This window comes from Dama dama, chromosome 31 (genome assembly GCF_033118175.1).
Source record: "Dama dama isolate Ldn47 chromosome 31, ASM3311817v1, whole genome shotgun sequence".
Lineage (NCBI taxonomy): Eukaryota > Metazoa > Chordata > Mammalia > Artiodactyla > Cervidae > Dama > Dama dama.
Window position 1 is genome coordinate 8,001,480 of NC_083711.1, and position 72,089 is coordinate 8,073,568.

At 44.8% G+C, this 72,089-nt stretch overlaps 1 long non-coding RNA gene across 1 annotated transcript; it reads right to left on the reverse strand.

Moving 5' to 3' along the window:
- Positions 1–16,874: 16,874 nt before the first annotated feature.
- LOC133050131 (uncharacterized) lies at positions 16,875–43,635 on the reverse strand. The gene is made up of 3 exons (XR_009691537.1): positions 43,534–43,635; positions 19,048–19,228; positions 16,875–18,136 (listed from the first exon to the last, which is right to left on the reverse strand). It is a non-coding gene; the product is annotated as an uncharacterized LOC133050131 (long non-coding RNA).
- Positions 43,636–72,089: the final 28,454 nt, after the last annotated feature.

The window sequence follows — 72,089 nt, forward strand, 5'->3', positions numbered from 1 at the left end:
AAAGCTTGAACTGTGATAGAACTGTGTTGAACCTGAAAATCTCTTTGGGGAATATTGCCATCTTCCTATCTGTGAACATAGGGTGTCTATTTATATAGATTTTCTCCAGTTTTTTTCACCTAATATTCTTTAGTTTCCAGTGTACAAGACTTGTACTTCTTTTGTTAAATGTATTTTGTGGATGCTATTGTAAGTGAAATTGCTTTCTTAATTTCATTTTTGAGATGTTCATTGCTAGTGTATGGAAAAACAATTGATTTTTGTATACTGATTTTTCTTTGTAGTTTCCTTAGGATTTTCTATATATAGAACCTTTTTCCTTTTAGTTTGTTAGCCATGGTTTCCTTCAGTTTTTTAAAACATATTTAACAAGACTGACTTACTTTGCATAGTAAAGCCAATATCTGTGCTGCCTGAGAGACTGCTTCTATCAACTGCTTTTCTGCCTATGTGTGATAGTTCCTTGCTTCTTTGCATGTCTCATAATTTTTTGTTGAAGATTAAACAAATAAAATAGCAAATTGATTGCTAACAAATTGAATTGTTAAACAAATTGAACAAATCAATTGTTAATAAAATTGAACAAATCTGATTTTCAGATTCCATCCCAGATTTTGTTGTTGTTGTTTGTTGTATGTTTGTTGAATTTTCTGAACTAGTTCTGTGAAGTGTGTATTCCTTGTTGTATGAGAACACTGAAGTCTCTGATTAGTGGTCAATTAATGATTCAGGAAAGGAGTATGCCAAGGCTGTATGTTGTCACCCTGCTTATTTAACTTATATGCAGAGTACATCATGTGAAATGCTGGGCTGAATGAAACACCAGCTAGAATCAAGATTGCTGGGAGAAATATCAATAACCTCAGATATGCAGATGACATTGCCCTTATGGCTGAAAGCAAAGAAGAACTAAAAAGCCTCTTGATGAGAGTGAAAGAGGAGAGTGAAAAAGTTGGCTTAAAACTCAACATTCAGAAAACAAAGATCATGGCATCCAGTCCCATCACTTCATGGCAAATAGATAGGGAAACAGTGGAAACAGTGAGAGACTTTATTTTGGGGGTGTTCCAAAATCACTGCATATGGTGATTGCAGCCACAAAATTAAAAGATGCCTGCTCCTTGGAAGAAAAGGTATGACCAATCTAGACAGCATATTAAAAAAGCAGAGACATTATTACTTTGCCCACAAAGGTCTGTCTAGTCAAAGCTATGGTTTTTCCAGTAGTCATGTATGGATGTGAGAGTTGGACCATAAAGAAAGCTGAGCGCTGAAGACTTGATGCTTTTGAACTGTAGTGTTGGAGAAGACTCTTGAGAGTCCAACCAGTCCATCCTAAAGGAAATCAGTCCTGAATATTCGTTGGAAGGACTGATGCTGAAGCTGAAACTCCAATAATTTGGCCACCTGATATGAAGAACTGACTCATTGGAAAAGACCCTGATGCTGGGCAAGACTGAAGGTGGGATGGCAAGGGGACAACAGAGGATGAGATGGTTGGATGGCATCACCAATTCAATGGACATGAGTTTGAGTAAGCTCTGGGAGTTGGTGATGGATGGGGAAGCCTGGCATACTGCAGTCCATGGGGTCACACAGAGTCCCCTCTGGGTATCCATTGCCCAGATTTTCCTTTTAAGCTTTTTGGTTAGCCTATTGTTTGTCCCAACTCTTATTCTACCATCTTAGGTGATCATGCTGTTCAATAATTGCCTCTGATTGTTTTCAACACACACCTCTATGGAAAAGACTGTTGGCACTAGATGAACTCTGAATGAGATAAAATAAAGACAATCTCACAAGGGGGGGGGGCGGTCTCCCAAAGAACTATCAGACAGTCAATTATGACATTACTCAAAGAATGGGGCTTCAAAAGAGCTTCAACCCCATTCTGCTTCCTCCAGTAGCTATTGGGCTGCTGGTTTTCCTTGTCATTGCAGGCTGTTGGATTTTGAAGCTGCTGTGGTGCTGGGGAAGCACTAATGGAATATGACAGGAGAAAATGACACAAAGCTCATTGTTCCCACCAGGATTCAGCTATTTTTTTTTGAATAAATGCTCCCAGATTGTTGCAAGCTTCTGGTTAATTTCCAGAGTTCTGAAAATGTTGATTCTAACATTTTTGCCAGCATTCTTGCTGCTTTTATGGAGGAGAGAGTTTTTGGAGGTCCTTATTTCATCATTTTTGCTGGCATCTTAAAATGTAATTTTGATGGAGACTTTCAAACCTCTAAAAGTATGCCATCTAGTACAGTAGCCATTAGCCACATGGGGCGATTGAACCCTTGAAACATGGCTAGTGCAAACTGAGATGTGCTGTAAATATAAAATACATACTGAATTTCAATACAGTAAAAGGCAATACAATAAAAAAGAATTTTAAATATCTTCTTAATGACTTTTTACTTTGAATATATTTTTAAAATTGGAGAATAACTGCTTGACAATGCTGCATTAGTTTCTGCTGTATACCAGTGTGACTCAGCTATAAGTATACACATATCCCCTTCCTCCTGGACCTCCCTTCCACCCCACCCCCACCCCACCCCTCCAAATCATCACAGAGCACTGAGCTGAGCTCCCCGTATTACACAGCAGCTTCCCATTAGCTATCTATTTTGCACATAGTAGTGTATATGTCGATGCTATTCTCTCAATTCATTGCACCCTCTACTCCCCGCACTGTGTCCACAAATTCATTCTCTACATCTGCATCTCTATTCCTGCCCTACAAATAGGTTCATCAGTACCATTTTTCTAGATTCCATACATATGTATTAATATATGATATTTGTTTTTCTCTTTCTGACTTACTTCACTCTGTAAAACAGGCTCTAGGTTCCTCTACATCACTTAAGGAATCTCCATACCATTCTCCACAGTGGCTACATCAATTTACATTCCCACCAACAGTGCAAGAGGATTCCCTTTTCTCCACATCCTCTCCAGCATTTATTGTTTGTAGATTTTTTTTGATGATGGCCATTATGACCAGTGTGAGATGACACCTCATTTTAGCTTTGATTTGCATTTCTCTAGTAATGAGCAATGTTGAACATTTTTTTCATGTGTTTGTTAGCCATCTGTATGTCTTCTTTAGAGAAGTATCTGTTTAGGTCTTTTGCCACTTTTTGTCCAGGTTGTTTGTTTTTCTGATGTTGAACTGCATGAACTGCTTGTATATTTTGGAGATTAATCCTCTGTCAGTTGCTTATTTATGATTATTTTCTCTCATTCTGAGAGTTTTCTTTTCATTTTATTTATAGTTTCCTTTGCTGTACAAAAGTTTTTAAGTTTCATTAGGTCCCATTTGTTTATTTTTGGTTTTATTTCCATTACTCTAGAAGGTAGGTCAAAGAGGGTTTTGCTGTGATTTATGTTAAATATATGTTGAAATAATATATTGATTATCTTGGATTAGGTAACATATGTCATTAAAATTAATTTCATTTTTTAATAAACCATTTTTAATGTGTGTGGGAGTCAGAATTCTCAGATGATCCCCAATGAGTCATGTCTTCGTGGCTGCTAGAAAATTTTAAATTACATATGTGGCTCTCATTAGCTTTCTATCAGAGAGTGTTTTCTGGAATGAAAAAAGCACAGAGGAAACTATTAATCTGGTAAAATAAAACAAAAAAAAATCTATTAAAAATTAGAAAGAAATAGCAAGAAAGAATACTAAACAGAAAACATGAAACATGGCTACAGGAATGAGACTAAACACATTTGTTAGATTCTGTATGATGGAAGAAGTGAGTTAGCAGCACAATCGAGTCCGACTCTCTGTGATCCCATGGACTGTAGCCCGCCAGGTCCTCTGCCATGGAATTCTCCAGGCAAGAGTACTGGAGTGGGTTGCCGTTTTATTCTCCAGGGGAGCTTCCTGACCCAAGGATTGAACCCGGGTCTCCTGCGTTGCAGGCAGATTCTTTACCAACTGAGGTACTAGGGAATTCCTAGTATGATGGAATACTCCATGAATATTGAGATGATAGGCATTGTCCTGACTGGTGCGTGGGACCCAGACTCTGAGATGGAGGTTTGAAGGCTGGAGTTCCGCTGGGAAATGCCTTCAGAGACAACCCCTGTGCAGGAGTGAAAGTGGCAGGAGGACATAAAAGGAGAAATTCAACTGAAATGCAGGTGTCACAACAGTCTCAGCTGTACCCGCAGGAGACTCTGAAGCTGGGAAGGCCTTTCAGAGTGAAGGCCGAGCCTTTATAACCCTGCATTGACCAGCCTCTGGATGTGACCTCTCCCCTGGGAGAACGCGTCACTTTGGACAAGGGCAACTTCAGGGCGAGGACTTAGCTGTGATCCGTCACCAGTCAGCTTCCAGACAGCTGAGGAAATGAGTGTCTTGATTCTGAAGCAGGACCCGGGGAGCACACCATACCATCCACTGTAGTGGTTGTCTGCTGTGCATTAAGTGAAAATAAGCAGATTTTACGTACTGGTTCACATGTTAAGTATTAAAAAGTATGTTTACATGCAGGCAAATCACTAGCAGAGCCTGGGGAGAGCTAAAGGAAGAAGAGCCTCTTGATGTGGGTGAAAGAGGAGCGCGAGAGAGCTGGCTTAAAACTCAACATCCAAAAGCGAAGATCATGGCATCCGACCCCATCACTTCATGGCAAACAGATGGGGGGAAAGTGGAAACAGAGGCAGAGTTTTTTTCTTGGGCTCCAAAATCACTGCAGGCAACGACTGCAGTCAGGAATTTAAAAGACGCTTGCTCCTTGGAAGGAAAGCTATGACAAACTTGGACTGCATATTAAAAAGCCAAGACATTACTTTGCTGACAAAGGTCCATAGAGTCAAAGCTATGGTTTTCCCAGTGGTCATGTATGGATGTGAGAGTTGGACCATACAGAAGGCCGAGGGCAGAAGAATTCTTGCTTTTGAATTGTGGTGTTAAAGAAGACTCTTGAGAGTTCCTTGGACTGCAAAGAGATCAAATCAGTCAATCCTAAAGAAAATCAACCCCGAATATTCACAGGAAGAACTGATGCTGAAACTGAAACTCCATACTTTGGCCACCTGATGTGAAGGCTCACTGGGAAAGACCCTGATGCTGGGAAAGATTGAGGGCAGGAGGAAAAGGGAGAAACAGAGAATGAGATGGTTGGATGACATCACCAACTCGATGGACATGAGTTTGAGCAAACTCTGGGAGATGATGAAGGACAGGGAAGCCTTGCGTGCTGTAATCCATGGGGTCACAAAGAGTCAGACATGACTTAGTGACTGAACAACAACAAAGGAAAAGGTTGGCAGTGGCTATTATGGGGAAAAATTTGTACGTTCAGCTATTCTAATTTTTTATAATCTTTGTAAATTATGGGGATGCATGCATGTCTGTTAAGTTGCTTCAGTCATGTCTGACTTTTTGTGACTCTATGGAGTGTAGCCCATCAGGCTCCTCTGTCCATGGGGATTCTCTAGGCAAGAATACTGAAGTGGGTTGTGGCCCTCCTCCAAGGGAATCTTCCCAACCCAGGGATCGAAGTCACATCCCTTACATCTCCAGCACTGGCAGGTGGATTCTTGACCACTAGTGCCACCTGGGAAGCCAACGGTGGATGGTGAACATACGGAAATAAACAGGTTTCCTGTATAGGTATCCCCTATGGTGATCAACAGAGGCTCAGGATTAAAAAGCTTCCAATTAGAATTGCCTTCTGAATTTTGTCTCCAATGTGTCCCAAGACTCAAAAAATAGACAACAGCCCAGGTAGTTCTGACATTAAATAGAATGATCCCTTCTTCACTGAATTCATTCTGGGCCAGATGACAGCTGCCTCATTGTACAAAACTCATCTTTTTTAGGCCATATGTCTGCTTATTTTATTATTTCAGTGACTTTCTTACTGCCCCCTGCAAAAAAAAAAAAAAAAAATGGCTAACATTACTTCTGGACCTTGTCAGTGGAGGGTCTTTTCTCAACTTGATTTTCTCAATCATCTAAACAAAAGCAACACTTAGGGAGTCCTTTCATCCTGAAAGAACCATGGAGGCTTTTCCAAGCAAAGGAATGCATGTCACCTGACACCACCCCAAATGACAACTATTTAATGACTACTTGCCCCAAACAGCAGCAATTTAATGATCAGTGTAATAAAAAGCATTGACCAATTAGAATGAGCACAGATCCTTGCAGACATTGGAAAGTGTCCAGTCAATGGTTATTTGGCAACCAACGTGAAAGTAGTTCAATATTTTAATAGACTGAGCTGAACGTGCCGAATATCAGTCCTGCCCACAGGTGCAAATGCAGACACATGACGAGGAGGGGAGGTCAGTTAAGCTTACTGGGTGAACGAATGGTCTCAACTCCACGTTGGCCTCATGATCCTTCTAAGTAAGCCCGGGAACATGTCAGATGGACAGGAAAGTACAGGCACGTCATTCACTCGCCCACCTGGTTCCCCATGATTTAACCCCCATGACTAGCCCACCTGGTTCCCCATTATTTAACCTGAGTCACCAGCGTCTGCTGGTCTGTCGTGCACTTCAGTTCAGTGAAGATGGAGGAGCCCAAACAAAGGGTGAATAGTCTTCATTCGATGGAAACTCCGTGTGTGTGCTACCGGCTCCAACAAACCAGGAGTGGGAGGCAGGAAAAGGAAAGGGGAGGGCAGTTATTACACTTTAAAATTCCTCCGGACCTGGGGTAAATTGAAACATTGTTTTAAGGAATTGTAGGTATTTCCAGGCAGGAGAAATATGAGATCAGCTCCATCGAACTAATGTTGACTTTAATTTTAAGTAGTGTTCCTTGGGCAGAAATCTAAAACCATTGTGGACAAATGGTTGTTCTAAAACACCTCACCGTGGGCAGAGCACCGAGGGTTTAGGACGTGCTCTCGCTTTTTATCTAAATTGAAGAACTGCACAAACTGTCTCTTTCCATTGCCTCTGAACTTGGTCATTAGACCCCTGTATGGGTCAAATCAGGTGATGAGCCTCGCCAAAGTCTTGCCTCCCCACTCAGCCCAAATTGCCTCCCTGGGTATCCTTCTCCTCTCTGAGTTGCAACCTTCTTGTCCTCCCGACAAGGTACACCCTCCTCCCTGAGTCCCAACCTCCTCCCAGGCTCCCGCACAATCTCTGGGTGCTCATCTCCTCACTGGTGCCACCTTCCACCAAGGGAAATGCTCTTTCATATTACCTGAATATGTATTACCTCCCAACCAAGAACAATTATCACCCACTTCTGTGTGGCCTTGGCATTTGACCAACCACATTCATCCACAAGATCTTTTGGACCCTCATCATCACCCTGGGAGGAAGTCAGGGTGGTAGCATCTTCCATTTGACAGATGAGGAAGTGAGGACCTAGCAAGAGTAAACAACTCCGCCCACTTCCCCATCTTCAGACCCTGGCGCCCTGTTCTTTCCGTGGTGCTCTGAGGCATCACAGCACCTGCCGAGGTGTAGACTTTTGTGTTCCACCTGAAGAGGGCACGTGTGTGCCCATACCCCCATGAGGCCCTCACATTCCAGAATGCAGGCTCTCAGGTGTCTAGTTTGGGAAGCGATGGGGCAGTGTGAGCGCCTGAAAGGAGTTACCCTACTGTTTCCCTGCCTCTCTTCCAGAGAAGCTGAGAAGATCAAGAGATGATGCAGGTCAAGCGTGTATTGTCAAGACTGGTCCAACAAGCAGCCACCATTGTTGCGAGTTAGGTAGAGATGAGGCTCGGGAGGAAAATCTCCTTGTAAACCCTGTGCAGCCCTTTTCCCGCCAAGGACAGTTACCCAAGCAGTTCCACCGCTCACTTGGCAGTGTCAAGCCTGGGGCCCTGTCCAAATAACTTCTTTTGCAAGGCCATGCATCACACCTCCCAGGAGGCTTCCACTTTTGTGCAAGCTCATGCTCATACCACATGCCGTGCTCACATTCCAGAGCGTTATGACTGCGCGGCAGGGAGAGGACTTGTCCCGCCGTGTGTGAAGAGGGTGCCCAGGCCAACATCCGGCTAGGCCCGGCACGGGAGCCCCATTCAGTCACTGCCCATGGGCCATCCCTGAGTTCCGGGACTGAGATCCGGGATGGATCCAGCCCTCTGATATTGTACAAGACTCCCCTTGCCCCAAGGGGTCCCAAATTACAGCCGGAATCTTGAGTTTCCAAGGTTATCAGAACAGCCAGCAGACCATGGAAATATACCAGGGTTTATATGGATGTAAGCTCAGAAGCTCCAAAGGAAGTATCAAATTTAAGATAGGCTCATAGGAAAGGTATGGCTTAGAAGGTTACAGTCTATGCAGGCACTACTATGTGGGTATTGTAAATGGAAAGGGATGGGAGGAGTGTCTCAGGAAGCTGACAGGCCATTTTAAAAAAAAACAACTCAGTGATCTGAACGGGCTTGAGGATCATGGGGGGATAAACCAGCTGACCCCCAAATTGCAGATCTCTTTCAGGTGTCAAAACTGGGCTCGCCAAGATTGCATTTAGAAAACAATTGCTTCTTTGTTCTTGAGTTTAACCTCAGAAAACTACTAGAATCTAGAGAGATCAGGGTTGGAAGTGGTCCTGGCAAATTTTCTGTAGGTGAAAAAAAAAAGCAGGAATAACAGTGACAACAACAACAAACACCACCAGATCCGGCGGGATTTTCCCTCCCTTCCCTGGTGCCTTTTCTCTGAGTGTTTTATCAACTACTGCTGTGGGAGGCATCCGGGCTACTGGTGTTTTTCTACTTAAAGGAGCAAGAAAATTCCATTCACCGAAGAATAACATGGTTGACTGCCCCAACGGGAAAGGCATTCAGCGTGCTGCGTTCTTGCTTTCTGGGTCGCTGTCAGGACCCTGAGGTCCAGACTGGCTGGCTCCTGTTCCCTGGGTCGCCCAGGCCTCTGGGGTTGTGACTCCCACCCACAGAGAGAGTACAGTGCGTGCTAATGGGGCACACAGGGACAGAGGGAAGAGAGAAGAGGGTGGGAGGCAGGTGAATTATTTCTTTTTCAAGAAAAAAATAAATAAAGACAAAAAAAATCCTTGCATAAATCTGTCCTAGAGCTCACACTGTGGGCTCTGGAAATACAATCAGGTCCTGGAATCATCCAGAAAGAATCCAGGAATGGACTCCCACCCATCTCAACAATCTCAGTCTTCTTATTTTTTGTGGTTTTTTTTAAAAGAGCATCAACTATCAAGTGTGTTGGTGGACATATAAGATGGTATAGTCACTATGAAAATTGGACATTTTCTATAAAGCTAAACACACACCTGCTCTATGCCACAGCAATTCCTTTCTGAGGTATATTTACCCAAGAGAAATGAAACCATATGACTCACAAGGACCTGTATAAGAATATGCCCAGCAGCTTAATTCAGAAAAGCCCCAAATTAAAATGCATCAAGAAGTGAAAGGATAAATCAAATGTGATAGGCACCTCTGTCCATGGAATTCTCCAGGCAAGGATACTAAGCAGCCACTCCCTTCTCCAAGGGGCCTTCCCAACCCAGGGACTGAACTTGGGTCTCCTCCGTTGCAGGCAGATTCCTTACCACTTGAGCCACCGGGGAAGACTAGTATAACCATACAGTGGGACAATGATAATTTCCTGTTGCTGTATAATAATAATAATTTCCTGTATAACAAATTCACACAAACCGGATGACTTAACATAGACTTATTCTCCAATAGTTCTGGAGGTCAGAAGTCTGAAATCACTTTCACAGGGTTAAAAATCAAATTGTTGGCATAGCTGGTTCCTTTTGGAGGCTCCAGGATAGAATGTTTGCTTGCCTTTTCCAACATCCAGTGACCCCTCCCGTATTCCCCAGCTGATGGCCTTTCGATAGTTATCACTTCAGCCTGCGGCTCTGGTCACATTGCCTCCTCCCCCTCTGAGGTCAAACCTCCCTCTTCCTCCCATGCATTGTGACTACACTTAGGACCAACTTGGAAAATCCAAGCTAATCTTTCCATTTCAAGTTATTTTGCTTAATCACACCTGCAAAAGTCCATTTTGCAACATAAAATAAGATCCATAGGCCCCAGGAATTAGAACCTGGACATCTTTGAGGCCATTATTCAGTTGACCACAGGAAAATACTACCCAGGAGGAGAGGATGAGCTGCTAACACAGGTAACATGAATGAAGTTTGCAAACAGGATGTTGAGCGAAAGAGGGCAGACAAATAAAAAAAAGGAAAACATATATATGATTCAATTTATATGAAGTTTCAGAAGAGGCATAAGGAATCTATGCTGATAGAAATCAGAACAGTGATTGCCTGGAAGTAAGGTAATTTACTGGGAAAGGACACAGAGAACTTTCTTGGGGGATGAAAATGTTCTGTATCTTGACTGGCAAGTGTACATGAATGTGTACATTTATCAAAACTCATGGAGCTGTACACTCCAAATCTGCACATTTCATAGTGTCTAAATTGTTCCTTGGGCTTCCCCAGTGACTCAATGGGTAAAGAAATCCACCTGTGATGCAGGACATGGCAGAAACTCAGGGAAGGGGGAAATGGCAACCCACCCCAGCATTCTTGCCTAAAAAATCCCATGAACAGCGGAGCTTGGTGGACTGCAGTCCAAAGGGGTCACAAAGAGTCAGACACAACTGAGTGACTGGACACAAACTGTTCCTTAATGGTAAAAAAAAAAAAAAAAGAGTGTAAACAACAAAGGAAAAAAGAAGAAAGAGGGCAGGCAGAGTAAAGCAAAGCTCAATGCATATTTTTTAGGGAAGTTTTATTATTTTATTTTGGCTGTGCTGGGTCTTTGTTGGGCTTAGTTGCAGGCTTAGTTCCCGTGGAACATGTGGGATCTTAGTTCCCTGACCAGGGATCAAACTCATGTCCCTTGCATTGGAAGGGGGATTCTTAACCACTGGACCACCAGGGAAGTCCCAAGACCAAAGTCTTTAGGACACATTTTCCTCCATCACTATCACCAAGACAAGCTCCTGTAGTGGAAGGAACCTGGACATAGAAGAGGGAGGACCTGGGATCTCACACACTTGAGGTCAGCCAACCTCCAGCAGCTTGTAGCATTTAAGGTACCTGAAGTCTATCTTGAATAAATTTACAAGACGAGACACCCAATGGAAAACCTTAAATATACGGAAAACCTCCCTCCTCTCACAAGTGAGAGAATAACTATAAATTTTACATAAGAAAGTTTTCACTTTCTTACTCACTTCTAGAACTTTTACACATTCCTGTATATTTTCTAGATCGTTGTTATCATGCCAGAGGGATCATTTATCTTCTGCCTTTTTCATTTAACATCACACAAAAACACGTTCTTGTTTTGCTAGAGAGTCTTCATAAACATTCCCTTTGATCACTGGATAATATTTCAGTGAGGTGATTGAAATCATAATTCAGTTAGCCTTTTCCTTATTATTGGATATTAGGCTATTTCTTTGTGTTTTGTTTTGTTTTTTTGCCCCCTATGGAAAAATAATGGAGCTCTGGTTGACTTTGTTCTTCTTTTGAATTATTTAAGAAATGAATATTGGAATAAGAAATCAAGAAGAGTAGAAGGAAGCTGCAAAGAAACCTGTAGCACAGACTTCAGAGCTTAAGTGACCTCCAGAATTATCTAGTCTAAAATCCTAATTTTACAGTGGAAACCAAGGCCAGGGCATATCTGAAGTCCAACACTGCAGCTGAGTCACAGAGTTAAGACCCAAGCTCAGAAGCCCTGAATTTAATTCAAACAAAATAGCACAAGCTACAATCTACAGCAAGCATCAACAGGGATAAATTTCTCCCATCTAAGCTTGTCTTAAAGTTGTGTCTCTCAGATAAATTGTGAGAGAAGTTAACTTAAACAAAAAAGAAGAGTTGATTAACAGAGACACAGTGTTGTACATAAAATAGTTAAACAACAAGGGCCTGCTGTATAGCACAGGGAACAGTATTCAGTATCTTTTAATAATCTTCAATGGAAAAGAATCTAAAAAAGAATGGAGATATATATATATACATACATATATATATAACTGAATCACTTTGGTGTACACCTGAAACACTGTAAATCAACTATACTTCAATTTTTAAATTACTTAAATTAAAAAAAGAACCTATAATGCTGGCATAAGATTAGAATTTAAGCTACCCTTTAGTTCAGCTGGGAAGGAAAATACTTCATCTGTGAAATGGAGAGAAGAGACTTGTCTTTGCCTTTGTGTGTCTGGGAGATCCTCTGATCACATGGATGTTAATATGAAAGACTGTTTGGTCTCAATTAACTGGACTGATAGCAGAAAACCCTGCGGTAGATCACACAAAGGAGAGCCAGAGGTGAAAATAATTTGCAAGTGCCTTACATAATTTTCCAGCAACAGATACACCTTCTTACCTTTGCCACAAAACTTGGGTTTCTAAAATATTCATCAGTTGGAGCATGGAACGTGGCCTGATCTAGATCTTGCTAGGAGGAGGCAGATAACAGCTATTTACAATGTGCCTGCTTAGTGCCAGGCAATAAACCAGATACTTTACATACCCTCCCTGGTGGATTTTTATCCCCAGTAAGTAGGAATCTGAGCCTGGACTACAGTAAGTAACTTTCCCAAAGTCACTCAATTACAGTATCAAAGTTGCAGCACTGTCTGAAGCTGAAACCCACATTTTCAACCCAACCAGAAAAATCAGATCACATTTTGTTCAACAAATACTTATTTATGGGCCACCTATGTTTCAAATCCTGCTTGATAAGTAGCAAGGATATAAAAATGCATAAGAGAAATAACATTCCTAGGTAAAGCACCATCTAGCAGGTGGAAAGAGAAGCAGTGACACAGCAGATACTGCGTAAACATTGGATCAGTGAGGGAATGAGTCCTCTCAGGTTTGTGAAGCTGCTCATATCTGTATGGTGGGTCAACAACAGACTGGGAGATTTTTTAAAAATTTATTTTTTTCAAGCATAGTTGATTTATGATGTGTTAATTTGTGTGTACAATAAAGTGATTCCATGATACATATATATACATTCTTTTACATACTCTTTTCCATTACGGTTTATCACAGGGTATTGAATGTAGTTAGTTCCCTGTGCTATACAGTAGGACCTTATTGTTTATCCGTCCTACATATAATAATTTTGACCTACTAATCCCAAACTCCCAATCCATCCCTCTCCCCCTTCACTGCTCCTTGGCAGCCTCAAGTCTGTTCTCCACCACTGTGAGTCTGTTTGTGTTTTGTATGTAGATAAGTTCATTTGTGAATGACAGGCTTTAAAAAATGTCAATTGACATAGTCATATTCTTGATTGTTTCTTATAGAATGTAAATTTCATGCAAATATTCAGTCCTACTCTAACTCCAAGACGAAAAGTATTGTGATTCCCGCTTCCCAGTGTGTTGTAAAAAATTATCCAAGTCTGAGTTTCCTAAAACCTAGACCAGTCTTCACCTAAAATAAAGTATAATAATCTAAGGGTAATAACTTGTTTAAATAATATAATTAAATTCATGATTTCTAAATGGGAATATTTTGTGTTGTTAAGTGGAAAAAAAAACCAATTCACTAATTTAAAACAGTTTAGTAATAGGAAAAGTTTGTTATTTCTCATTTAAAAAAAAAAAAAAAAACTAGAGAAAGCACATTTCCCAGCTTGATTAAATTGGCTATTTGGTGATGTCATCAAGGACTTAGTTTCTTTGCATTCCCCACCCACCCCGCCCCCGCAACTTTCACTGTTGGCTTGCTAGGTTAATTGCCTTCTTGGCTTGCACTGCAGCTGCCATAATTCCAGACATCACATGAATGGCTTTTCAACTCCAGTTCCCAAATACCTCTCCCCAAACTGCAATGGTCCTAGTTCACATTGTCGCCATCTTGCTCCCAGACAATTGTAGGAGTTTCCAATAGTCCCCAGCTGTGGAAACCCAGATATTATTGTCATTTTCACATCGTCCTTATTACCCTCGAAAGAAAATCCAAACTCTTCAACTTGGTTTACAAGCCACTTCAGGATCTGGCCCAACCTACCCGCTAGTTTCATCTCTCTGTATCTCAGCTTCCCAGGTGGCCCAGTGGTAAAGAATCCATCTGCCAATGCAGGAGACACAGGTTTGATCCCTGGGTCAGGAAGATCCCTTGGAGGAGGAAATGGCAATCCACTCCAGTATCCTTGTCTGGAAAATTCTATGAACAGAGGAGCCTGGCAAGTTACAGTCCATGGGGTCACAAAGAGTCAGACGTGACTGAGCACACGCACACATAGGTTAATACTCCAGCCAAACCAAATGGTTGTATCCCCCCACCTCAAATTCTTATGTTTAAATCTGATCCCCGGTGTGATGGTATTTGGAGACAGGGCCTTAGGGAGGTGATTTGTTATGAAGGAGAAGCCCTCAGGAATGGGATTGGTGCCCTTATAGGAGAGACCCCAGTGAGCTCCCAGCCCCTGCTCGTGAGGACACAATGGGAAGATGGCCAGCTGAGAACCAAGAAGAGGGCCCTCCCCACACGTCAAGTACACTGGCCGCTTGGCCTTGAACACCCAGCAACCAGATCTGTGAGAGATAAATGTCAGTGGTTTGTAAGCTCCCTAATTGGTATATTCTCTTATAGTAGCCCCTCCAGACCAAGACACCAAACCCATCTGTGCTCTACAGCTCCTGGTCCTTGCTTATGCTTATTCCTCACCTAGAATATTCCTTCCTGTTCATCTAATAGTTACATTTCCCAATAATTCATTCAACAAATATCTGCTGAGTGCCTACTCTGCACTACGAACTAGTCTAGGCACTGAGGATAAGGATACAGTAGGGAACAAAAGAAAGTATCTGAATTTATGAACTTACATTTTGGCTAAGGGAGACAGACACAAAAGCATAAACAAGCAGCTATGTAGCGTGTGTCAGATGGTAATAAGTGCATTACAGGAGAATAAAGCTAGAGGGGGACAGGGTGTACAAGAGGCTGAGCTAACTGTTTAAGTAATGTGGGTATGAGAGTCCTCACCCAGAAGATGATATTTAAGCTCAGCTTGGAGATTCCTTCTTCTTAGAAGCCTTCTTGAAAATTTCCAAGTCCAGGTTAAGTGCCATATTTATGAACTTCCACACAGTCTCTATTTCCCCATTATAATACTTCACATGTCATAGAGTATTTTTCTGTTTATTTGTGAGTGTCAATTGTAAACTCAGGGGCACAGGGAATTGTAGATGTCCATGCTATTTGCTGAACCAACAAATGAAGTAACTACCTGTTATTTACAAGTCCTACAGATAATTTATAAAACGTTTATGGTAGTACGGCTGTGTTTTTACAAGGCACTCCTGCACACTTGGCCTCCTGTGAGATGGGCAGGTGGCATTGTCCCCTTTTAACAGACTCTCCGAAAAGTTACATTTCTTGCCCAGGGTGTCACAATGAGAGGAAATTCCAGCTCAATCCCACCCCTCACGTCTCCACAACCAACGTGCTCTCCAGAAAAATCCCACTGCCTTCCTGAAGCATGTTGTGTAAAAACACCAGCCACTGACCCAAGCACACTTGGCATACTCAGCCAATGTCTGTTCACTTTTTATCACGAAAAAACCTCGGCTCTTCCCCGGGGTTCCCATATTCCCAGCCCCTAGGAAGCTTTCACCAAATGCTAAAGCCATTCTGTGAACCCAGAGGTAAACCTTCAGGAATTCCTTGATGGAACAGATGCCCGGTCTGTCTGCCTTTTCACACTATTTTCCCAAATGTTTACTGCCCTCCTCCAAGTAAGCTTCTACCAGATCCAATTCAGACAACCACAGAGTGAGGATCCACTGAAATATTCCCACTGCTTGCACTTTTGAGCCAATGTTGCCTTTGCAATATGTTAATTAAAACATGTGGGGTTCATAAAAGCTGCAGGCAGAATCACTGACAGGAATCTTTTAGCAATAATGAACACCCTCCTGCCCCAGCCTCCCCACCCCGCTTGCTGACAAGGAGTCACTCCGTTTGGAAAAGAGGAACTGAAAAGGGGCCTGACTGGGCAAAAAATCAGTGTTTAGCAAAATCTCTGCCCCTTAGAGCTGTCCCATGTCAAAGGAGCGCAGGGGAGGGAAGTGAACCCAAGATCCCCTCACTTCAGAGAAGTGATTTAAGCGGCAGGTGGGGCTGAACAGTTCTTGGTAGTTTTCCACTTGCTGCTCACACACCCTGACCCTCTTTGGTTCTTTGTCACTTGGCCCCATAAAAACGCCCACTTCAGGGAACTTGAACGCTTGCTCCCGCCACCCACCGCCCCAGTGGTATGTGGGGAAGAGAGTTAGAAGTTCACATACTCTCACGCCTTTGTTTTCTTGTGTGGTTCTCTCTGCACAAGCACCTCTAAACAAGCCAAGTGGTTGTCATTGTTGCCACATGATTTTGTACCGGCAGCTTCCTTCCATCCTCCCATCCTCCAGGCAGATGGGCAGCAGGAGAGAGTTAACTATTTGATGTACAGTTCATAATATGAGTGGGCACGGACAACAAAGCCAGCCTGGATGCTCTGAGATGGGCCGCTTGGTAATCGGAGGGCTTCTTTCCACCTGCAAGGCTTCTTTACAGTTGAATAGACACTGCAAAGAATAAGCACTCTTATCTTCCTTGGGGAAATAAATGTGTTTTCTCAGGGAGCTGGAAAATTCTCCCGTTAAGTGTAAACATTTAGAGGGGAAAAAAAGAGATAAACTACCTAATTCTACTAACTAGGGGTAACCTGTTGGATCATATGTTCTCGCCTCTATCACTGTTTATTTCTAAGGTCTGTGCAGCCAGAATTCTGTCCACATTAGTTTCAAGAAGGAAGAAGCAATCCTTCCATTCCTTTCCCCGCTTCCGACCTAGAGCGTTCAAACAGCTGGACGCCTTTGAGAAAAATGACTTTAATCATGACAAAAACATACTACTTGCAACACAGAACTGAGAAAGAAAAGAAAAACATTTTCTGTGATCGTTTTTCCTTTGCATTTCTGAAAAGTGAGGGAAATTTTCATTTTAAAAAAATGCCATAAAACTGTCTCAGGGTCCCCTCCACATAGATGAGAGAGGACAGCCATGAAAAGAAATTACAGAATGAGGAAGCATCACTGTTCTGATCCTCCACTGCTTCTTTTCAGAAGTGGATCTTTCCAGAAACTTCTAAACATCTAATAAAAAGCCAAATGTTTTTAAGTTATGAGTGACTTTTCAGAAAGGTGTCCCATGGCCTCAAAAATGAATAAGATAAATCTGTATGGAAGCAAGAACTCAATCGAAATGAATCAGCTTCTTTCTCAGCTAGAGATTCGTCTAAAGGATTGTGTTGAACCATTATTCTTGGTGATTGTGGACTGATGTTTCTGGAAGTAAAAGTGTCCTGGCCAAATGGGGGACAAAAGAATGTGGTCAGAAGAGTTCTTTGGAGTTTGTACTCAGTTCAAATACAGACTGAGTCATTTCCTAGTTGTGTCCTCTTGAGCAAATCACTCGGCTTCTGTAACCTGAGTTTCCTCATCTACAAAATGGAAGTAAAAATAAATACAGCCCCATCCATCATAGGTTCTCAAGAAGATGAAAAGATACGATAAAGTGCTTCAAGATACTGACTTCTTAAGATGGCACCTGGTATCTCTTATGCAGTTGTTAAAAGAAAACCTCCATTATTATTACCATACAGAAGAATCACAAAGATGATTAACTGCTGCTGGTACACCTGACTTCTCCTCCTGGGTACAAGGACTTGAAGCTAAAGCAAATCGATGGAGGTTTTCCTATATAGAAGCACCTTTAATGTAGACTCAAAACCAGACTGAATCATATTCACAAAATCAACTAACAAAAAACTTCCATCATGTCAGGTCCCAAGGGGAGGTTCTCAGGGATGAAAAGAGGACTAAATTTTGTCCTCCCCAAACTCATATGTTGGATACTGGGTGAAGTAAGTCAGACAGAGAAAGAGAGCTATCATATGATATCCCTTATATGTGAAAGTATCTCAGTCGTGTGTGACTCTTTGTGACCCCATGGACTATACAATCCATGGAATTCTCCAGGCCAGAATACTGAAGTGGGTAGCTGTTCCCTTCTCCGGGGGATCTTCCCAGTCCAGGGGTCAAACCCAGGTCTCTTGTATTACAGGTGGATTCTTTGCCAGCTGAGCCACAGGAGGACCCCAGATTCCCTTATAGGCAGAATCTAAAAAGAAATGATACAAATGAACATATTTACAAAGCAGAAACAGACTCACAGACTTAGAGAACAAATTTATGGTTACCAGGGGGGGAAGGTTGGTGGGAAGGGATAGTTAGGGAGTTGGGATTAATATATACACACTGTTGTGTTTAAAATGAATAACCAACAAAGACCTACCATATAGCACAGGGAACTCTGCTCAATGTTATGTGGCAGCCTGGATGGAGGGTAGTTTGGGGGAGAATGGATACACCTATATGTATAGCCGAGTCCCTTTGCTGTCCACTTGAAACTCACAACATTGTTAATTGGCTATACTCCAATACAAAATAAAATTTTTTTAAATTTAAATTAAAAAAAATTCGTATGTTGGAAGTCCAAACCCCCAAGTGGTTGTTTTAGGAGCTAAGTAAAGGTTACATGAGTTCACAAAATTGGGGTCCCAGTCAAATAGGATTAGTGGCCTGCTAAGAAGAAGGTGCCCCAAATGGTGCCCCAAGTGCAGGCACCGAAGAAAAGCAAGGACAGAGCAAAAGGGTGGCCATGTGCAAGTGATGAAGACAGCTCTTATCGGGATCTGAACCAGCCAGTACGTTCATCTTGGACTTCCCAGTCTCCAGAACTGATAACGAATGTTGTTGCTCAAGCCACCCAGTCTGCAGTACTCTTTGTTTTTTATGGGAATTAGAAATAACTAAGAAAGATGTCACTTTCTTCTTTCCCCACCAGCAATAAATTGAAAATATGCTTTAATGAATACAGAATGCCTCCTTTCTCAAATAGCTCTGTCCTAGTCTTGAAGGATGGCCAGTGTGTATAAAATTTATAATGGTTTTATCTAATTTTGGAAGGTAAATATACATCAAATCCCATATTTTAGGTGAAGTAACTTTCACAAGAGGAAGAAAACTCACCTCCCACTGGAGAGCCATGATGTACACACCGTCAACTGGAGAATATATTTTGTTGCACAATTTTAAAATCTCGGCAGGACTGAGCAAGAAAGCCGCTCCAGACGACTTTTGTAAGAAACCTCCTTGAAGCTTGGAGGCTTAGTTCGCTGCTGACACACATTTCTGCAACCGATTCACATGTCTGAAAACAGATGTTATCATCAGTTATGGAAATTATAGTTTCCCCAAGGGAGTGGGCAGCGTACCAAGAGAGATGAAAATATAGATAGAGGATGAATAAATTCTAAAAAGTTCTAGTAATTTCTGCAGAAACAAGTTAGGTGGCCTTCAGCTCTGCTCTGAGCAAAATGTTGCACAGTCCTTTGAGCCCTCAATGGGTGGCTGGTGCCAGACAGTGGCAAAGGTTCTGGGCCAGGAGCCAGGAAATTCCAGTTCAAATCCACTAGCTCGATGACTATTCATTGAGGACCTAGTACACGTTATGGTAAAGTGGAAGGGAACAGAGACAAAACAAAACTACCAGGTCCAGTCCTGACCCTGCCTTTGGCCAGGGCCAGGTGACCTTGGGGGAGCTGGTCACTCTTCCCGTGCCCTAGCTTCCCACAGTGGATGGGATGGACTGAGAACAGTGCTTGCACGTCTTCAGAGGCCCCATGTGTTTGCTGCCATCATCACTGCCACTTTGGCCAGGGTCCATCCCAGGTCTGGCCTTGGCACCCCCTTCCCAATACTTCACAGCTCTGCATGGCTTTTCATGAAACATTTAGTCTGCCAGTGCTTCAGCTTCCTCATTCGTAGATTGGAGAAGGTAGTGCAGATGAACTGAAATAAACTATGCAAAATGCATGGTATAAAATGATTGTAAGGTTAATATTGGAAGGAAATCCAAAAAGAGGAGATGCACATACACATACAACCAATTCACTCTGCTGTATGGCAGAAACTAACACAGCATTGTAAAATAACTATATTCCAATAAGGGCTTCCCAGGTGGCACCAGGGGCTAGAGAATCACCTGCCAATGCAGGATATGCAAGAGACGCAGCTTTGATCCCTGGGTTGGGAAGATCCTCTGGAGTAGGAAATGGCACCCAACTCTAGTATTCTTGCCTGGAAAATTCCATGGACAGAGGAACCTGGCAGTCTACAGTCCATGAGGCAGAAAGGAGTCAGACACAACTGAGCACAAATACTGCAATAAAAATTAATTAATAAAAATAAGGTTAATATTCTTTTTCCATTCACTTCCATCTCTCCCACTCTTCCATCACCACTGAATTATTCACCGCAGAGAGTCCTTCGCAGACCCAGGCTACAGACACACCCTGATGATGTCCATGGGTGAGAGAGGGCATTGTGATTTCTTTTTTTTTTCCATTTATTTTTATTAGTTGGAGGCTAATTACTTTACAATATTGTAGTGGTTTTTGTCATACATTGACATGAATCAGCCATGGATTTACACGTGTTCCCCATCCCAATCCCCCCTCCTACCTCCCTCTCTACCCGATCCCTCTGGGTCTTCCCAGTGCACCAGGCCCGAGCACTTGTCTCGTGCATCCAACCTGGGCTGCTGATCTCTTTCACCCTAGATAACATACATATTTCGATGCTGTTCTCTCTAAACACCCCACCCTCGCCTTCTCCCACAGAGTCCAAAAGTCTGTTCTGTACATCTGTGTCTCTTTTTCTGTTTTGCATTTAGGGTTATTGTTACCATCTTTCTAAATTCCATATATATGTGTTAGTATACTGTATTGGTCTTTATCTTTCTGGCTTACTTCACTTTGTATAATGGGTTCCAGTTTCATCCATCTCATTAGAACTGATTCAAATGAATTATTTTTAATGACTGAGTAATATTCCATGGTGTATAAGTACCACAGCTTCCTTATCCATTCATCTGCTGATGGGCATCTAGGTTGCTTCCATGTCCTGGCTATTATAAACAGTGCTGTGATGAACATTGGGGTGCACGTGTCTCTTTCAGATCTGGTTTCCTCAGTGTGTATGCCCAGAAGTGGGATTGCTGGGTCATATGGTAGACCTCGAATAGCCAAAGTAATCTTGAGAAAGAAGAATGGAACTGGAGGAATCAACCTGCCTGACTTCAGACTATACTACAAAGCCACAGTCATCAAGACAGTATGGTACTGGCACAAAGACAGAAATATAGATCAATGGAACAGAATAGACAGTCCAGAGATAAATCCATGAACCTATGGACACCTTATCTTCGACAAAGGAGGCAAGAATATACATTAGAAAAAAGACAACCTCTTTAACAAATGGTGCTAGGAAAACTGGTCAACCACTTGTAAAAGAATGAAACTAGAACACTTTCTAACACCATACACAAAAATAAACTCAAAATGGATTAAAGATCTAAATGTAAGACCAGAAACTGTAAAACTCCTAGAGGAGAACATAGGCAAAACACTCTCCGACATAAACCACAGCAGGATCCTCTATGACCCACCTCCCAGAATATTGGAAATAAAAGCAAAACTAAACAAATGGGACCTAATTAAAAGCTTCTGCACAACAAAGGAAACTATAAGCAAGGTGAAAAGACAGCCCTCAGATTGGGAGAAAATAATAGCAAACGAAGCAATAGACAAAGGATTAATCTCAAAAATATACAAGCAACTCCTACAGCTCAATTCCAGAAAAATAAATGACCCAATCAAAAAATAGGCCAAAGAACTAAACAGACATTTCTCCAAAGAAGACATACAGATGGCTAACAAACACATGAAAAGATGCTCAACATCACTCATTATCAAAGAACTGCAAATCAAAACCACAATGAGGTACCATTACACGCCAGTCAGAATGGCTGCTATCCAAAAGTCTACAAGCAATAAATGCTGGAGAGGGTGTGGAGAAAAGGGAACCCTCTTACACTGTTGGTGGGAATGCAAACTAGTACAGCCGCTATGGAGAACAGTGTGAAGATTCCTTAGAAAACTGGAAATAGAACTGCCATACGACCCACCGTGATTTCTTTTGTGAGCTTTGTCTCTTTGATCATCTGTAGTCAGGGTCTCACACATACAGCACACACTGGAAATAGAAATAATTGTCTAAATCAGGGGTCTGCAAACTTTTTCCGTAAAGGGCCAGACAGTAAATATCTTTGGCTTTGTGGGCTACGTGGTCTCTGTCACAACTATTCAACTTGTGGAATGTGTGAAAGCAGGCTTAGACAATCTGTAAACAAATGAACACAGTTGTGTTCTAATAAAACTTTATTTATAAAAAACAGGCGGTGGGCCAGATTTGGCCTGTTGGCTGCACTTTGTTACCCCTGATCCGGACTCACCCATTCCGCAGATACTCTGTGCCTCATACATGAAGGATATTGTCCCGGGTGCTGGGGATACTGCTGAAAACAAAATAACGTCCTCGCCCTAACCACGTCATAAAGGTGCTATTCTTGCCCATTTCTCACACGGAGGAGACCACGTGAAGACACTTTTTCCCAAAAGGAATAATCGTCCGTGTGAGAGGCTACTGGGAGTGAGAGTGAACTGAGGACTGAGCACTGACCACCGGATTCAACGAGGAGGAGACCACTGGGTGACGAGAGCAGCGTCCCTGGACCAGTGGAGACAGAAGCCTGTTGAGCGAAAGCCCGCGGGACCGGAGGTGAGGACAGGGCAGGAGTGGGCTGTGATGGAAGCGCGGCAGCGGGCGGAGGGCACTGGGGGCTCGGCCCGCGGCTGTGCTGGGCCTGCACTGCGGCCCGCAGACTTCCCACTGTGATGCCGCGCCAGTCAGCGCGCGGGCTTGGTTGCTCTGGGGCATGTGGGATCTCAGTTCCCTGACCAGGGATCAAACCTACATGCCCTGCATTGGAAGGCAGATTCTCAACTACTGGACCACAGAGAAGTCACGTGTTTCAAGATGAGCACCTTAGAGCTCGTTTGCACAGAGTAAGATGCAAAAGTCTTGTCTGACTCTTTGTGACCCCATAGACTGTAGCCCGCCAGGCTGCTCTGTCCACGGGGATTCTCCAGACAAGAATACTGGAACCGGCTGCCATGCCCTCCTCCAGGGGATCTTCCCAACCCAGGGATCACCATCTGAGCTACCAGGAAAGCCCTGAGAGGAGATAAAGACATTCAAGACAGCCATCTCAGAGGGTAGGAGAGTGTATGGATCAGTGACAAGGAACCAGCTTGCCAGGCAGCACTGAGGTCCCTCCAGAAGCATGTCCAGCCAGCAGAGCTATTGACCCTTGTGGGAAGAATCGTCCCACTAGGACCCCTGCCAGGCGGCTGGCCAGCCTACAGTGTGTACCCCTTCAGGTTGGATGTCTACTTCTGGTGCCATCAGAGGTGGTCTTGGGGCAGGAATCATAGGCTGCTCCCTCTGCTTGACTGTCCATGACTGTCCTGTGTTGAGTGGGGGTTATTTCCCAGAGGAATCTGTAGGCATCAAGCCTTAGAAGTGGGTGAGAGTGAATAACAGTCTGGGGTTAGGTCTGGGAATATCCACTTGACGTCATGTGACTTTGATTTAGCCCATGACAATGAAATCCAGAAGTTGTACAATACTCAGCGTGTCTAAGACAACACTCAGATCCTGCTCTATTTTTTTTTAATTCTTGCATATCTGAGGTGGGAGGCAACTCCAGTCTTGTACTACCATTTATCCTGTCCTTAATATGCACCAGACATTGTGCTAATAGTCATTAAAATATGTTCTTTCAAGTCATCCTTAAAACAATACTGTGGTCAGAAGTGCTACTGAGTCCATTTCACAGATGAAGTATCCAAAGTTGAGTATGCTCAAAGACATATGGCAGAACACTTAACCAGGTCAGGCAGACCTCAAAGTCTGTGCTCTCAACCACAAGCATCAACTGCAAATACCTCTCATTCAGTTAGAGGCGAGATTTGACTGCAAGTAACAGAAACTCCCAAAATATCAACTTAAACAAATTAGGGTTATTTTTTTTCCATCATGTAAAAAATAAAATTCAGTGGTAAATAGTGCAGGACTGGTATGGAAGCAGTACAACACCTTCTAAAAGTGACATTTCTCCTATCTTTCTGTATGCCTATCTTCAGTTTGTGAACTTTGCACTCATGGTCACCTCATGGCTACATGGTGGCAACTCCACTTCCAGCATCACATCAGCATTCCAAGCAGAAGAAAGAGACAGACGGAGGACAAAAGATGCATGTCAATTTATTCCCTCACACTGCACCTTTTTTTCTGTGTTCTTTTAAAGAGTTTACCTGGAAGCCCCAACCCACAACATCTGCCTACATCACACTGGCTGCAACTGTCCCCAGCCCTCTCTGGCTAAAAGTATAGAATCTTAGCTGAGTCCAACCCTAAAGAAAGATGGTGCTCTGCTACCATTTCCATTGTTTCTGTAGCAAACCCCCTTTGCCAGCACCGGTGAGGCACTATGAATTCTTTAAGATTAAAAAGCCACATAGTATCACTGGAACATTTCTATAAGTGTGCAGTGTGGTTATGTCACAGAGAAGTTCTTACTTATCATCTGAAGGAAATACTGAACGTCTTCAGAATGACTGATTGGCCCCCATGAGGAACAAGGTACCAAGAACAGCCCAACTGTCAAAATTCATCCACTGATTTCCCAAAGCATGCCCCAAGGGTCTGGATTTTCACAAAGGGGACAGGCACAATTCTTCCGGGCTCACTGCACCAACCCCTTAAGAGCTAGAAGAATTTCTTTCTCTTTCTTCTTGGAAAGAAGACTCCTCCCCTTTGAAAAAGAGACTAAGGAATTTATGCTTCCAAGGAAACAAGATGCTCTTAAATCAGTTCCATGTGTATCTGGAGGGTTGATGCTAATGTGTTTAAGGCTTGATGATAGCATCTTGCATTTGTGTGGTCCCTTTATTACAATTGATGAGCCAATGTTGATACATCATTATTAACTGAATTTCATAGCTTACAAGGGCTCATTCTTTATCTGTGCTTTCTATGCATTTGGACAAACGTATAATGCTATGTATTCACCATTGTAGTACCATACAAAGTAGTGTTTTCACTGCTCTAAAAATCCTCTTGTGAGCCACTTTTTTTATCCCACACTTCCCCCAGCCCTTGATTACCACTAACCTATTTACTGTCTCCATAGTCTTGCCTTTTCCTGAATGTCACACCATTGGACTCAAATAGAATGTAGCTTTTCCAGATTGGCTTCTTTCACTTAGTGATATGCATTCAGGGTTCCTCTATGTCTTGTCGTGGTTTGATAGCTCCTTTCCTCTAACTGTGGAATAATATGCTACTGTCTGGATGTACCACACTATTTATCTATTCACCTACTGAAGGAGTTCTTGGTTGGTTCCACTTTCGGGAAATTAATGAATAAAACTGCTATAAACCTACCTGTGCAGGTTTTTTGTGTGGACATAAGTTTCTAATTCCTTGGAGTAAGTATGAAAAAGTGGTACTGCAGGATTGTATGCTAAGAGCATCTTTAGTTTTATAAGAAACTGTCAAACTGACTTCCCAGGGGGCTGTACCATTTCACGTTCCCATCAGCAATCAGTGAGTGTTCATTTTGCTCCAAATCCTCCCCAGCACTTGCTGTTGTCAGTGTCTTGAATTTTAACTGCTTCAGTATTTTTAAATTCATTTATTCAATAAATACTTAATGTGCACCTACTGAGTGTCATACATTAGCGAGAGTCCTCTCTTCAGGTGCTCAGAGCTCAAAACACCTTTAGTTTTAAGGCTGAATGTTTGGGAGACTCCTGCGTCTTTTTGATCAACGATTTCTAAGCTTTATCTGGCATCTGAATCAGTTAGAGGGCTTGTTAAAACATAGATTGTAATGGGCAGGGGCAGGAGGCAAGGCATACGTCCAGGGTGTCTGATTCAGTAGGTCTGGGATGGGACCCAAGAATTTATGTTTCTAACAAGTTCCTAGAGGCTGTTGATGCTATTGGTCCAGGAGCCACACCTTCAGATCACTAATCTAGATGCTTCTCAAGTTAAAGAAAAACATCACGTGAGACAACTACAACCTTCATAGTAAGCTCTATTTTAAGACTTTGGGGACACACCTGGTCCCAGTGAAAGTTCATGACATCTATGCTTCACCTGCTCCTAAAAGTTCTCAAGACTCTCTGGAGCACCTTAGTTTAAATACCTTTTTCCTTCCAGAACAGATGTTATAGCCACGCTTTCCGGGAAACAGACTCACTCAGAAGGACAATGCAGATAGTGGAGTGCAGTTTATTACACCAGTGGGCCCAAGGCAGAGTCTCCTCTTAGCCAAGGACCCCGTCCAGCATTTGTGAAAATCTTTTATACCCCATGTGTATGTGTCCAAACCCTCCACCTACCCCATGTGTACGTGTCCAAACCCACCACCTCAATTCCCTTGAGACTTACATAAACAAAGGTAGGGTAAATACAACTACAATAACCCCATCATTCACGTGTTATGTGTTCAAACAGTCATAATCAATAAGCCCGCAGTTACATTCCAACCAGTTAATAATCGATAAGCCTGTGATTACATCCTGATAGATACAGAAAAAGTTTATGACCTGTCCGGAGACAGGGGTGATTACGGTATGCTTCCTCTTAGGCAATGAGTAACCTGGATGTGATCTTCAAGATTCCCCTGTCTGGAGGGGGTCTTATCCTTCCATTGTCGTTCCCACAGGCACTAAGCAGAGAGTTCAGAGTCCACTGGAGAGGCAGCCGAAAACGATCAGCATGGACAGGCCTGAGATGGAGTCCTGGCCCTATGAATTCCTTCTTCACAGGAAGCATTTGATAGGCTCATCATCACTGTCAGGGGAGGCAACTCTGGTGGAAAACCCTAGCATGAAGATTCCTTCTGGAACATCAAGCATCCATTGACATCTGAGGCTATGTTAACGCATTCTGATAAGCATGAATCACAGAGACGGTGGTGGGAGAAAGTGGCAACAGCTGTCTCGTCCCCCTGGTGCTAAGTTTTGTGCTGAGCCCCCATACACCAGGTGACCCCAAGACCTCTGTCACTGATGGTTCACATCTCAAAAACAGTGTCATCTGCAGGACAGACCTGACTGTGACCCCGGGAGTCAGCCCGTCCGGCAGCCACTCCCTGGGCTTTGCCTTTACAGCCTCATCTGCATCTCTGTCCTAAGAAGTCACACTCAAGGTGATGCTGTCTCCAGAGGGAATCCAGTTTTCATTGTCATTCTGCTTGCCAGCATTCGTTGTTCCTGACTGTGCCAGACACTGTGCCAGGCATTCCACATGCCTTCTGCTGAATCTTCCCAAAGGCCTCCAAAGGTGGGTCCTATTGGCATCACCATCCCCAGTTTACAGATGAAGAAACCGAGGTGCAGTCCCGTGAAGACACAGGCTCCAGGCCACACAGCTAATAAGTGACAGAACCAGAATTTAAACTCAGCTCAGGCTGATATACCAGACTATAATGTAGAAGGGCAGATATGAGCCAAGCTACTAAGATATGGACCTAGAAGATAGGAGGTAAAGTCTAGAATCAAAAACAGAGACTTCTGTGAAATGGGTCTCCAACTGGAAATCGCCTTTCATCTTCCGGTTGCTGTGGAGCTCTATGCATACCCATGGACAGTGCTTCTCTTGGGCCATGCAGTAATAGAATTATTTACACTTCATTCGTCTCTTCTGCTCTGGAGTGTTGTCCAAAGACGGCACTGGGAAAGGTATATGCTTAAGAAATGGATGGATGGATGAAGAGTGGTCAAAGTAGCACATCTAGCACCGAGATCTTGGTTTCTAAAGCTGTTCTCCAATATAAGGATATAGGGCTCCTTAGAGAAATGGCTGATGTAGGAATAGAGCAGGAAATGTACAAGATGAGCCTAACACGGGATGCAGTGCCAGAAAGTAAGTATGAGCAGATAGGGTAGGGAGTTCCTGGAAAAAGAGAAACTGGAATGGCTTTCTTGACAGAAGAGAAGCCATTTTTGCCTTAAGCCATTTTGTGATCTAAGCTTGACCACAGTGCTTGCCCTTGAACAGGTCTCAGTAGTTACTAATCGTAGAGGAACAAAAGAATACAGAAATAAAACTACTGGTTTCAGGCAAGAGAAGTAACCATAGCAAAGATAAAGTATCAGTTGTAAAGACTCTGGCTTCCCACGTGGCTCAGTGGTAAAGAATCCACCTGCCAATGCAGGAGACCGGGGTTCAATCCCTGTATCAGGAAGATCCCATGGAGAAGGAAATGGCTACCCACTCCATTATTCTTGGAAACCCCATAAACAGAGGAGCCTCGTGGGCTATAGTCCATGGGGTTGCAAAACTGGTTGGACTTGACTCAGCAACTAAATAACAACAAAAACTCCCAGTTCTGTTTCAATGCTAAATATTAGCCCGAAGGCTCAACCACCAGATCAGCTGGAACTTAAGAGATGATGGTGTTGACCTTTTCTAACCCTCATGACTTCAATCCACTAAAGCTTGAACTCTGTCAACAACACAAGCCTGTTTGTGAATATGCATGTACCCTTAGCTTAAATGGAGAAGGGAATGGCTACCCACTCCAGTATTCTTGCCTGGGGAATCCCATGGACAGAGAAACCTGCATGGCTACAGTCCATGGGGTTGGAATGAGTCAGACTCAACTGAGCGACTAACACTTAGCTTAAAACTTCCCCAGTGTTCTGTTCAGGGAGACACTGCTTTGGGAAAGATCTTCAGTGTTTTCCTTACTTAGTGCAAGTAATAATAAATCCTTATTTCTCCTGATCTTTGGCTTGGTTGTGTTTTTTGGCTGAACACCCACCAAGAAGCAAGCTCAATTTTTGGGTAACATGGAGGAGGAGGGGATCAGTGCAGAAAAAGGAAAGCATTTACAGTTCACAACATGAATATTTTCCCATGAAAGATTCATGTTATAGATGTATCATTGCTCTAGTAATTGCTATATTTTCCTGACCATATTACTTTCAGTTCAGTTCAGTTCAGTCACTCAGTCTTGTCCGACTCTTTGCAACCCCATGAATCACAGCACGCCAGGCATCCCTGTCCATCACCAACTCCTGGAGTTTACTCAAACTCATGTCCATCAAGTCGGTGATGCCATCCAGCCATCTCATCCTCTGTCATCCCCTTCTCCTCCTGCCCCCAATCCCTCCCAGCATCAGGGTCTTTTCCAATCAGTCAACTCTCCCCATGAGGTGGCCAAGGTATTGGAGTTTCAGCTTCAGCGTCAGTCCTTCCAATGAACACCCAGGACTGATCTCCTTTAGGATGGACTGGTTGGATCTCCTTGCAGTCCAAGGGACTCTCAAGAGTCTTCTCCAACACCACAGTTCAAAAGCATCAATTCTTCAGTGCTCAGCTTTCTTCACAGTCCAACTCTCACATCCATATATGACCACTGGAAAAACCATAGCCTTGACCAGACGGACCTTTGTTGGCAAAGTAATGTCTCTGCTTTTTAATATGCTATCTAGGTTGGTCATAACTTTCCTTCCAAGGAGTAAGCGTCTTTTAATTTCATGGCTGCAATCACCATCTGCACTGATTGTGGAGCCCAAAAAAATAAAGCCTGACACTGCTTCCACTGTTTCCCCATCTATTTGCCATGAAGTGATGGGACCAGATGCCATGATCTTACTTTTCTGAATGTTGAGCTTTAAGCCAACTTTTTCACTCTCCTCTTTCACTTTCATGAAGAGGTTTTTTAGTTCCTCTTCACTTTCTGCCCTAAGGGTGGTGTCATCTGTATATCAGAGGTTATTGATATTTCTCCTGGTAATCTTGATTTCAGCTTGTGCTTCTTCCAGCCCAGCGTTTCCCATGATGCACTGTGCATATAAGTTAAATAAGCAGGGTGACAATATACAGCCTAGACATACTCCTTTTCCTATTTGGAACCAATCTGTTGTTCCATGTCCAGTTCTAACTGTTGCTTCCTGACCTGCATATAGGTTTCTCAAGAGGCAGGTCAGGTGGTCTGGTATTCCCATCTCTTTCAGAATTTTCCAAAATTTGTTGTGATCCACACAGTCGAAGGCTTTGTCATAGTCAATAAAGCAGAAATAGATGTTTTTCTGGAACTCTCTTGCTTTTTTGATGATCCAGCAGATGTTGGCAATTTGATCTCTGGTTCCTCTGCCTTTTCTAAAACCAGCTTGAACATCTGGAAGTTCACGGTTCATGTATTGCTGAAGCCTGGCTTGTTTAGTATAGCTAAAGAGTATAAGTCAGTACAAGTATCCAAAGGCATACACCTTTCCTTGGAAAGAACCAGTATGGCTTAATAAAGAGCCTCCATCCAAAATTCACAATCCCTGAGCAGAAGAGGATCTCTGAAAGTTGTGATCCTTTTCTTCGAGGCCCTAGTTCCATTTTTAACCTCTATCAGAACCACCACACTGCCCCAGGCAGCCACAACAGGTAGATGATGCCAAGTACCGTTCAGATAAAATGCAGATAAAAGTCTGCATTTGCTTTGTCTGAATTGATGATCGTGGCATATCACAATCAAGCAAATAAATGATTCAGAAGGAAAGTTGCCCTACTGTGGCTGGTCAAGATGCTGGGCAAGAGTTCCAACAGTTCAATGAATTCCATATTTGACAACAGTCAGTCCTGCCGTATTCCAAGTGGAGTGACGTGTCCATCCACTCCTCCTTCCCCTGTATTGATCACATGGAAACAAACCTCTGTCGATTGTATTTTCCAGTCTTCCTGGTGCAACTGGCTGAAGGACAGCATTGGAAAGGGACTGAGGAGAAGGAGGAAGGGAGAACCCAGGGGGCCACCCTCTTCCTCTCTTTGCTTCACAGACTGTCTCAGCAGCTGCGGCATCTCCAGCATGGCTCCAGCTTCCACCAGATGCGCCCACCATGGGTGCTGGGTGACTCAGTTCCTGACTCTGCTAACACCCCTCCTTCCTCTGAGTCCCCAGCCTAAGGAACTGGGGGCTTCCTGCTCTTGCTGATTTTTGGATTCCTTCACTTCCCTTTGCTTGGCTTCTCAGAACTTTCATCAGCTGTGTAACCAATTTCCTGTATTAAATATCCTCTATTTTAAACAGTTAGAGTGGGACTTCCCTGGTTGTGCAGTGGTTAAGAATCTGCCTGCTAATGCAAGGGGACACAGGTTCGATCCTGGTTCGGGAGGATCCCATATGCCGCAGGGCAGCTAAGCCCGTGTTCCACGACTACTGAGCCCACACCCTAGAGCCTGCTAAGCCTCAACGACTAAGCCCTCGTGCTGCAGCTACTGAAGCCTGAGCACCCTAGAGCCCGTGCTCTGCAGCAAGAGAAGCAACTGCAATGAAAAGGCCATGCACCATAACTAGAGAGTAGCTACAGCTCATAGCAACGAGAGAAAGCCCACATGCAACAACAAAGACCCAGCACAGCCATAAATAAATAAAACTTTTAATGAATAAATTTAAAAAAGACAGAGTAGATTCTGATTTCCTGATTAAACTTTGCAATGTCTAAGGCCTGATATTTTTTATTTTCATCCAGATCAAGTAAAGGAAACACATACATTTTGAGATCAGTTTTCATCAGCCCTGGTCACTTTATATCACTCATTTCCTAAGTGTTTATTGGAACAAGGTGGATCCCCATCACTGTGATGGAGTAATAAGAGGACCTGAGAGAAGGGTCCAGAGAAGCATGGCTGGACTTTATAGAACCTCCTGGCCCAACAACTCCAGCAAAATCAATGTATCTCCTCTAAAACTAATAAATGTATGGGCTATACACTTTCAAGGGCTTCCCTGGTGGCTCAGACAGTAAAGAATCTGCCTGCAATGCCAGAGACCCAGGTTCAATCCCTGGGTCAGGAAGATCCCCTGGAGGAGGGCATGGCAACCCACTCTGGTATTCTTGCCTGGAGAATCCCATGGACAGAGGAGGCTGGCGGGCTAGAGTCCACGGGGTCACAAAGAGTCGGACACGACTGAGCAGCTAAACACAGCACAGCACACACTTTCAGGACTCTCCAAAGCCACACAGTGAAGGAAGCAACATTCTTCTTTGCTTGCTAGGTTGTCCAGGACACCACCTTGGTATTTCTAGGTTAACTAGACAAACTACAAAGAGCTTCCTGGATGGCTAAAAGATTCCTTCGTTCATAAGAAGAAAGATGTAGTTTTGGCTTAATGTTGATGTTTTCATTTTGTCTTATTGACTCCATTTGGCCGGGCCCTAGATGCCGTGGCTTGGGGTCTGTTAGAGAACTAGAGTGGTTTTGCAGTAATTAGGGACTATTTGTTTGAACAGCCACTTGTTACTTTGTGGGGGAAGGGTTGTCATTTTTTTCCATTGCTGTCTAACGTAATAGGCCTTGCCTAAGGTAACCAGATAGCTTAAAACTAAATTTTTCCTAACATAAGCAGTGCAGATAGGGCTTCCCAGGTGGCACAGTGGTAAAGAATCTACCTGCCAATGTAGGAGGCACAAGAGATTCGGGTTTGACCCCTGGGTAAGGAAGATCCCCCGGAGGAGGAAATGGCAACCCACTCCAGTATTCTTGCCTAGGGAATCCATGGACAGAGGAGACGGGCGGATCACAATCCATGGAGTCACAAAGAGTTGGACATGACTGAGCAACTGAGTAGAACACACACACATGTGTGCACACACACATACACACAAGCAATTCAGATAATTCAAATTTTATCAAAAAATTTTCAACTCCCAGCTACATTGACCTAACATGAGCGTCCTTTCAGCCACCAAATGTCATTCTAGATTCAGGTATAGTGCAAATTCCAAAAAGCATGCTTTTTGAGGACCAGGCAACTCAGACTCTTGGATGATTATATGTGCAGGGATCTGCATATGAATACACAGGCCCATATCCCTCCTATCATTAAGCTCCTGAACAGTGAGTTTCACTAAATTGCTTTTTTATCACTTGAAAACTGCTTGCTTCAGAAAAATGAGAAACTCAACAAAACAGTTTTATTGTTTTTCTCTTGCTTTTATCAATATGTTGCAATCACATACTGAAGGGCAAATTTCTTTCCAGAAAACACACAGAAACAACTTCTTAGAAACACTGTATTTGGGCAGATGGTGACCCATAACTGAGAACGGACAAGATACACGTATTAGTCAGCAAAAACAAAGACTCAGAAGGATTCCTGTCTTTTGTGGTTCAAACTTTCCCATCAATGGACACACAAGTTCAAAATGAAACCAATCTCATTCTCTTTACATCCACGGCTCACAAACTTTGGGGTATATCAGGATCACCTGTGGGTTGGCACAGTGCAAATTTTTGGCTCCAGTTCTCACATATTTGGTAGCTAGGAGCCCTCAAATCTGTAACTGAAATAGTTCCCCAGGTTCTGACGCAGGAGGGTCTCAAGAACATGCTTTGAGAAATGCTGAATGTGGCACCACTCAGAAGGCACAGCCCCAATCCCTGAACATAAGGTATTTTTACCTTAAAGCCAATTTCAATTTTAATTGACAGGTGCCACCAGCTGTTCATGCATGCTCAGTCACTAAGTCAAGTCCCACTCTTTGCAACCCCACAGACAGTAGCCCGCCAGGCTCCTCTGTCCATGGGATTCTCCAGGTAAGAATTCTTGAATGGGTTGCCATTTCCTTCTCTGGGGATCTTCCTGACCAGGGATCCAACCCATGTCTCCTGCATTGGCAGGCGGATTCTTTACCACTGTGCCACCTGGGAAGCCCCTACCACCAGCTGTGCTGTAGTTGAATTAGCTGATGAGGACAGGTATGCTAGGAATCAGACAAAACCTTCTTCACTCGGTTCATACACAGAGGGTCCTTTCTCTTGTCTGAAACTCTTGTGGGGATACCAGAGACACACCGTGTACTTTCACCCCATGTGCTCTCTCCCAAGGGGGAGAGGTCATTTGAAGAGCAAACCACTTACCCTCCTCAACCGGATTTCCTTGGGAGACTCTGCAAGTATTTTTTTAGAGCACAGCTCTCTGCCCAGACCTGGAGGTCCTCTCCTAATCAGTCCCTGGACAAGGTCTGACAGCCTGGGCCAAATTTGGAACAGGTTTCTGAAAGCCAATGTTGGAGTGTCTGTGACTGAGACCTGCCAAATGGTGTGTCAGGAATGTCTAGTTCCTTCCCCGTGAAGAGTGACAGTGTTTAATGAAGAAACACAGCTCTGAAAATTGAGACATTCCCTGCATTATCTATATTCATTAAAACTGGAACAAAGCCCCAGGAGACGCAGACACCTCCTGTCATCGACACCTCACATTTTTCCAGTGGTTATTTAATATAAATGCCATGGAAGCTATTCTACAAGGACATACCACGTGACCACATCTGCCAGGCTGCTGTTCCCTTTTTTCTTGTCCAACCTGATACTGGCAGGTGGCAGAAAGGGGAGGTGCAAATTAAATGAACACTTTAAGAACAAGATTCTGGCTGGGACCATCTACTGTACAGATTACCCAGGGGATAGGCATTTTATTTTGCTAAATGAAAGGGCTGGTTTATATCTCCCCTGGATCATTTTCTAACCTAACTGCAGTGAAAACATTCTCAGAAAGAAAGACTCACTTGTCCGCTTGCCCTTTATGTCGCCACTGGTCATCCCACTCATGGAACTTGGGCAGGGATCCGCTGGGTCTGCTCGCGGACCAGGCCAGCAAACTCCTCCAGAAGGTGACTGACACCAGAATTTCACTGTTTCACAGTCAGCCCAGAAGCCCTCAGCAGTGTCATGTGTAAGGATAGATGGCGTTCCAAGCCCATCTTTCGTGGACCGACATGGCTTGTTTCTGTGGCTCCTCTAGACAAGGAATCACAACTAACCCAAGCTGGGTCAATTCTATAGACTGGGTTTTTTGCTTGCTGGTTTGAGGCTTTATTTTTGCTGTTAAGCATATAACAGTTTTCCTCTGAAAGAATCCATGAAAAAATGGTTTCCCTATATAGCACAGAGAACTATACTCAGCATCCTATGAGAAACCATAATGGAAAAGAACACTTAAAAAAGAATGCATATATATATATGTGCATAACTGAATCACTTTACTGTACAGCAGACATGAACACAACATTGTAAATCAACTATGGAAGTGAAAGTGCGAGTTGCTCAGCCATTTCCAACCCTGTGCAACCCCCTGGACTGTAGCCCACCAGGCTCCTCTGTCCATGGGATTCTCCAGACAAGAATGCTGGAGTGGATTGCCATGCCCTTCTCCAGGGGATCTTCCTGACCCAGGGATTGAACCTGGGTCTCCAGCATTGCAGGCAGATTCTTAACCGTCTGCACCATCAACTATATTTCAATAAAAAATGAACAAAAAAACAAAAGCAAACAACAAAACAAAATGAACAAAAAATAAAAGATGGCACTCCAAGAACCACAGGAAATCCCCTGCACCTGGTTCGTGGTAGGAACACCCAGGCTTCCTTCTCAGAATAAAAGCAAGGGAGCAGGCGTGGCCAGTATCTGCCTCTCCCCGAGTCTTCCTACTTTCCTGCTTCTTCCTCTGACAGCAGTTGAGTGGCAAAAAGAGACCAAACCTAGAAAGCATTTGCATCCCAGCCCTCCAAGCCACGTGACTGTCAGCCAGTTTCTGAGCTGTTCTGAGCCATCTTGACTCAACTGATAAAATCAGTGCGGGTAATCCTTCAAAGGATTGGGGAATGAATTCAGCGAGCTAGGGAATTAAAAAAAGGACCGAAAGGCTGTGTCTTTCTTTTTGTTTTGTCTTTTTTCCATGAGAGGGGGAAAAGATTCGAGGGTGGGAGGAAACTGTGGTTGTTCATGGGGTCCTTGGAAAATCTTTTCCTTGCTGATGCGTTAGGGTGTCTCCATTCCAACCACACAGCTGTAGTGATGCTTCAGTCATGTCTCTGCAGAGACCTGCCCATCTAGATTCAAGTGCACTGCACACAGCATCCAGGGGGGCTTTCCATACAGCCTCTTTGATGACGATGATGAAGAAACCCTTTCCTGCCTGGAGGAACACAGTAATGCTTCTCACTAAAACTGATCTAACGTTCCCAGGAACATTCTTTGTGTGTATGTTGAGTGTAAATGGAAAACAACCTTTAAAACAGTCATTGTAGAGTTAGCTGAGGCTTTCAGATGACTTCATCTCTGAAATTATATGAATGATTATGTGTAGTGTGACTTTAGAATGAAATTTCCAAAGAGAAATTCTACAGCTGTACTTCCAGTGAAAATATAACGTGAGCCCTGTGTGTATGTGTGTTAGTTGCCCAATCTTTGCGACCCCGTGGACTGCAGCACGCCAAGCTCCTCTGTCCATGGGACTCTCCAGGCAAGAAAATTGGAATGGGTAGCCATGCCCTCCTCCAGGGGATCTTCCCAACCCAGGGATCGAACCCAGGTCTCCTGCATTGCAGGTGGATTCTTTACCATCTGAACCACCAGGGTAAAGTAATGTGAGCCAAACAGGTAGTTTAAAATTTTCTAGTAACCATGTCAAATAAGTAATTCAATCAATTCTAATATGTTTTCTTTAACCCATAATCCAATGTATTATCATTTGAACATGTCACCAATACAAAAAAAATTGTTAGTGAGATTTTATTTATTTCTCTCTCTCTCTCTTTTTTTTTTTTACAACAGGTCACATCCTTGTGTGCATCTCAGTTCAGACTAGGTCTATTTCAGGTGCTCTATAGTCAGATGTGGCTCTCATTCTGGACAGGGCATCTCTATACCTTTTTCAGCTTTTCACATCCCATTGCTAACAGGGAGCATCACAACACAGCAATCAACAGCAAACGATTATCACTGAAAACTCCAAAACTGAATTCTTGGTGATCCCAGTAACAATTTACATTTCTCTTTATGAGTTCAAAAGGGCTTTCAGATAAATGATCTCATCAGATCCTCATAACAACCCATGACATGAACAAGGAAGATGTCATTTCCTCATATTACAACTGAGAAAACTAAAGCCTTAAAAATATTAAATAATTGGCCCAAACTCAAAGAGCTAGAGGTTAGTGAGTTAGGAACTTGAACTGACTCTTGGGATTTTAAATCCCCAGGTCTGGCTGAGAAAGAGGCAGCCAACTCCCTCTGTCATTACACTTCTGTGAAAGGGAAGTCTGTTTGCATCCCTGACCTAAACATAGGGTCCAAGAGGGCAGGAACTGACAGACTCTGTCCACAGTGCCTGGCATGAAGCAGGCACATGGATCATATACCTGAATTAAATCCAACTGAACCAAAAGAGTCATCCACACCAGACCACTCACAGACATCACCCAAATCACCCCATCTCTGGGGATTTTGGTGGAGCCCCAACCACAAAAACCACCTACATGCTAAGGTCCTGAATTGACTTTGTTCACCCATTGATGTCCCTTTATTTCCCAACACACAAAACATGGGGATTTTTTTTTTCTGGGCTTCATGTGGCTCTGTTTTAATTCTCACTTTGTACTTTTAAATGGGAATTTACATCTCTAGTGGAAAACACACCTTGAAAGTAGATTCACAGTTCCTTAAAAAACTAAAAATAGAAAGAACTACCATATGACTCAGCAATCCCACTCCTGAGATATACCCAGAGAAAACTGTACCCCAAAAAAAGCATGCACCCAATGTTCACTGCAGCACTATTAACAACAGCCAAGACGTGGAAGCAACCTGCATGTCCGTTGACAGAGGAATGGATAAAGAAGACGTGGCACATATTTACAATGGAATAGTACTCAGCCATAAAAAGGAATGAAATAATGCCATTTGCAGCGACATGGATAGATCTAACGACTACCATACTAAATGGAAAAGACATATATCATATACATGTGGAATTTTAAAAAATTATACAAATGAACTGATTTACAAAACAGAAACAGACTCACAGATTTTGAAAACAAATTTAGGATTACCGAAGAGGAAAGGTTGGAGGGAGGGATAAATTAGAAGGTTGAGATTAACATATACACACTACTAAATATAAAACAGATAACCAACAGGAACCTACTGTGTAGCACAGGGAACTCTACTCAATTCCCTGTAACAACATATACAGGAAAAGTCGGGAAGCTAATTGATGTATGTATATTATAACTGAATCACTTTGTTGAACACCTGAAACTAACACAAAATTGTAAATATGCTTCAATAGACTTTTTTTTTAATTTAAAAGAAAGGAGATTAAGTCTGACTTGTGATTTGGATGCCAATCTCTACCCACCCAGGTCCCTGGAGGAGCCCAGGGACCACCCGTGAGCCTGGTCAGGCACAGCAAAAGGGAAACAGCTCACTGCCCCTCCACACTGCCAGCTGAGCTGGGCTGAGTCACACACACTCCGGAGGGTGGTAAAAACCCCTGACAAGCACTGTCAGAGGGTGGCTTGAAACCTTGGTGGAGACACAGGTCTGCTCCCAGCAGCCTCCGGCACAATCTCCAGCTGGCCCCTGGCTCACTTCTCCGCCTCTGTCAGCACCAGCCCCCTCCACTGAAGGTCCCTTGCCTGCCTGTGCAGCAACCTGGCATTTGGGGTGACTGTGCCAGGGTTTCACGGAGACCCTGGACCAGGTGCTGAGAGCTGCTATCTTCCCCGAGGTGTTAGGATGTCAGAAGGTGGCAGAGATCCAGGACTGACCCTGTCTGCCCCATGCCTTCATCAGCTGCTTCTTGCCAGCTTGCCATGGGCCATGAGAGAGGAGCTTAGAGGAAGAGGGTACAAGCAAAAGCTTATTCTGAACTTTGTGTGAGCTTCTTAAGTCACACAGGTAAGCATTCCATAGCTCAGGACCTCACATGCGCCCCTACAAATGCAAACTGGGATCCAACTGAATCCCATACTATTTCTGTCAAATGAGTCTTATTTTTGTAATGCTTCTCCATGAACTAGTTTTTCTGGAAAAGGTCCAAAATCATGTTCACATTTTGGTTGAAATAATAATTTTTTAAAAGTTTTGTTAAATGAGCAAACCGAGCGAAGTGCACTGAAAGAGCTGTGATTAATTCCACCAATATCTGAGTACCTGTTGTTCCTGAATGACAAAGTTGCAGGCAGTAGAGAGACTGAGGTGATTAAACCACAGAGTCTCTTGTAAAGGTTATAATCTAGTGGGGGAGGGCAGACAAAAAATAAGAAAACAGATCAATAAGATCACTGTTATAATCACTGTTATAATGGTTATACAGCCAATGAAGAGCACAAAACAGGGTAATGGGGCATAGGACCACGCGGGGCTGGGAAAGACCACTTAGAACAGTGGTCTGAGAAAGGTTTTCAGAGAAGGTGACACTCGGGCTGTGGAATGAACGACTAGGGACAGACAGCCACATGAAGATCTGGGGAGGAGTGTGTTGCACAGAAGGAACAGCCAACGCAGGAGTGAGCTTGGAGCCCTGGGAGAGGCCAACGTGGCCAGAGTGGGGTGAGCAATGGAGAAAACGGTAAAGAATGATGTTGGGGGCTCACTGGGGGCCCCATGATGACAAGCATGGATTCTACTATAAGCAGCAAGCAAAGTCATTGGAAGGCACCAAGCAGGGGAGCAATGTAAGCTCAGTCAGGCTTCCTGAGATCCACCCCAGCTGCCTCTGGGGATGGACGATGGAAAGGGCCAGAAGGAAAATAGTGGTGGGGCCAAGCCTGAGATGGCAGGGAGAACACAGCATGAGTTGAACCCTTACTGGCATGAATGTCTCCGTTTCTGCATGACATTAGTCTGCTATCAAATAATCATTCTCATTCTCTCCATCCCTACGGAGGGCACAATTAGTGTCTTCTAGAGCCTGATGGAAACAGTGACAAATTTATTTTCTTGGGCTCCAAAATCACTGTGGATGATGACCGCAGCCATGAAATTAAAAGACGCTTGCTTCTTGAAAGAAAAGCAATGACAAACCTAGATGGCATATTAAAAAGCAGACACATTACTTTGCCAACAAAGGCCCGTATAGTCAAAGCTATGGTTTTTCCAGTAGTCATGTGTGAATGTGAGCGTTGGACTATAATGAAAGCTGAGCACCAAAGAAATGATGCCTTTGAATTGTGGTGCTAGAGAAGACTCTTGAGAGTCCCTTGGACAGCAAAAAGATCAAGCCAGTCAATCTTAAAGGAAATCAACCCTGAATATTCATCAAAAGTACTGAGGCTGAAGCTGAAACTCCAGTACTTTGCCCACCTGATGGGAAGAGCTGACTCATTGGAAAAGACCGTGATGTTGGGAAAGATTGAAGGGAGGAGGAGAAGGGGATGACAGAGAATGAGATGGTTGGATGGCATCACTGACTTGATGGATATGAGTTTGAGCAAAGTCGGGGGTTGGTGAAGGACAGGGAAGCCTGGCGTGCTGCAGTCCATAGGGTCGCAAAGAGTCAACATGACTGAGTGACTGAACCACAACAACTGATACCCTGAGCTGATACCCTCATCATGGGGTAGAGAGTCAATCTTTCCATAGGAACAGTACGGTCACTTCCACGTGAGTAAGAGCAACAGAAAGACACCTTTGTCTTTCTTTGATGTGGGGAATTCATAAGATGCTGGAAGCCACAAAGGGCATGGCCTTATTTCCTGATTAGATACTAAGACACATCCTGGGTGGAGCTCACTTTGGTGAGACTGTGAAGCCCTCCCTATCTGCAGGGATCAGACTGTGACACTTGCTCTCCATGGTCCCCTGGATTTTCAGCTTACCAATTCACCCTGAAGATTTTGCACTTCCCAGCCTTCATAATCACATGAGCCAAGTCTTTATAATGAATCTTTTAAAAGTTCCTTACAATAAATATAAATATATACACATATAAATCATGTAAGATTTAGATAAATCTTATACTACATAAGATATATACATGTAACCTATAAAATAGTGTGTTAGTCAGTCATTTCTAACTCTTTGTGACCTCCGTGGACTGTAGCCTGTCAGGCTCCTCTATTCATTGGGATTTCCCAGGCAATAATGTTGAGTGGCATGTTTATACTTTATTTTAACTTACATAAATCTTATACTTCTTTAATATGTATATATGTACATATATATGTATATAATGATAATGTATATAATTAAATACATAATAAGGATAGTGTATATATCCTTTCTCTGGCCTGACCAATAGAGCATGGTTGAAGAGTATCCTCCTGAGGTTCCCATTCCTGCCACAATGGAGAAGTCATACAAACCATTACCTGTCTCATCCAGAGTCAACTGAATGGAGATAGGAACCCCCAAATCTAGGAAACAAAAGAAAAACCAGGGACAGCGGCCAGTGTCATTGTAGGAGGATAAAGTAGGAAAAACAGTTTGAGTTCTGCTGTTTCCTATAATTGCCTTGGAGCAATCAATAGCTGCTCTCCCCCTTCAGAAATTAATAGTAATAGCCCAGACTGCTGGTCTAGGAGCAAAATTGGAGCAAAAAAAAAAAAAAAAAACCAGCTCAAAAGTCCTGTTCCTGTGAAGCATTTCTGAACACAAGTGAAAGCTGAGTAGACTCTGCATTCCCTGCTCTCCCAACCCAGGGCTGGGATGCTCATCTCTGAGTTCCTCTTTCCAGGGCTGCCTCTACCTCAGAATCTGAAGGGGAAGACTAGGGCTCAAGAATTGCTTGGTGGATTATACCAAATATGACTGTCCTATTTGGGGCTTTCTCTTGGACTTCCCCATTTTCTTTTCTTCTTCATGAGAAGAAAGCAATAAAAAATAAAAATAGGGGGAAATACAAGGTATGAAAATTAAATAATGGAAATAAATAACACAGTAAGTCTCCTACATGGTTAAATGGATACAGCTGGAGAATGAATTAGTGAGTTGGAATATCAGATGAGATGTCTCCAGAAAGAAAATAGGGGAAGATATAGAAATAGAAAATATAAAAGGATAGTTAAGAAATTTGTAGAAGCACCAATATCCAGAAAATAGGAGTCATGGAATAGAAGAAAAAAATAAAATAAAAATGGAGAGAAGAAAATATTTGAAGAATCAATGGAGATAAAGTCCTCAGAATTAAGGAAGATAAATAACTTCAAACTGAAAGGGTGTATAGAATTCCAAAAGGAGAGAGAAGGAAAATCCAACACTTACACACACTAGAATGAAATTTAAGAACACCACACTCAAAGAAAAAATTCTGAAAACTCTCCAAAAGAGCACATCAACTGCAAATGAAAAAGAATAAAATGGACATCACATTTTTTAACTGCAATGTTAAATGAGAAAAGATAATAGACTATCAGTTTTAAAGCACTGGAAAAGATGCTTTGAACTAGAATTCCATTCCCGTCAAGGCTGTCATTCAAATATAAGAATGTAATAAAAATATTATCCAACATACAGGCTTGAGGAAATCAGCCATGCTAAGAGTCACATTAAAACTTTTTGAAGATGTCATACTCAGGAAAACCACATCCAGAAGAAATTGCAAGAATTACGTGAAAGAAAAGGTATCACACATCTTGGAATTTTTGTTGTTGTGGATATTAACATGGGGAAAATGTTCAAAGAATATGAAAGCATGTTTAAGCTATATAAAAGATACAGATATGAAAATGTCTAAATAACAGAAGCAGAAATCTTTTATTTTTAATCTTTTTACTGAACTTAAAATGAAGAAGACAGACATATCAAAAAATTAAATAAATACAAATGGTCTAAATTTTCCAATTAAAAAACATAAATTTTTAGATCTTTAAAAACAAAATTCACATATGTCCTATTTGTGAGATATATCTAAAGCATTAAAACATGAAAAAGTTAAAAATTAAAGAATTTTTAAAAGGTAGCAGACATATATTAGACAAAACATACATCAAGAGAAAAAGGCATAATTAGGACTTGAGGATCACTCAGTAGTGATGAAAGAGTTCTCCAAGAAGACACAGCAATTCAAAATATGATTGCATCTAATTAACTAGCTTCAAAATATAAAGAGAAAGACTAGAAATTCAAGGGAAAATTGGCAAATCCACTACATCATGGAGGGAGATTTCAACTATTGATAGGTCTCAATTATTTAAAAGTTGGGCAGACAAAAATCAAGAACACAATTAACAAGCTTGACCTAATAACCACAAACAGAATTCTGTACCCAGTAATTAGAAAATGCACAGCCTTCTCACACAGCATGAAACACTTTTATTTTTTTAATCTTCCAATAATCAATGAAGGATTCAGTTGAGTTCATAGAAACTCAAGAAAAAAACTACATCTCCTAGCTTCACTACATACGGCCACGTGACTAACAGCAAGTGAGATATGACTGAAGTGAACTATGCGACTTCCCCACAAGGCCCTTAAATAGCATCCCACCGCCTGGCTCAAGAAACAACCAAGAGGTATCTTAGATCATGCAAAGAGAGCAAAGCAATAAGACAGAAGGATCCTGGATTCCCGGACACTGAGGGCTGCTAGTCTGCTTATACTCGGGATATTTCGCGAGAGAGAAAGAAAATTCGATCAAGTTGAAATCTCCTCTTGCAGTGGGATGAGGTCCTTTCGGTTTTGTCTCCCTCAGGATCTCTAGCACAGAGTATGTGTTGGAACTGGCAAATCTAAAGCAAAGCACACCAAACTCACTCCAGAAAGAGAAGACATTGATAAGGACCGTAGACAGGAAACCAGTCTTTGTCTTGCAGCAAAAACTTCGATGCTGGTGGAGATTTTGAAGGGGACTCTCCACATGAGATCAGAATCTTTCACCAGTCAGTTCTGGGACACCATCAGATAAGCAGGGCCTGGTGTAAGGAGCCCTGCCCACCCTCATTCCCACAGAGGGGAAGGGCAGAGAAATAGAGGAACTAAGAGAGGAAACACGTGAAGGAAGTGACAGCGACTGGTACGGGAGGGCAGCCGTTACCTAAGAGGAGGCAGACTCGTTATGCCAAAACCATGTTTGTTTTGAGGTTGGATTGGAGGAAGGAGTGCTCCTTTGTTAAAAAAAATAAAACAGTTTCTGAATGCAACAGGAAAACTGGGAGGCAGGTGGTTAAGCGTAGGCCATGGTGAAAAAATAAACCCCTTCATCATAAATCGCTGAAGACGGGTGGACACAAGACTGAAGAGAACTGGAGATGGCGAACGACTCTGAGGAGAAGAACTCTCTGTGGTGACGTCGACAGACTTGGAGTCACGTGACAGGGGGCAGCTCAAGCTTAAAGTCCGGGCAGAGAGCCCCAGCCCTCTCCGCGGTCACGGGGGAGGACGTAGCAGGAACTCTAGAAGCACAGGTCAACTCATGAGGTGGAAAAGTAGCCATCTTTGACGGCTGTGCCGTCTTTTCTTTCCAAGGATTTCCTTGGCCGGCTGGCGTGTCGCACCCACCACCGGAAAGGGGCGAGGCTGGAGATAAGCCCAGATGCGGGGGCTGGATGTGCACAGCAAAACCCCAGTAGCTGGAGGCATCTTAAGTGCCTTCTCCTCTCCCTTTTGGAAGCCCTTCCTACCACCTAGACCTTCTCTACCCTGTCCCCTTCTTCCTCACCCCAACACACCCAACCCCTTCCAGAACATTCTTTCAGAGCCCTCTTCTGAACCCCCACGCTCCACATCATAAAGCCACTGGAATCCTACTGTGTGTCTGGGAAGGCAGCCATGGAAAGTCCAGAGCAGCACTACCTTCCCAGGGCTATTTACAATTTAAAATAGAACCCTATAGAACACCTCTTGAGAGTCCCTGGGAGTGCAAGGAGATCCAACCTGTCCATCCTAAAGGAAATCAGTTCTGAATATTCATTGGAAGGACTGATGCTGAAGCTGAAACTCCAATCCTTTGGCCACCTGATGCGAAGAACTGACTCATTCGAAAAGACCCTGATGCTGGGAAAGATTGAAGGCGGGAAGAGAAGGGGGCGACAGAGGGTGAGATGGTTGGATGGCATCACTGACTCGATGGACATGAGTTTGTATAGACTCTGGAAGTTGGTAATGGACAGGGAGCCTGGCGTGCTGCAGTCCATGGGGGTCACAAAGAGTCGGACACTTAGAGTCACTAAGTCAGACTTAGTGACTGAACTGAACTGATAGAACATCAGTGGGTACATGGCGGCCAAGTCACTTCAGTCGTGTCAGACTCTGTGTGACCCTGTGGACTGTAGCCCGCCAGGCTCCTCTGTGCATGGGATGCTCCAGGCCAGAATACTGGAGCAGGTTGCCATTTCCTCCTCTGGGGGATGTTCCCCAACCAGGGGTCCAACCTGAGTCTCTTAAGTCTCCTGCATTGACAGACGGGTTCTTTTACCACTAGCACCACCTGAGATGTCCCATAGAACACCCATGAACCCCCAAGTCGGTACCTCAACCCTGGTGAGGTATCTGAATCCAGGTGAGGTATCTGAATCCCCGTGGAGCTTTACAAAATACAGATTTTGGTTGGCCACTCCTCATCTGGGTAAACAGAATATCCAGAAAAGGCAGTGGGGTGGGAATGTGCAGGTTTCAGTCATTTGCCTAAGGGATTCTGATGTCTGCCAAGGCTGAGAGCCAGGGCTGGAGGCAGTATCAGAGAGACTTTGATACTTTGTAGCTCCAGCTTCACTGACTCACAAAGGCTAGAAGGTTAAAAAGAGATCGAAGATGTACCAAGACCTACAGAGAGACTTCCAACTGTTGTTCTTGCCTATTAAGGGCCTTAATTGGCTCGCTAATAGACATTCTCTGTTTAAGGACATGATCCTGAACACAGACGTTATCAACTTCAAATGTCATTTTCATTGAGTTATCGTTGAACTCAACTGTGATCCCCCATCATGTCTTCAATTAAATCAAAACCAGATTTCCCACGAAGGCTCTCCACCGTGGCCCTCCCCTGCTTAAAAACCTTCTTCTTGTGTCCCTCTCCCCTAATGGATTTCTTCCATTCCCTCTTCCCGGGAATCTTCTCCTCACTGTCCTACCACAATCTCTCTTTCATCCTTTAGGATGGACACCTACACCTCCATCTTCCCTTTCTAGGAATCCTTCTACAACTTTTCCAGCAAGGTTTGCATCTTCTTCCTCCAAGCCTGCCTCTACCAGAGCTCAGATACATTGTCTGGGGGTATCTACACCTCCATCCTCCCAAACTTTGAACTCTACAAGTGCTGGAAATGGGGCTTGATCATCACTGTGTCCCCAGTGTCTTGCACAAAGCCTGTCTGTAGTAAACGGTCAATAATAAATGCTGGAGGAATTAAATGAAAGTACAAATGAAAAAAGCCCACTTGAAGCTTAGGTACACAATGCTCTCTCTCTCTCTTCCATCTTCCTCAAAATTTCATTCTTTTGGCATGGAATAACCTGAAAACCACACACCTACCATGAGGGTAGTGATGGTGTCTCCTCTGTTCTCCCTTGTATCCCCAGTGCCTGGGACCAGGCTTGGCACATTGTAGATGCTCAAGAGCTCTCTGTTAACTAGGAGTCAATCCTTCAAACATATTGCTCTAAATCCACCTCCTCTACCCAACTTGCCCCACTCCCTCCCAGCACTGTCCCCAGCAGTACCTGCCTCTTGTTGTCACATCTTCATGGTGTGACTGAGTCAAACAAACCCATGCCTAAGTAAATTGAACATTTCAGGAGCTTCCTGCTCCAAAGCAGATATGATCTGATGATCTACTCACCACTCAAGCAAAGACTAAAGTAAGTGTCAGAAGGAAAAGCCACCTTCTGTAAATCTCCATCCGTCCTACCATTCTGTCTCCATCTAGAATTATGGTACAAATATACTGATTTGGAGCCTAGGTAAATTTTTTTCCAAGGTGATGCAGTCCAGAAATTGATTATGTACTCATTTTCCCCTACGTACAAAAGAGAAAAAAAAAAAAAGTCTGTTGTGCAGACTTTATAGGTAACTATTAGTTATTATTAATAGTCAGGTAACTATTTGAGTAGGTGGAAGAACAGAGTATTCTGCTCCATTAAACATGGTAGTAGACTGAAAATTGCTGTTTACATCATTCATTCCCTAAGTTTCCAAGAATTAAAACATAATGAAATACACTTCCCAGTATAAACCTATTGAACCTGAGCCCATCTTTCTTCACTAGCTTCTGGACCTATGTGATCCCAGGATCAGTCTGAGTGGCCTTATCTTTTTTACCAAAGGTACAGAAGTCCTGTGGTTAGAGGACCCATCTCAAAGGGTGCTGTGTGCGTTGGCTGGGCACATGCTGTCCCCTCCACACACACTGGGTCTGTCTGTGCCTCCGCACTCAGCCTGTAACAGTTTCACATCAATAAACTTCAGTGCCTCCTTGTACTGGCCTGTTTGCTGATGAAGTCAGCCACTGACCTCCCGCTCTGGCTCTGCACTCCCAGGCTTCATCTGCTTGCATATCCTAATGGGAAGCTCAGTTGTTTTACTTTATACTACTTTTTTAGTTTCTTCCTCCTGACATTTATATTTGCACTTTGGGTACAGCCAATGAGCCATAGCTTTTATGAAACAGTGCTAGAGGGACATGTGCCACAGGATAAAACAGCAAGAAAAAAACTTATGCTTTGAGCTTAGGATAATCCTTTCTATTAAAACACCTGCATTTTGATGGCTGTCACTGTGAGGTGAGAAAGATGAGTTGACCACCTGTGTCCAGAGACACTGGTGAAAAATTTGGAAGACTGATCTAATGAGACCTTGTCGTTAAGCCTGGAGTGCATGACAGATGAGTCACCATATGGCTCTCCTGATATTTCTAATAATAACGTCAATAATGATAATAATAATGGCTACCATTTTATGGGGTAGGTATTATTAGCCCCCTTTTACAGGTTAGAAAACTGAGGTTTAGACTGTAAAAAGCCAGGATCGAGAGCTCATAAGTGAGGTTGCTGATACTCTGACCCATCTGCTAAAGCTCATTCTCTTCGCTACTCTGCAATGAGAGGTCAATGCCATCTCCGTCTTGTGCGTGTGTGTGTGTGCACAGATATGCCCCATCATTAGAGAGCATCTGTGATTATTTTGGTTACCCAGCATCCCTGGGTTTGGGGGATCCTTCATCCTGTGGATGCATCTGGTGGGAGGCAAGGTCAAGAATGTCCTTGTACAGAAGCTGAACACGTGAACTACTCCCATTTCTGCTAAAATTGCCATTAAGACTCAAGCACATGGCCCAGGCTCAGCCCATCTGGGATCTGACTCAGGAGTGAAGATGGGGAGAAGCAGGGACCGCAGAGAGCCATCCCAGTGAAGCCACAGAGGCTTCCATGCTGCGAAGGGCCAGTGCTCAGGGTGTCTGTGTGGGGTCCTGGCTGCGGTCTTGGCTTCCCTCTGTCCTGTCCGCCGTCTTCTGTTTTGCTTTATGAACTTGGCTGTAATCAGAGTGTGTACACAAACCAAGACCAAGCATCTCAACACTGAGGGTGTCAATGCCAACCAAGTAGGTCATGAGGATGCCTGGGTGTGGAGAGGGGCTGAACAGTCAGCCAGCCCCTCCAACCCCCACCCCGTGACTCCTTACTGCACACGTGGCCGGAAGTGGGACCAGAGCTCGACAACCTCCCCAGGCAGGAGGCCCCGTTAACAGTCCACTCGGGCTGCCATGGGCCAGGCTGGCACAGCAGGCCCTTACTGCCTCACAGCTCCGGAGGCTGAAAGTCCACGACCAAGGTGCCGGGAGGGTTGCTCTGTGGATGTGTTCTCATATGGTCAGTCCTCTGTGCCTTTTTGTGTCTTATCTCCTCTTTTCATAGGACACAAGTCTGATTGGCTTAGGGTCCCTCCCCCCTTATGGCCTTATTTTAACTTAATCACCTTTTGAAAGTCCTCCATCTCCAAATATAGTCACATGCTGAGCTACTGGGAGTTAGGACCTCCACATAAAGATTTGGGCAGGGAACACAAGTCACTCCATTGCAGTGTCAAATAATTTCGTTTGTCTTCATTATACTTTTGTGTCTGTGTGTTAGTCACTCAGTCGTGTCCAACTCTTTGTGACCCCATAGACCATAGCCCAGGCTTTGCAGGTGTTGCTAGTGGTAAAGAATCCACCCGCCAATGCAGGAGACGTAAGAGACACAGGTTCAGTCCCTGGGTTGGGAAGATCTCCTGGAGAAGGGAATGGCAACCCACTCCAGTGTTCTTGCCTGGAGAATCCCATGGACACAGGAGCCTGGAGGGCTACAGTTCACAGCGTCACAAAGAATTGGGCATGACTAAAGCAACTTAGCACACAAACTGTAACCCACCAGGCTCCCCTGTTCAATTGTGTCTGACTCTTTGCAACCCCATGGACTGTAGCCCACCAGGCTCTTCCATCCATGGGATTCTCCAGGCAAGAGTACCAGAGTGGGTTGCCATTTCCTTCTCCAGGAGATCTTCCCCACCCACAGATCAAACCAACGTCTCTTAAGTCTCCTGCATTAGCAGGCAGGTTCTTTACCACTAGCACCACCTGGGAAGCCCATCTATTGAATGGGGGTATGCTAATAAAACATTGAAATTGGTATTCCATTCATCACAGTATCACTGGGACTTGAAATTTTAATTTGAGAAAGTGGGAGACACATTAGTCTTTAAACAACAACGGTGCACAGTCTCGGTCAGCCCCTCACAATGTCCTCACGTCCCAGAGTCTGACACCCAGTCACTGGGACCTGGGGTGCAGCCAGGATGATGGTCCAAAACTCTAGCTGGCTGCTGCAGCAAGAAGGCTTCACAGAGAGGAACAGCACTTCCTCCCCGCCTGCCTGTCTGGTCATCCTGTGTGTCCCCAGCTTCTTACTGATCACTTGGGATCTATAGGCTTGGACTCTGTGCTCTCAGCCCCACATCCATCTTGAGGTCATCAGTTGCTTGGAGCCTGCCTTTGCCTTGCTCCCTTAAGACGTCACACAGCAGAGACACTCACCTGTCACCAGGCTGGGTCCTCAGCCACCAAAATGTTTTACCTGCCACATGAGCCTGCGTTTAAGTGGAAAGAAGTGATTGCCCAAAGGGTTTTGCTTTCAACTTAGGCTAAACAGCACCTGTGGGACTTCTCTTGTGGTCCAGTGGTGGAGACTCCACACTGCCAATCCAGATAGTGTGGATTCAATCCTTAGTCAGGGAACCGAGATCCCACATGCTGTGCAACACTGCCAAAAGATTTTTTTTTTTAATATTTTTTTATCCACTGTTTAAAAAAATAAGTGTTCAAAAGAGATTGAGGGGAGAACTGGAGTGTCCTTAGCTGAATCAGTTACCCATTACCACAAGCCTTGTCTGTCTTCTTTGTTTTAAATGTAATCCACAAAGCCTCTCCTCCAAGCTTAGACAGTAGACACCATCTTTTCCCCCAGAAAAATGACTCCTGGGAGAACTGCAGACCTTCCAGGGAACTCTGATGTTCTTAGCAACATCCTCCTCATCCCCTCCTCTCTCCTTTTGCAGATCGAGCAGCCTCCATGGAGGGTCTTTCCCAAGGATATCTTCCTCTCTGAAAGAGCTGCCTGTAACCTAGAGACCATGTCAGGCTGGGAAAGGAGACTTGGGCTGGATTTCTGAAGAGAGGAGCTTCTTCTCACTCGAGGCTTACTGACTCGGGGACCTTGGGCAAGTCATGGCAGACTCTTTTCCCCAGCTCTAAAAATGGCAACAACAGGATGGCCCAGCCCACCAAGGAAGCTCTTTGAGGAAGCAGACAAGATAACACACCAGTAAGTGTCTGGGAACCACACAGAGCTTTTTAAACACTTGTCCCTTCCCCTTTGCTGCCTGCCAAGGTCCTGCCCATCCTACAAGGCCCATCTTTGCCTGCGGGTGGGGGGCGGTGGGGGCCTGAGATTTAGTTATAGGAAGAATCCTAGAGTCTAGAGCCAGCATGACCTGCAGGCACAGCTGCAGGCCACTTGCCTCCAAGGACTAGAGGGACGTACGTGGGAATCCTGCCTCTGACATGCCATGATTTAGAGGGGGGTTGGGACATGGGGCAGCAGAGGATGTCCTCACAGAGCCCCAAATCCAGAATGGACTCAGTCTAGCTTGGTGTTTACTTGCATTAACTGACACCCAGGCTATCAGGAGAATCTTGTTGAGGGAGGAGAGCTTAGAGGAGAACTGGTTCTGTTGGCCTTAATGACTGGGTTTGAGCCCCAGTGGAGAAAAAGCTACAAGAGCTTCTATTTTTGAATAAATGGGGTAAATGGGTGACAGTAGGTCTTTTAGTCTGTTTGGACTGCTGTAACAAAATACCATAGGTGGGGCAGCTTATAGACAACAGAATTTCTTTTCTAACAGTTATGGAAGTGGAAGTCCAAGCTCAGAGTGCTTGTGTGGTCAGGTGAGGGCTCTCTTCTGGGTTACAGCCTTCTCACTGTGCCCTCACAGAGTAGAAGGCCCAGCAAACCCTCCAGGATCTCTATTGTAAGGACATTAATCCCATTCATGAGGGCTCCACCCTTATAGTCTAATCACCTTTTGACTCCATCACATTGAGCACTAAGATTTCAACATAAGAATTCGGAGGGTATTGGATGGGGAATACGTGTGGATCTGTGGCTGATTCATGTCGGTGTATGACAAAACCCACTGAAATGTTGTGAAGTGATTGGCCTCCAACTAATAATAAAAAAAAAAAAAAAAAGAATTAGGAGGGTGTCACAAACATTCATTCTCCAACTGAATTCAAAGTTCCAGAGAATAGCAAGGAGAGATAAGAAGTCCCTGATGGCTTAATGGTAAAGTATCTGCCTGCCAATGCAGGAGATGTGGGTTTGATCCCTGGGTTGGGAAGATCCCCTGGAGTAGGAAATGGCAACCCACTCCAGTATTCTTGCCTGGAAAATTCTGTGGACAGAGGAGCCTGGTGGGCTACAGTCCATGGGATCACAAAGAGTTGGACACAACTGAACAAATAAACTTTCCCCTAAGTATCTGACTGCGACTTTCTCACATGAACATTTTAAAGAGGTTTAGGAAAACAACAGAGTGGAAGGGACAAGGGATGTCTTCAGGAGAACTGGAGAAGTCAAGGGAACATTTCATGCAAGGATGGGCATGATAAAGGACAGAAACACTAAGGACCTAACAGAAGCATATGATATCAAGAAGAGGTGGCAAGAATACACAGAAGAACTATACAAAATAAGGTCTTAATAACCTGGATAACCATGTTAGTATGGTCACTCACCTAGAGCAGACATCCTAGAGTGTGAAGTCAAGTGTGCCTTAGGAAGCATTACTAATAAACTAGGGGTGATAGAATTCCAGCCGAACTATTTCAAATCCTAAAAGATGATGCTGTTAAAGTGATGTACTCAATATGCCAGCAAATTTGGAAAATTCAGCAATGGCCACAGGACTGAAAAAGGTCAGTTTTTATCACAATCCCAAAGAAGGACAATGCCAAAGAATGTTCTAACTGCTGTACATTTGCACTCATTTCACATGCCAGTAAGGAAATCCTTAAAGCTGGCTTCAGCAGTACATGGATCAAGAACTTTTAGATGATCAAGCTGGTTTTAAAAAAAGCAGAGGAACCAGAGATCAAATCCTTTGGATCATAGAGAAAGCAAGGGAATTCCACTTCTACTTCATTGATTACACTAAAGCCTTTGACTGTGTGGATCACAACAAGCTGTGGGAAATTCTTGAAGAGATGAGACTACCAAACCATGTTACCTGTCTCCTGAGAAAACTATCACCTGTGTGGTGTGATGTGTGTAAGTGTGTAGGACAAGAAGCAACAGCTGGAACCAGACATGGAACAATGAAGTGGTTCAAAATTGGGAAAGGAGTATGACAAGGCTGTACATTGCCACCTTAACTTAAATGCAGAGTACATCATGCAAAATGCAAGGCTGGATGAATCACAAGCTGGTATCAAGACTGCCAGGAGAAACATCAACAACTTCAGATATGCAGATGACACCACTCTGATGGCAGACAGAGCCTCTTGATGAGGGTGAAAGAGGAGAGTGAAAAAGCTGCCTTGGAACTCAACAGTAAAGAAACTAAGATCATGGCATCTGGTCCCATCACTTTATGGCAAATAGAAGGGGGAAAAGTGGAAGCAGTGAAAATTTTTATTTTCTTGGGCTCCAAAATCACTGCAGATGGTGACTGCAGACATGAAATTAAAAGACACTCTCTCCTTTGAAGGAAAGTTATGACAAATCTAGACAACTTATTAAGAAGCAGAGACATCACTTTGCCAACAAAGGTCCATATAGTCAAAGCTATGTTTTTTCCAGTAGTCATGTATAGATGTGAGAGTTGGACCAAAAAGAAGGCCGAGCACCGAAGAATTGATGCTTCTGATCTGTGGTGTTGAAGAAGACTCTTGAGAGTCCCTTGGACAACAAGGAGGTAACCAGTCAATCCTCAAGAAAATCAACTCTGAATATGCATTGCAAGGACTGATGCTGAAGCTGAAGCTCCAATCCTTTGGCCACCTGATGTAAAGAGCTGACTCATTTGAAAAGACCTTAATGCTGGGAAGGACTGAAGGCAGGAGGAGGAAGGGGCAACAGAGGATGAGATGGTTAGATAGCATCACTGACTCAGTGGACATACATTTGAGCAAACTCTGGGAGATAGTGTAGGACAGAGGAGCCCATGTCCTGCAACTCATGTTGCAGTTCATGAGGTCACAAAGAGTTGGAAATGATTTAGCAACTGAACATTAACAAGCCAAGATTAAGGAAAAGTAAGAGAGTTAGATGTGGTGTGATGTGAGGTGTGTGTGTGTAGTATGGGTACGTGGTGGTGTGGTATGTGTGTGTGGTATGGAAGGGTGTATTGGGTATGTGTGTGTGTGTAGGGGGTGCTGGGTATATGATGCATGTGTGTGTGTGTGTTTGGTGTTGGGGTGGTATTGGGGGTGTGTGTATGTGTGGTGTGATGTACGTGTGGTGTGTGTATATGTGTGTCTGGTGTTGGTATATGAGTGGTGTGGTGTGGGGAGTTGGTGTATGTGTGGCATGATGTGATGTGTGTGTAGAGGGTATTAGGTATGTGTGGTGTGATGTATTTGTTTGTAGGTGTGTGGGTATGGTATGATGTGTGTGTGTAGGAGTGTGTGTGTGGTGTGACGTGTGTGTGTGTAGGGGTGTGTGTATAGTGTGATGTGTGTGTAAGGTGTATGTGTGGTGTGATGTGTGTGTAGGGGTGTGTGTGTGTGTAGTGATGTGTGTGTGTATGTAGGGGTGTGTGTGTGGTGTGATGTGTGTGTGTAGGGGTGTGTGTGTGGTGTGACGTGTGTGTATGTAAGGGTGTGTGTGTGGTGTGATGTGTGTGTGTGTAGGGGTGTATGTGTGGTGTGATGTGTGTGTGTAAGGTGTATGTGTGGTGTGATGTGTGTGTAGGGGTGTGTGTGTGGTGTGATGTGTGTGTGTGTAGGGGTGTATGTGTGGTGTGATGTGTGTGTGTAAGGTGTATGTGTGGTGTGACGTGTGTGTGTGTACGGGTGTGTGTGTAGTGTGATGTGTGTGTAGGGTGTATGTGTGGTGTGACATGTGTGTATGCAGGGGTGTGTGTGTAGTGTGATGTGTGTGTGTAGGGGTGTGTGTGTGGTGTGATGTGTGTGTAGGGGTGTGTGTGTGGTGTGATGTGTGTGTGTGTAGGGGTGTGTGTGTGGTGTGATGTGTGTGTGTATGTAGGGGTGTGTGTGTGTTGTGATGTGTGTGTAGGGGTGTGTGTGTGGTGTGATGTGTGTGTGTAAGGTGTATGTGTGGTATGATGTGTGTGTGTAAGGTGTATGTGTGGTGTGATGTGTGTGTGTAGGGTGTGTGTGTGTAGGGTGTGTGTGTGGTGTGATGTGTATGTAAGGGTGTGTGTGTGGTGTGATGTGTGTGTGTGCATAGGGGTGTATGTGTGGTGTGATGTGTGTGTGTAAGGTGTATGTGTGGTGTGATGTGTGTGTAGGGGTGTGTGTGTGGTGTGATGTGTGTGTGTAAGGTGTATGTGTGTAGTGTGATGTGTGTATGTAGGGGTGTGTGTGTGGTGTGACATGTGTGTGTGGTGTGACGTGTGTGTGTGTAGGGGTGTGTGTGTAGTGTGATGTGTGTGTAAGGTGTATGTGTGGTGTGATATGTGTGTGGGGGGGTGTGTGTGTAGTGTGATGTGTGTGTGGTGTGATGTCTGTGTGTAGGGGTGTGTGTGTGGTGTGATGTGTGTGTGTAGGGGTGTGTGTGTGGTGTGATGTGTGTGTGTGTAGGGGTGTGTGTGTGGTATGATGTGTGATGTGTGTGTAGGGGTGTGTGTGTGGTGTGATGTGTGTGTGTAAGGTGTATGTGTGGTGTGATGTGTGTGTAGGGGTGTGTGTGTGGTGTGATGTGTGTGTGTAAGGTGTATGTGTGGTGTGATGTGTGTGTAGGGGTGTGTGTGTGGTGTGATATGTGTGTGTAAGGTGTATGTGTGGTGTGATGTGTGTGTGCAGGGGTGTGTGTGTAGTGTGATGTGTGTGTGCAGGGGTGTGTGTGTAGTGTGATGTGTGTGTAGGGGTGTGTGTGTGGTGTGATGTGTGTGTGTAAGGTGTATGTGTGTAGTGTGATGTGTGTATGTAAGGGTGTGTGTATGGTGTGATGTGTGTGTGTGGTGTGACGTGTGTGTGTGTGTAGGGGTGTGTGTGTGGTGTGATGTGTGTGTAAGGTGTATGTGTGGTGTGATATGTGTGTGTAGGGGTGTGTGTGTGGTGTGATGTGTGTGTGTAAGGTGTATGTGTGTAGTGTGATATGTGTGTGTAGGGGTGTGTGTGTAGTGTGATGTGTGTGTGTAGGGGTGTGTGTGTGGTGTGATGTGTGTGTAGGGGTGTATGTGTGGTGTGATGTGTGTGTGTAGGGTGTGTGTAGGGGTGTGTGTGTGGTGTGACGTGTGTGTGTGGTGTGATGTGTGTGTGTAGGGGGGTGTGTGTGGTGTGATGTGTGTGTGTAGGGGTGTGTGTGTGGTGTGATGTGTGTGTGTAGGGTGTATGTGTGGTGTGATGTGTGTGTAGGGGGGTGTGTGTGGTGTGATGTGTGTGTGTAAGGTGTGTGTGTGTGGTGTGATGTGTGTGTGTAGGGGTGTGTGTGTGGTGTGATTGTGTGTAGGGGTGTGTGTGTGGTGTGATTGTGTGTAGGGGTGTGTGTGTGGTGTGATGTGTGTGTGTAGGGGTGTGTGTGTGGTGTGATGTGTGTGTGTAGGGTGTGTGTGTGACGTGTGTGTGTATGTAGGGGTGTGTGTATAGTGTGATGTGTGTGTGTAGGGGTGTGTGTGTAGTGTGATGTGTGTGTGTAGGGGTGTGTGTGTGGTGTGATTGTGTGTAGGGGTGTATGTGTGGTGTGATGTGTGTGTGTAGGGGTGTGTGTGTGGTGTGATTGTGTGTAGGGGTGTGTGTGTGGTGTGATTGTGTGTAGGGGTGTGTGTGTGGTGTGATGTGTGTGTGTAGGGGTGTGTGTGTGGTGTGATGTGTGTGTGTAGGGGTGTGTGTGTGGTGTGATGTGTGTGTAGGGGTGTATGTGTGGTGTGATGTGTGTGTGTAGGGTGTGTGTAGGGGTGTGTGTGTGGTGTGACGTGTGTGTGTGGTGTGATGTGTGTGTGTAGGGGGGTGTGTGTGGTGTGATGTGTGTGTGTAGGGGTGTGTGTGTGGTGTGATGTGTGTGTGTAGGGTGTATGTGTGGTGTGATGTGTGTGTAGGGGGGTGTGTGTGGTGTGATGTGTGTGTGTAAGGTGTGTGTGTGTGGTGTGATATGTGTGTGTAGGGGTGTGTGTGTGGTGTGATTGTGTGTAGGGGTGTGTGTGTGGTGTGATTGTGTGTAGGGGTGTGTGTGTGGTGTGATGTGTGTGTGTAGGGGTGTGTGTGTGGTGTGATGTGTGTGTGTAGGGTGTGTGTGTGACGTGTGTGTGTATGTAGGGGTGTGTGTATAGTGTGATGTGTGTGTGTAGGGGTGTGTGTGTAGTGTGATGTGTGTGTGTAGGGGTGTGTGTGTGGTGTGATTGTGTGTAGGGGTGTATGTGTGGTGTGATGTGTGTGTGTAGGGGTGTGTGTGTGGTGTGATTGTGTGTAGGGGTGTGTGTGTGGTGTGATTGTGTGTAGGGGTGTGTGTGTGGTGTGATGTGTGTGTGTAGGGGTGTGTGTGTGGTGTGATGTGTGTGTGTAGGGTGTGTGTGTGGTGTGATATGTGTGTGTAGGGGTGTGTGTATAGTGTGATGTGTGTGTGTAGGGGTGTGTGGTGTGACATGTGTGTGTATGTAGGGGGGGGTGTGTGTGGTGTGACGTGTGTGTGTATGTAGGGGTGTGTGTGTAGTGTGACGTGTGTGTGCATGTAGGGGTGTGTGTGTAGTGTGACGTGTGTGTGCATGTAGGGTGTGTGTGTGGTGTGATGCGTGTGTCTGGGGGAGCAGGAGCAGGGAGGCGCCCTGGCAGCAGGACGAGCTGGGAGGAACCACAGGCTCCCCTGCAGCCCCTGCTCCCGCGCACCCCTTCCCCGGGCTCAGGCTCCTTCTGTTTCTCTTCCCATCAGCCCAGCGCAGAGAAGGGAAGAGGGAGCAGGAAAGGCGGACCAGTCCTTCCAAGATGCCCCTCCGTTTCTTCCTCCTCTCCTCCTGCCCCGAGACCCTGTGCCCAGCCTAAGCATGGAGAACAGAGGTGAGTGGACACTTTCTTAGCAAGCAGCTCAGTTCAGGGCCCTGCAGCACAAAACAGACCTCTGTCTTCTTCGGCTGGAAAAAATGTTGGCAAGACACAAGCGCGCGCGCGCACGCACGCACGCGCACACACACACACACACACACACACACACACAGTAAAAGCAGAAGATGCCACTGACCCTTCCACTGTTGATGTCCCTCGCCTCCCCAGACGAGCTATCTGAGTTATGGCCTCAGGCACAGCGTGGGAGCCGGGCACGGACTCACGGCCACAGGAAGCGCACACATTGGGGCCGTGAGCCACTCTGGCGACGTGTCCGCTGCCCGTGGAATCCTGAGTCCCGCACAGACACCCCCCACCCCGCGGAGGTGAGGCCAAGGCCGAAAGCCAGGCCTGGAGGCTGAGTCCTGAACACGCAGCGGGGCTCTCGCCAGAGCCGCGGAGCAGGGGCCCGCGAAAATTATGCGCCCTCATGTGCCCAGCGGGGCGGCTCATGCGCCTGCATATTTTGGACCTTCCTCGCTCGGGCCGGTGGGGATGGTTTGCGCGGAGGGACCGGGGTGCGGCAGGGCCAGGGGCAACTTTGTTTTTTGCAAACATCGTTTCCGGTAATAGCTTGGGAAGAACTAAAAACCAAAGTGGAATGCATCCAGGCGCCAGAAACACTCTCCTGCTGCATTCCCTGGACTGAGCCATTCTGACGTTACTGCCTCCTCAAACTTCCTCTTGCTGCTGCTTCCAGCCAGGCCTCCCTTCACTTCCAGAATGTTCTTCAAAGGACATCTCAGCAGGAACATACAGCAAGCTGTTTGGTCATCCAAGAAAAAAAAAAAAAAAAAGCATGGTCAGAAATGGCTCCAAGGACTTCACTAGTGACCCAGTGGTGCAGACTCCACGCTTCCAATGCAGAGGGCACACGTTGAATCCCTGGTCCGGGAGCTAAGATCCTACCATTTGGTGCAGCCAAAAAGAGAAAAAGACATAGCTCCAACCCATCCAGGAAATTAAAAGGCTGCTGTGTGAAAGGATTCTTCTCACCGACTCCCTCATGGTGCCCTGGGGGCATGGTTCCATGGGAGTTTTACCCCTACATAAGAAGTGGAGAGGTGACAGGTTCACACTGTCAGACCAAGGGATCCTTTGACCCCACATTCTTTGCATCCCTCTAGAACCCCGAGCATAAATAGTACATTTACCTACATAACTCAACCCATTTGGTTGTATATTAATGTTATTGTGAGTTTGTGTGAGTTATAATGAGTTCATGGTGTGTGTCTGAATCTAAACTGAGATGCCTTTTCCGCTCCCCTAAGAGACAGAATGTTCTTTGAGGATCAAAGAGCTGTAAGAGTCAGCCCACAGTTCACTGTGCACTGGAAGAATAAGGGGCTGGAGTAGAGAGGGCAGGAGAAGAAATGGCTCAGGACAAGAGGTCGCCTGAAGGGGCCAGCAGACCCATTACAGCAGAGTAAGGATTTGTCAGGAGATTTGGGCTGGGGGTGAACAGATCCCCTAAGCTTGACTCTTCAGCCAGCAGGGCCAGGCAGCCAGGAAAAGGGACTTGATTAAGATCAAGTCCAAGACCAGGGGACTATCCCATGCTGGATAGGCCTGCCTCTGCCCCCATGAGTACTGCAGAGGTCCTAGTCAGCTGCACCCACATCCTCATTCTAGGGTCAGCTCTCTGGTTCTGGAAGATCTGCATGACTTATGGCCATGAGTGACCTACCAGGAGAGGTCCCTGAGGGGACCAGAGCGGGGTACCGCTGGCTACCCCCAGGGCCTGCAATCACCGCAGGAAAGACAGAGAAAAACAAGGAGCTGGCTTGTCCAGGAGGCATTATTGTGCTTAACAAACCGGGTGTTCAGACATTATCCAGGAGAAATTGAAATCATTATACATGCTGATGGAAGGGCAAAATGGTGCGGCCACTGTGAAGAACAGTCTGGCAGCTCCACCACAAATTAAACAGATATACAGGCCAGCCGCTCAGTCCTGTCCAACTCTTCGTGGTCCCGAGGAATGTAGCTTGCCAGACTCCTCTATCCATGGGATTTTCCAGGCAAGAATACTGGAGTGGTTGCCATTTCCTCTTCCAGAGGATCTTTCCGACCCAGGGATCGAACCCGTGTCTCTTGTGTCTCCTGCATTGGCAGGCAGGTTCTTTACCACTAGCACCACCTGGGAAACCCTGAAAGAAGGATGCCTACCAACATTGTCTCCGTCCTTATGGGAAGCCCAAATGACCCAACAATTCCACTCCTAGGTGTGTACCCAAAAGAACTTGAAAGCAACTGTTCCAACAAAAATGTCTACAGGCATATTTGTGGGAGCAGTACTCATAAAAGCTGAAAGGTAGAACAATCCAAAGGTCCATCAGCGGATGAACAGATAAACAAAATGTAGCATATTTACACAATGGAATATTATTAGGCCATAAGAAATGAAACACACATGCTACAACATGAGTGAGTCTTGGAACCATTATGCTACGGAAAAGAAGCCAGACACAAAAGGCCACATGTTGGGTGCATCCATTTAACGGAAATGTCCAGAATAGGTAAATCCATAGATACAGAAAGCAGATTTGTGACTGCCGGGGGGCAGGGGGTGGGGCTGAGCAGAAATGGTGAGTTACTGCTTGGCAGAAACAAGGCTTCTGTTTGGGATGACGAAATATTCTGGAACTAGAATGTACTTAATGCCACTGAATTGTACACTTTGAAAGGGTTAAAAAGATAAAGTTTCTGTTATGTCTATTTTACTACAACTGGAGAGGGAAAGGGAGGCTGGAGAAAAAAATAAAAGTTATCCAGTAATTTTTCCAGTTCACAAAATTTCATTTATTGGAAAGAAACTTGATCCACGAAAGATGAGATGCTAAGTGTCAGGCTTTTAGTCATGCTATGATGTCAGGTTTGCTTCATCTGGAAACAACACTTTGCAGAGTGTGTGCTGAGTCCAGGGCTCAGATTCCCACTCATCCTCATGGTGACGCTGAGAGAGAGATGGGGAGCTGAGGTCCAAGGGGAGCAGGAACAGTGGCTTGCTGAAGGTCACGCAGGCTCGGGGTGACAGGCCCTAGTCTCTGGATCCAGGGCTCCTACCCCCCAGTCTCCTTGCTGCCTATTCATGTGGCATCTCAGTCCTGAGACTTGAAATTCCTGGCAGAAAACCTCTACCTGAAACTCAAGAAAGTCCACAGTGGGTTGCCTGAGCTCACTATGACATGAGAGAAATTTGTGTTCTTCTCCTGCCCAAATTCTGCCCATGGGGAGGCAGCCACTCCACCCAAAGGCATGAGGATCATAAAACCAATAAAGGGATTTTTTTTTTCCTTTTTCCTCCCCAAGGTCAGTCTCCTGGCTGTGTCCTTCAGGTTTTTTTTTTTTTTTTTTTTTTTTGCTTCTGTTTTTGACTGCACTGGGTCTTCATTACTGTGCACGCGCTTTCTCTAATTGCCGCGAACTTTCTCTAACTTCTCTAGTTGCAGGGAGTGGGCTTCTCCTTGCGGAGGCTTCTCTTGTCGCATAGAACAGGCTGTAGGGCTTGCTGGCTTCGGGAGCTGTGGTGCATGGTCCTAGCTGCCCCGCAGCACATGGGATCTTCCTGGACCAGGGATCGAACTCGTGTCCCCTGTACCTGCAGGTGGATTCTTAACCGCTGGACCACCAGGGAAGTCCTGGCTGTGTCCTTTTAAAAAAACATCTCAAGAACTCAGGCACGCTTCGATCAACCCACGTGACCTCTGTGTGTGCAAGTGTCATGGGTAGAATGGTATGTCCCAAAAAGTGTGTTGAAGTTCTCACCCCGGTGCCTGTGAATGTGGCCTTGTTTGGGAATCAGGTCTTTGAAGATGTGATCGAGTTGGAGGTCACAGTGGATGAGAAAGGGCCTGATCCAATGACCTGTGTCCTTCTAAGAACACAGTGACACCGAGACACAGGGGAGAAAGCATGTGAGAACAGAACCAGAGACTGGAGTGAGGCAAGTATAAGCCAAAGGATGCTTAAGGTGGGGTGTCAGAAGCCGCAGAGAAGCGGGCTGGATCCTCCTGCGGACCTGCCGACACCTCCATTTCATACTTATGTGTTCTAAAACGATGAGAGAACAGATATTAAAGTTATGCAGTTTGTGGTCATTTGTTACAGCAGCCTACAGAGGAAAACAAGGCTAGACGTCAGCCATTCACGTGAAAGCGAAAGTGTTAGGTCGCTCAGTCTTGTCTGACTCTTTGTGACCCCATGGACTGTAGCCCACCAGGTTCCTCTGTCCATGGGATTCTCCAGGCAAGAATGCTAGAGTGGGTAGCCATGCCCTTCTCCAGGGGATCTTCCCAAACCAGGGATCAAACCTGGGTCTCCTGCACTGCAGGCAGATTCTTTACTGTCTGAGTCTGACCTCAGCCATCTGGGAGATGCTGAGTAGGCCTGAATGCAGGAGGTGAGCACCGCTGGCTTGCTGGTCCCCTGGACCCCCAGGGGCAGTGGCTGACCCTTGACAGGCACTGCCCCAGCCTCAGCCGCTGCCCCTCTTCTCTGTCTTCCCTCTCTCACGCCCTCCCTAGGCCAACAAAGTAGCCACAGATGATACATCAACCAATGGGCACAGCCGGGTACCTAGAAAACGTTTTTGGTGAACACTGCCGTTTGAATCTCATATAATTTTCATGTGGCAAAAAGTTGATTCTTTTCAACATTTTTTTTTTCAGTGTTACAGCTCTATTTATTTAGATAATAGCAGGAAAATCCGTCTTCGAGCCGTGAGGGCACGTCGATCCAAAGACACGAAGAGAAGAACACCCCATCGTGTGTGTGTGTGTGTGTGTGTGTGTGTGTGTGTGTGTGTGTGTAGGAGAGAGAGAGAGCGCACGCGCACTTTGGCTCTTCTTTTTATATGTTTTGTTTTGTTTTTTCCTAAACTGCTCTTAGCTAGCCCTTGGTACAGAAAGAGGCAGCAGGCTGGATTTGGCTCATGGGTGGCAGTTTGCTGACCCCTGCCTGACCTAGACAACCTCATTGGGTCCCACGTGGTTTGCGAGATCGCGCATGCCTCAGGGCAACTAAGCCTGTGTACCAGAACTACTGAGCCGGCAAGCTCTAAAGCTGAACAAGAGTAGCCACTGCAAAGGAGAAGCTAAATATGTATCAGTTCAGTTCAGTTCAGTTGCTCAGTCGTGTCTGACTCTTTGTGACCCCATGGACTGCACTACACCAGGCCTCCCTGTCCATCACCAACTCCCGGAGTTTACTCGAACTCATGTCCACTGAGTCGCTGATGCCATCCAACCATCTCGTCCTCTCTCATCCCCTTCTCCTCCTGCCTTCAATCTTTCCCAGCATCAGGGTCTTTTCAAATGAGTCAGTTCTTCACATCAGGTGGCCAAAGGACTGGAGTTACAGCTTCAACCTCAATGCTTCCAATGAACAACCCACAAATCTAATCCCTATCTTTTACCCAGCCTTCTCTCTGAGCTTTAAAGGTCTCAATCCATGCCCTCTTGGATGTCTAATATGCATCAGACTTCCCAAATGTAACATTCTAGATGCAACTTTTTATTTCCCTCCCCACTTGAAACTTATCTCCTCCCTCTGGCCCCCATCTCAGTTAATGGGGTTACCACTGCCTATCAGGCCAAAAATCTGTAGTCATCTTTGACTCCTTTCTTTTTCTCAAACTCCATGTTCAGTCCATCTGCAAAAACTGTCAACTCTGTACTGCCTTCACAGGATACCCGTATCTGACAACTTCTCCCCACCTCCTCTGTTCTCATCCTCATCCAAGCCATCAGCCCCTCCCGATTCATCTCTGGAGTCTCCTACCATCTGTTTGCCACACGGCAGCCAATGAGGTCCTTTTGAACTTGAGCATCCTGTTCACCTACCCTCAATCCTGCCTCTCATCCTCCCAATGCTCCCTGCCACCCTTAGAATAAAATCCAACAGCTGAAGATCAAAGCCACAATGAGATACCACCTCACAGCACTTAGGAGGGCAAAAGATCATCTATACCATGTCTCTAGATTCCAGGTATGTGCATTAATATATGACATTTGTTTTCCTGTCTCTGACTTACTTCACTCTGTGTGACAGTCTCTAGGTCCATCCACGTCTCTACAAAGGACTCAATTTTGTTCCTTTTAATAGCTAAGTAATATTTCATTGTCTATATGTGCCACATCTCCTTTATCAGTTCCCCTGTTGATGGACATTTAGGTTGCTTCCATATTCTGGCTACCGTAAATGTTTGCAAAACAGAAATAGAGACACAGACATAGAAAACAAACCTATGGACACCAAAGGGGAAAGGGGAGGTGGGATGAATTGGGAGGCTGGGATTGACATATATACTGTATTGACGCTATGTGTAAGTAATAGGTAAGTAATGAGAACCTAGTGTATAGCTCAGGGAGCCTTACTCAATGCTCCTTTTTCATGCTTTCATCAGTTGGCAATGCAGTAACAGTAGGAAAAAAAAAAATTCTCCCCAAGAGTAAAACCACAATGACTCATGACTTGTTAAATCTAGATGTCATGGGGGAGGGGAGGAAATGCAGAGGAAAAGGGAAATTTACTGTTTCTTGGAAAAGAAGAAGCTTCAACTCAATACTGCACTATTCACCGTAACATCACTCATCATGACAAGCTGCTGTGTTTTTCATGAGGGCGGAACATGTGATTCTTCAGGCGAATCAGATGGTATGCGGATGGTGGAGTCCCCTCTCCTCAATGAAAATGGAATAAACTCTATATTCAGGACGTCCAGGAGTGGGTCTCAAGGGAGGGATACAGAGGGTGATGCTGTTCTGGGAGCAGTGCCTGGGACGGGACATAGAGTGTCCCCGCCTAGGAGGGTGGGGGACTCCTGACCCCTCCCCCCGGGCTCCCAGCCCACTCTGTCCATTGAGGTGAGACAGGAAGTGGGCGGGCAGGCCAGGCACTCTGCTCGGGGCTGGGAGGAGGGCAGCGGGGACTTCCACAGCGAGGCTGTAGGAAATTTACCAAGTGGAACCTGGGGAGAGAAAGAGTGCATGTGCTTTCCCCAAGAAAAGCCCGGAGGCACTTAGGCCAAAAATAGGTGAGCGTGTGTGTGTGTGTGTGTGTGTGTGTGAGTGTGTGTGTGTGTACATGTGAGTGTGTATGCGTGTGAGAGTGTGTGAATGTGTGTGCATGTGTGTGGGAGAGTGTGTGTGTGAGAGTGTGTGTGTGAAAGTGTGTGTGAGTGTGTGTGCATGTGTGAGAATGTGTGTGCATGTGTGAGTGTGTGTGTGTACATGTAGTTAGAGACTGTGTGTGTATGTGTGTGACTGCATGTGTGAGTGTGAATGTGTGTGTGAGTGTGACTGTATGTGTGTGAATGTGTGTGTGAGAGTGTGTATGTGTGTGTGTGCGCGCGCATGTGTGAGTGTGTGTGCATGTGTGAGAGTGTGTGACTGTATGTGTGTGAATGTGTGTGCATGTGTGAGAGAGAGTGTGTGTGTGTGTGTGTGAGTGTGTGTGTGTACATGTAGTTAGAGACTGTGTGTATGTGTGTGTGACTGCATGTGTGAGAGTGTGTGACTGTATGTGTGTGAATGTGTGTGTGAGTGTGTGTGTGTGCATACGTGAGAGTGTGTGTGTGCATGTGTGTGCGCATGTGTGAGAGTGCATGCGTGTGTGTGAGTGTCTGTGTGTGTGCACACATGTGTGTCAAGTTCTGGTCATTTACGAAGCAGGCTCTGTGGCTCTCACCTCCCTAATCCTCCCACCCCCAGCCCTACCCCCGGCCCCCCACCTCCGCCTCTCAGGTGTTCCACGTGTCTGAGCATGCCTGGCAGCGTGTGAGGTGACATTCCACACCCCCACCTGCCGCACCCCCTCCCAGAAGCTAATCTGCGTGCACCAAGCTGTCAAGTGTCAACCTGAAAGGAACGGAAAGTTAGGCTGACAAGCTGGGCTGAAGGCTGAAAACAACAACCGTCATCGGCGGGCAGGAGGGGCTGTTGTACGTACAGTCTACTCTGATCCCTGCCGCCGGAATTTATCCCCGTGGGAGGTAGCCAGAGGAAGACAAGTGAACATCGCAGGAGTTGTTTAACCCAAAATATTAAAAGGTCAACCCAAGCAACTGAGGGGCCCACCACTGGCACCCCCCCCACCATCACTGTTGCACAGAGAGCCCAGCCCCGCAGTTTTCTGAGAACCTCAGTGGATGCAGAGACGCCCTGGCCCTCCGAGCATCCCTTGGTGTTAGGGCAAAATAAGGAAGAGAGGCATTGGTTGTGTGGGGAAGTGGCAATGACCTGTGGGAGGCAACTTTCACTGAAGGCAAAAATGAGGTGATTTCACCCAGCTCTGCAGATCCTTGAATGTAACTGAGCAGGAGAGGAAGACCACACAGAACACTGCTAAAAGGTGGACAGGTTACCTTCATGAACCCTTGCTGTGGGCCCTCTGGGCACACCCAGGAGAAAACTGGAACTGGTTATATTCAAAGGCAACCAGGCATACAAGAAAACGTGACCCGTGAGTGAAAGCCAACAGATGAGAGAAACACAAAGATTTCAGATACTTGAATTACTAGATGCAGACTCAGTCAATTCTCTCAAAGAAATAATCAGCAAGATGGAAAATGTTAGCAAAAAAACTGAAAACAATAAAAAAAAAGATCCTTCTCCAGGGGATCTTCCTAACCCAGGGATCGAACCCGGGTCTCCTGCCTACCAGGGAGATTCTTTGTCATCTAGGCCACCAGGGAAGCCCCAAAAGAGTCACAATTGATATTAAAAAGAACTTCTAGTAGTGAAAAATACTTTAGTTAAAATTAAAGACCTAGAGGATGATTTTTGTAATGATTACTCACCTGAGGATGTTAATGGGCAAATTTTTTAAATTTTTATTTTTTGGCCATACCAAGCAGCATGCAGAATCTTAGTTCCCTGACCAGGGATTGAACCCAAGTCCCTTGCAGTGGACCAGAGAGTCTTAAACACTGGACCACCAGGGAAGTCCCCTAGTAGATGATTTTCACCACACTTTTAGACACAACTGTAGAGAAAATTTATTTCCCAAAACTAAAGCAGAAAAAGCTATCAAGACTATATTCTAGAAAGACAAAAAGATCAAAAAGTTCAGGTCAGTTCAGTTCAGTCGCTCTGTCATGTCCAACTCTGTGCAACCCCATGGACTGCAGCACACCAGGCCTCCCTGTCTATCAGCAACTCTCGGAGTTTACTCAAACTCATGTCCATTGAGTTGGTGATGCCAACCAACCATCTCATCCTCTGTTGTCCCCTTCTCCTCTCCCTTCAATCTTTCCTAGCATCAGGGTCTTTTCCAATGAGTCAGTTCTTCATATCAGGTGGTCATATGGAGTGTCAGCTTCAGCATCAGTCCTTCCAATGAATATTCAGGACTGATTTCTTTTAGGATGGACTGATTGGATCTTCTAGCTGTCCAAGGGACTCTCAAGAGTCTTCTCCAACACCACTGTTCAAAAGCATCAATTCTTTGGTGCTCAGCTTTCTTTATAGTCCAATTCTCACATCTATACATGACTACTGGAAAAACCATAGCTTTGACTAGATGAACCTTTGTTGGCAAAGTAATGTCTCTGCTTTTTAATATGCTGTCTAGGTTGGTCATAACGTTTCTTCCAAGGAATAAACATCTTTTAATTTCATGGCTGCAGTCACCATCTGCAGTGATTTTGGAGTCCAAAAAAATAAAGTCTGACGCTGTTTCCACTGTCAGGTGTTCCCATCTCTTTCAGAATTTTCCACAGTTTATTGTGATCCACACAGTCAAAGGCTTTGGCATAGTCAATAAAGCAGAAATAGATGTTTCTCTGGACCTCTCTTGCTTTTTTGATGATCCAGTGGATGTTGGCAACTTGATCTCTGGTTCCTCTGCCTTTTCTAAAGCCAGCTTGAACATCTGGTTTCAGTTCATGTATTGCTGAGGTCTGGCTTGGAGCATTACTTTACTAGCGCGTGAGATGAGTGCAATTGTGCAGTAGTTTGAGCATTCTTTGGCACTGCCTTTCTTTGGGATTGGAATGAAAACTGACCTTTTCCAGTCCTGGGGCCACTGCTGAGTTTTCCAAATTTGCTGGCATATTGAGTGCAGCACTCTCACAGCATCATCTTTGAGGATTTGAAACAGCTCAACTGGAATTCCATCACCTCCACTAGCTTTGTTCATAGTGATGCTTCCTAAGGCCCACTTGACTTTGCACTCCAGGATGTCTGACTCTAGGTGAGTGATCACACCATCATGATTTTCTGGGTCATGAAGATCTTTTCTGTATAGTTCTTCCATGTATTCTGAGGTTACTGCTGAGTTTTCCAAATTTGCTGCCATATTATCTCAAGGCAAGAATACTGAAGTGGTTTGCCATTCCCTTCTCCAGTGGACCACGTTTTGTCAGAACTCTCCACTGTGATCTGTCTGTCTTGGATGGCCCTACACAGCATGGCTCATCATTTCATTGAGTTTGACAAGGCTAACTCAATTGAATTAGACAAGGCTAACTGGGAGAAATATCAATAACCTCAGATATGCAGATGACACTACCCTTAGGGCAGAAAACACAGAAGAATTAAAGAGTCTCTTATGAAAGTGAAAGAGAAGAGTGAAAAATTTGGCTTAAAGCTCAACATTCAGAAAACTAAGATCATGGCATCCGGTCCCATCACTTCATGGCACATAGATGGGGAAACAGTAGAAACAGTGGCTGACTTTATTTTTCTGGGCTCCAAAATCACTGCAGATGGTGACTGCAGCCATGAAATTAAAAGACGTTTACTTCTTGGAAGAAACGTTATGACCAACCTAGACAGCATATTAAAAAGCAGAGAAATTACTTTGCCAACAAAGGTCCATCTAGTCAAAGCTATGGTTTCTCCAGTAGTCATGTGTGGATGTGAGAGTTGGACTGTGAAGAAAGCTGAGCACTGAAGAATTGATGCTTCTGAACTGTGGAGTTGGAGAAGACTTTAAGAGTCCCTTGAACTGCAAGGAGATCCAGTCAGTCCATCCTAAAGGAGATCAGTCCTGGGTGTTCATTGGAAGGACAGATGCTGAAGCCGAAACTTCAGTACTGTGGCCACCTCATGCGAAGAGTTGACTCATTGGAAAAGACCCTGATGCCGGGAAAGATTGAAGGCAGGAGGAGAAGGGGACAACAGAGGATGAGATGGTTGGATGGCATCACCAACTCAATGGACATGAGTTTGAGTAAACTCCAGGAGTTGTTGATAGACAGGGAGGCCTGGTGTGCTGCAGTCCATGGGGTTACAGAGTCAGACATAACTGAGCAACTGAACTGAACTCTGTGTATTCTTGTCACCTCTTGTTAATATCTTCTGCTTCTATTAGGTCCATATCATTTCTGTCCTTTATTGTGCCCATCTTTGCATGAAATGTTCCCTTGGTATCTCTCATTTTCTTGAAGAGATCTCTAGTCTTTCACTGTGAGTAGATTTAATAGGCATTTAATGTAAGAATCAGTTTGAGTAAAAAGAGAGAAAGGCACAGAAAGAAATATTTAAATATAGGCTGATAGATGATTATCCCAAACTGATGACACTGACCCACAGAATCAAGACCAATGATCTCCCGGCAAGACAATAAAAAAGATACCCTTATATGCGGAAAAGAGAAAAAGAGAGGGGAAAAGAAAATCTTAAAGCAGCCCGAGATAAAAGGAGATTGCCGTTAAAGAAGTCATCCATAATTCCATAACTGCACTACTATAATACAACCACTGCAAGCAATTAAATGTATTGCCCTCCACTAATCTAAGGAAGAGAAAAACCATTAAAAGGAGCAAGTGTGAAAGTGTTCATTACTTAGTTGTGACCCCACTCTTTGTGACCCATGGACTGTTAGCCTACCAGGCTCCTCTGTCCATGGGATTCTCCAGGCAAGAATACTGGAATGGGTAGCCATTCCCTTCTCCAGGGCATCTCCCCAGTCCAGGGATTGAACCTGGATCTCCTGCATTGCAGGCAGATTCTTTACCATCTGAGCCATCAGGATAAACATTCAACTGACTTCTCAAAACACGATGAAAGTTAGAACACTATGCAAGTATGTCTTTGATTTACCAAGAGAAAAACCTAAATCCTCTACCCATGGAAAATATCCCATAAGAATTAAAGTGAAATTCAGATATTTAGGGATAAGAAAAAAAATGCAAAAAAGCATTCACCACCAGCCTACCAACATCTGAAAGGAAAAGGAAAGTAACTCCACATGGAAGGTTTAAAGTGCAACAAAGAATGAGAATTAAAGAATGATGAATACATTCATGTGAAAAAGTGACTGGATTGTCATCAAATCAGAAGTGTACCTGCAACAACCTAAGCTTGGGTTCCATAGCATGTGAGTCATTGACTTCAAGGAGCCTTGTGTGCATGTGTGCGTGTGTTTAGTTGTTTCATTCATGTTCAACTCTTTGCAACCTCACAGACTGTAGTCCACCAGGCTCCTCTGTCCATGTGATTTTCCTGGCAAGGACCCTGGAGTGGGTTACCATGCCCTTCTCCAGGGCATCCTCCCAACCCAGGGATTGAACCTGCATCTCCTGCATTGCAGGTGGATTCTTTTCTGATGAGCCTCCAGGGAAGCCCCAAGGAGCCTTGGGCAGACCTCAAAGATCAGGCCAGCAGCCATCCTCAGCTGAAGCTGAGCCAGCAGGACCCACATGGCGACTTGATCAGGAGAGGCATGTCATGTCCAGTAAGATTCAGAGAAAGTAAAGTGGGTGTTCTAACATGAGCCAGAAATGGAAAGTCACAAGGACATTTGCCATGAGTAGGTGCTGGTTTGCAGCAACACTGATTCTCTCATGACACTCTTCAGTGTGCCCCAGGGTGAGAAACCTCAAGGGTCTGTTTATTCAGGCTTGGTTAATGATCACCCAGTCTCTCCAGTAATCAATGAAAAAACTACACCCAGCCTAAGAGGAAAAATATGTATGGTCATGTAAGTTGGAGGGGACTTCCCCGCTGGCTCCATGGCAAAGAATCTGCTTGTGATGCAGGAGACGCCAGCTTGATCCCTAGATCAGGAGGATCCCCTGGAGGAGGGCATGGAAACCCACTCCAGTATTCTTGCCTGGAGAATCCTATGGACAGAGGAGCCTGGCAGGCTACAGTTCATAGGGTCACAAACAGTTGGACACAACTGAGCAACTGAGCACACACACAAGCACGCAAGTTGGAGATGACACTGGCTTGCAGTGGACTGGTGGCCCTGCAGGTGGAATATGAACCGTGTTTTGGAGGGATAGGAGATCTGAGGTGGGGACCAAGGATCACTCAAAAAACTTAAGAGACTGGGGGGTGCCTTTGACTGAGATGAGAAAGACATAGAAAAGCACACTTTGTAAAATTTTGGGACAACAGTCAGTAGAAAGCAGGTTCAAATTTTCCATTTTCGACTTTTACATTGATAACACCTGTAAGACCTCCAAGTGGAAGACATCACTTTTGCAGCTGGAGCCCAGAGGAGGGGTTTAGGCTACAGATATAAACCTTGGCATTATTAGCACATTATAGATGGTATTTATAGCCAGGAATATGGAGAAAATTCATCTAACAAAAATGTGAACAATTTAAAAATAAACATAATTTTTAGAAAGAGAATAAAAATCATCCATGAACAGATATCATTTATAAATGATCTAACCACCTAATTATAAATTTATAGAATTTTGTATTGTCCACATATAAGTATATGTATCACCAGGAAGATAATGTTATTGATATTTCATTGGCCTTAGCCACAGTTTCCTTGTACCTGTGGCCCCCTCTTCTTTCCTAAAATCTTTATGGGGAGCAGTCAAGCCATCTGATGCCCATTGTCTCAGCAAAGGGATGTGATAATAGACTGTCTTCTAGTTTTTAAGTTTCCAAGGGCTTCCCTGGTGGCTCAGATGGTAAAGAATCTGCCTGCAATGCAGGAGACCCAGGTTCAATCCCTGAGTCAGAAAGATCCCCTGGAGAAGGAAATGGCTCCCCGCTCCAGTATTCTTGCCTGGAGAATTCCATGGACAGAGGAGCCTGGTGGGCTGTAGTCCATGGGGTTGTAAAGAGTTGGATACGACTAAGCAACTAACACAAGGGACGTGGAAAGGACCAAGATCACCTAGGTGACAGGTTGGGAGGAGTGCCCAGAGAACACATGCTCCAGGTGAAGTGAAGTTCCCCTGGAGTGGGAGGAGAGGGGGGCCACTGGGAAGCGATGGGCCTCAAGGGCTGGTGGGTCCCAATGAGCAGGACCCTCTATCCCGCCCCCAGGGCAAGTGCTGGACTGACCTCCATGTGGATCTGGTCACGGGGAGTCCTGTGCCTCTTCGCTCAGGTAGCATCTAACCAGCAGGGCCTGGACCCCAAAGGGGGAAAAGCTGCCAGGTGAAGGGGCCTTGGCCCCCACCATAAGGGAGGAGCAGGGGCAGGTTACTGTGCACCCAAGTGTGGATGGGAAACGCAGAGCTTATGGACCGCACACAGCTTCTGGCAGGGGAGGGGTCCTTGGCAACCTTGTGGACCAGTGACCATGGACAACTCCACGGACATTCAGCAAGGACTGGAGGGACCCCCAGACATATCTTGGCACCTC